Below are 71,685 nucleotides of genomic sequence, written 5' to 3'. Positions count from 1 at the left end.
GAGGAAGGTGATGGAGGGCTGGTGAAGGACCCTGTGTGAGAGGCAGGGAAGGGAAGATCTCCCAGTTAGGAAGGCTGAGAGAAGAAAGGGAAGCTCCCAGCTGAGAGCTGGAAGGGTCTACCTCTTTCTGTGTGAAACAAGGGTTAAGATCTACCTTTGAGAGAGGACCTTGCATTTTTCTTCCTTTTCCCAGCCAGGGTGGTGTAGTGGTTAAGAGTGGTAGACTCGTAATCTGGTGAACTGGGTTCGATTCCCCGCTCCTCCACATGAAGTGCTGGGTGACCTTGGGCCAGTCACACTTCTCTGAAGTCTCTCAGCCCCACTCACCTCACAGAGTGTTTGTTGTGGGGGAAGAAGGGAAAGGAGAATGTTAGCCGCTTTGAGACTCCTTTGGGTAGTGATAAAGCGGGATATCAAATCCAAACTCTTCTTCTTCTTCCTTTTTCTGTTTTCATTTAGATTAGCTTGGTTTCTAAAATTATATTACCTTATGTAAAACCTCACTAAAATCTTATTTTTTAAAAAAATTAAATGGTGTTTTCTTTGCATTGAAATTAATAGTGTACAACTACTGTAATTACATCATTAATTAGGTGACATTCATAACTTATGTACATTATATTAATTACATTGAATAACAGACAGTGAGATGAATAATGTAGTACTTGATGGAAACCGAATTGCAGCGGAATAGAAACAGTGCCGATTGTGATTAAGTCAGGATGGAATGGAAATTGCTGCCTTCTTACATCTCTACCATTGGGGAAGTTGTATAATCTCATTAGTAATTCTTGTACATAATATGCCAAGGCAATTGATGAAATCTTAGGCAGGGACAGGAAACCAAGTCAGACCATTGGTCCATCTAGGTCAGGCATCCCCAAACTCGGCCCTCCAGATGTTTTGGGACTATAGCTCCCATCATCCCTAGCTAACGGGACCAGTGGTCAGGGATGATGGGAATTGTAGCCCCAAAACATTTGGAGGGCTGAGTTTGGGGATGCCTAATCTAGGTTAACGCTGTCTACACTGACAGGCAGAAAATGTAGCATTCTCTGGTGTCAATGCTTATCCAGAGATTGCAGAAATAATGCAGAATTTGGTGGAGGTGACACCATCACCAAAAACATGCTAACTTAAATTGAAGTTAATATATGTATATAAAATCATGTGTGTTACCGGAAACCAGGCAATAAGCTAGCTAGATAAACTCATCAAAAATCTTGTGGCACCTTAAAGAATCATTATGGCATAAGCTTTGGTTGGCGTCTACTTCATCAGATACATGAAATGTTAAACAAAGTTATGGTTTGGGTACAAAACTGTGACACGCAGTCACATATTCTATTTTCCTACAGTTTTCTGGTTCTCTTTTATAATAATTTATTGGGGGTGAAAAAGGAAGAAACAAATATCTGAACTATAGCAGCCCCTAATGGCCTCTAAAACTATTTCATCCTTGCAGAAAAGTATGTGGCTGCATCTCAAGAGGCCAGCCACCTGTTCAACTGGGCCTTGTCCAAAGGCTGAGATAATCTGGATTTAGATGAATTGCATTTATCACAGGCAGACAAATCCTTGGAATGGCTGGCCAGGTAGATCCTATTCCAGGAACATTTGTAGCAAAACTGATGGACTTGGAAATAACTTCAACAGGAGAAGCCAACGAGGTGTAATGGGAATTTGTTGCTCTTCTAGTGAATTCTGGTTGTTACAGGAGTATTCATTAGTTTATACTGGTGAGGTTCAGTTAGAAGAACAGGACACTAACTCGGTATATTTTATTTTCATGGGTCTCAAAGGACCCTTTCGCAGATGATTAGGTTTGTAGAGCAAGAAATGTGCAGCTGTTACTCATTTGTTGCAAGGAATCTTTTCTTAAAGTAGTGCTTCTTCTGCTGGGCCGACGTTGCGTTTCGCCAGCAGCCTGCAAAATACTACCCTAGGCAACTGTTTCTCCGAAGACAGCACACTGGTTTCAGAAAGTGTGGTGCGGATGACAGTTGTGCATGTAGTACAGTGGTTAGAGTGCTGGACTACGATCTGGGAGAACAGGGTTCAAATCCCCACTCGGCCATGAAGCTCACTAGCTGACCTGGAGCCAGGCACTGCCTCTCAGCCAAATCTACGGTACCTCACAGGGTTGTTGTGTGAATTAAATGAAAAGTGGGAGAACCATTTATGATGTCTTGAGCTCTTTGGGGTAAAAGGTGGGGTATAAATGCAATAATAAACCAACCAACCAACCAAAGCATAAGAAGTGTATGCTTGATCAGGCTAATGGCCCAGCACCCTATTCTCACAAACAGGACACAAACAAGAACACTCTGCGCCAATGTGGCTTCCAGGAACTGGTACTCAGAAGCATTACATCCTCTGACCGTGGAAGCACAGCATAGCCATCATGGCTAATAGTCACAGAGAGGAGATACGACAGCCACCTTCAAATATCTCAAGGAACATGGAAGATGGAGCAAGCTTGTTTTCTCCTGCCCAGGAGGGTAGGACTCGAACCAATGGCTTCAAGTTACAAGAAAGGAGATTCCTACAGTGTAACCTCGGGGGGTTGTGAACTCTCTTTCCTTGGAGGTTTGTTAAGCAGCGGTTGGATGGCCACCTGTCATGGATGTTTTAGCTGAGATTCCTACATTGCAGGGGCTTGGACTACATGACCCTTGGGTCCCTTCCACAGTTCTGTGATTCTATGATTCATTGATATCCTCCATGAATTTGTTCTCCTCCTCCATGAATCTGTTCTTCTCTTAAAGCCATTCAAGTTGGCAGACATCACTGCCTGCTTTGGGAGCGAGTTCTGTGTTTGAACTATGCACTGTGTGAAGAGGTACAGTGGAACCTCTACTCACAACCATAATCCGTTCCGGAGGTCCGGTCATAACTAGAAATGTATATAAGTAGGGGCGCACTTTTCCATAGAAAGGAATGGAAAAGAGAATTGATCCGTTCTAGATGATGAAAAACACTCCCTAAAACAGCAATTTAACACAAATTTTACTGTCTAACGAGACCATAGATCCATAAAATGAAGGCAATAATCAATGCACTGTACTATAAAATAAATAAGACAGTATTGTAGATGAAAAAAATTAACATTTTTTTTTTCTTCCATACACTGATGATACAGTAGTCATTGTTTGGATGGGGGGCTTTTATCCTTTTATTCAGTCACACAAACAACCAGTAGCTGAACTGGGTGCCGCACAGTTACAAAAACAAGTGCTCTGCAGCCAGTGGGGTGAGCTCCAACAAACCGGAGGCCTCTCCCTGGCGGCAGAGGCCCCAGTGCTGCCCCACAGCCGGCCAGGCGAGCTCCAGGCTGCTGGCAAAGCTTCTCTTCGTATCTAGAGGAAAGTTCATAAGTCAAAGCACCTACTGAAGGTTGTAACTGGAATCGTACGTAAGTAGAGCCATATGTAAGTCGAGGTTCCACTGTACTTTCTTTTTTCTGTTCTGAATCTGCCAATATTCAGCTTCATTGGATGTCCGCAAATTCTAGTGTTATGAGAGTGATCCCCCACCTTCAATCTACTTTGGACCATATCCAGAGGTGCTAAGTTCTGCACGACAGTTCGGAGGCTCATTGTGTGATGTCACATGTGTGATGTTAGGAGGTTTGGAGAGCTCTCTGCCACCACAGGGAGGTCCGTCGGAGCCCTCCATTGCCTTGTCCCTGCATATATTGGGGGTGGGGAGCCCCATAGAGTTGACGCCTATGGCCATATCCAATTTTGTAAAAACTTTTATCATGATGCCTTTAAATGAAAAAGTCCAAAATGCTGCAATAGTTCCTCATAGGAGATCCACACCATCACCTTGATATTTGGGTTACCCTTTTCTGAACCTTTTTCTAACTCCACAATATCCCTTTGAGGGTGAAGCAACCAGAACTAGTGCAGATCACATGGCTTATAACGAGTCACATACTTTCCTATTTAGAGCCCATAAAAGAAGCTGGCATAATTTGGAACAATCGGCACAAGCTACAACCAGCCCACTAGACGTTGCTTTCGGCCCAGCTGTTCCTTAACAAATCTCCAGCTTTTGATGTCTGAGGCACACTGGTGGCCTATGCTCAGCTCCCTGGGTCACAAATTGTTCATAATGTGACATTTCAAAATGTTTAACTTTTAACATTATTTTGATGGTGATTCATTCTTTAACAGTAGAATGCCTTCCTGTTGTACCACTTAGATGCTGCAACATTCATGCTACTCTCGTTTAAAATGTAATAATGCGGATGAACATTAGTAAGGTTATCCTCTCCTCCTTCCACTGCAATGCTCTGCTTGTTTGTAGAACTAATTTAGTTTGTTCTGCCTCTCCTGGTTTTAAAAAATAAAAAATTGAAAGATGTATGCCCTTTCCCCCCAACAAAGGAAATGAGTCTCATATAATGGATTATGGCAATGGTTCTCAATTAGCTAAGTATGGTGGATTCCGTTTTTCAAAAGCCAAGCCATGGACGCCCTACTTTTGAAAAAAGAAAATGTATTTCTATGTTTTTGTTATGTGAATGGTGCCGCAGACCCCCCCTGGGTGGGTTACGTGGACCACCTGGGGTCCGCAAACCACCGATTGGAAACAATGGATTATGGGTATATGCGTTACCTTCAGCAAGGCAACATCTCATCCATTACTTGCAGACTGAATATTGCCTTTGCATCTAGGGCATACCGCCCAACTGCCCTAATTTAAGTGAGACATCCTGGAATGACAGAAGCCACCCTGGCTTCTGTTTGGATCCTGAAATGTCCTGCATTTTGGACTGGTGCTCTGACTCACACCAGAGCAGCTGACCAAAAGGGGCTCATTTTTTGGCTGGGTGCTCTTGTGGGAGTCAGTTGGCTTGTGCCGGAGTGGCTGACCAAAAACAAGCGTCGCAATTTGGATCTCCCGAACGTTGTAGGGTCTGCTGGGGGTTGCAGGATTATCACTTGAAGGATAATGAAATGCAGTCAGGGCAGGACACCATTTGACAGCAAGCCTGAATAGGCCAAAAGCTGGAGGAATGATTCACATATACATCATTCAATGACTCTAAACTGAGCACAGTGGTACCTCGGGTTACATACGCTTCGGGTTACATACGCTTCAGGTTACAGACTCCGCTAACCCAGAAATAGTACCTCGGGTTAAGAATTTTGCTTCAGGATGAGAACAGAAATTGTGCTCCGGCGGCACTGCAGCAGCGAGAGGCCCCATTAGCTAAAGTGGTGCTTCAGGTTGAGAATAATTTCAGGTTAAGAACGGACCTCCGGAACAAATTAAGTACTTAACCCGAGGTACCACTGTATGTGAACTTCTTTTCTTGAAAAGTGTGGTGTTTTAAAAATTATAATATGAAATATCTGTTGCCCAAGATAGCAGAACCTGCACATACTGGTGCCTACTACATGGAGGCTGGCTACAGTTCCTAGAGACATTGGAAGCTCTTTTATTACAGGTCATATTTAGACTCATAGAACAGTAGAGCTGGAAGGGACCCCGGGCTCATCTAGCTCAGCCCCTTGCAATGCAAGAATCGCAGCTAAATATGAATGCACAAAACTGGTTTTTCAGAATTTTCAGTATCAACCAAATTTTCCACGTCTTCTCATCGTCCATCTAGTTCTACTTATGACCTGATAGTGGCTCTTCAGGATCTCGGCCAACAGCATTCTCCCCCTGGACAATCCTTTTAAAGCTTAAGTATTAACTTTGGGGTCTTCTGCATGCATAGCAAGGGCTCTAGCCCTGAGCTATGGTCCCACTGAACATGCACAACCAGCAACTTCATCCGACCCTCACACACCTGGAATCAGGGCATGGAAAGCACTTCCTTTTCCATTTGTGAAACAACCCACTGCCGCCCACACCCCAGTCTGCAGGCTGCTTTGCTGACAACAGGTCCCATTGCTGTGCATGGCGGGCAGTGTGTGAACTGGCAAAAGAACGCGATAGCCCGCTTTGCTTGCTCCATCGCCCCTTATCAGCGAACCCAAGAGGGCTTTTCTTCTCAATGGTGCTCGTGGTTTTGGCAAAAGGCATTTTCACACAGGGAGTCATCATTTCCTCCCAAGCTGTTTTCATTGCCACTTCATCTCTTTCCTAGCTCAATGGCTGTTTTCTGCACAGAGGCTATTTTGTTTTCCTGGACCAAGGCCATTCAATCGAGTGGGAAGCGCCAAGAGAGGAAGAGATAGAGTGCTAGCACTGTTCCCACATATCTCCAAGGCTGATCTTGACGCAGCTGTGACTGCGAAGGACACCTCTGGAAATAAAGGGCAGCTTATTACCCATCTTCTCCAGCTCCTGCAAGGAACTAAATATCCTGAAGTCAGGAGTAGCTTCTACACAATGGCCCTTTATAGCTCTCTGTGGGCCTTCTTTGCTGCCTCCAGCTGCCTCTACATGCTGTTTTCCCTCAGTTCTTTTCTTCAATATTTTTTCCAGTTGACTTAATTATTACAGTGCATGGACCGGGTTGAGGCGAAACACACTGAGGGTTGGAGTTGGCATCGTAGTAAGTGCTAGAAGAGGGAAGCGCCTTTGCCATGTAATGATATCATCGGGAAGCTGATTGGTCGCCTTCCCCTCGAAGGGAGGTGCTGGCCTGAGGCCTTTGGGATATGCTTCGACTTCCGCGATGCAGAACAGAGACAGGGCCTGTCTCTTGCCAGCCTGCTTTGCTGCCAGTGCCCTGGCAATGCCTGAGAGACGTTTAGAAAAACAGCACAGTACTTTTTTTTTTTTTTTTTGGTCCGTGCTGGGAGGGGAGGTGAAGGGGGGAAGAGTGGGGAGGGGGCAGCGTGGAACACAAAGTCGCTACACAGCCCCAGCTTGGACCCTAAGTGGGAAAAACAAGCCAGGAAAGAAAGCACCAAACTGCACATTTTTAACTTGACAAGTTAATAAACAAGTTGGATTCTCATCCCTAGAAGTAACCGTCGGAAACCAAGAGGGCCTCCTTGCTGGTCTCTGGGGGCAGAAGTCTGAACGCAGACCAGGCCGCAAAGGAAATTTCGCTTAGTGGTGTGCAAATACTGACTGTGGTGCCGGTTGTTTGTGGAACTGCCACAGATGGCACTGCGATTAGCTCTCTCTTTGCCAGGCTCATTTGGCAGGGTGGTGGTGGGTGGGGAGGGGTGGTGGTGTGGCATGGCAGTTACACGGCAAATGTCCCAGTTTACCTTTTTATTAAAGTGGTGCCTCGCAAGACGAAAAGAATCCATTCTGTGAGTCTTTTCGTCTAGCGGTTTTTTCGTCTTGTGAAGCAAGCCCATTGACAGATTAGCGGATTAGCGCTATTAGCGGCTTTTAGCGGCTTATCGGCTTAGCAGATAAGCGGCTTAGAAAAAGGGGGGGGAAGGGGGGAAAACCCGCAGGAACTCGCAAAACATTTTCGTCTTGTGAAGCAAGCCCATAGGAGATTCGTTTTGCGAAGCACCTCCAGAACGGAAAACTCTTTCGTCTAGCGAGTTTTCCGTCTTGCGAGGCATTCGTCTTGCGGGGCACCACAGTATTATTTTATGACAATGTTTATAGAACACCCTTCATTGTAAGTTAGGGAGGCAGTTCATAGAACCACAGAACTGTAGGGTTGGAAGGGATCATGAGGGTCATCTAGTTCAACCCCCTGCAATGCAGAACTTTGTTGTTGTTGTTGTTTAGTCGTTTAGTCGTGTCCGACTCTTTGTGACCCCATGGACCAGAGCACGCCAGGCACTCCTGTCTTCCACTGCCTCCCGCAGTATGGTCAGGCTCATGTTTGTAGCTTCGAGAACACTGTCCAACCATCTCGTCCTCTGTCGTCCCCTTCTCCTTGTGCCCTCCATCTTTCCCAGCATCAGGGTCTTTTCCAGGGAGTCTTCTCTTCTCATGAGGTGGCCAAAGTATTGGAGCCTCAGCTTCACGATCTGTCCTTCCAGTGAGCACTCTGGGCTGATTTCCTTAAGAATGGATAGGTTTGATCTTCTTGCAGGTCACGGGACTCTCAAGAGTCTCCTCCAGCATCATAATTCAAAAGCATGCAGAACTTAGTCACAACTAAAAAATCGCTGACAGATAGCAATCTGTTTATGCTGTAAACCACCCTGTGATCTTCGGATGAAGGGCAGTACACAAAACAAGCAAGCAAACAAACAAACAGTCATATATTCCACTTTCAAACAGATCTTTCCACCAGAAAGTTCCTCCTAATGTTTAGTTGGAATCTCCTGACTTGCAATTTGACTCCGTAGGTTTGGATCCTACCCCCCTGAAGTCACAGAAAACAAGCTTGCTCCATCAATCAACAACCCTTCAGATATCTGAAGATGTTTACAATACGAAACCAATGCAATAAAGAATGGGAGCAGGTGGAGCTCAGATTCAAAAGGCTTGCATGCATGAAGGCAGGTAACAAGAGTGGTGGAGCCAAGGAACCAGGAAAACTTGCACAGCCAGAAAGGAAAGCAATAGCAGGCAAAGGCAGAGTGAGGAACGGAGTCTGAGAGTCACACATAGATCTGTTGCACAAAGGAAAATACTGTATCTTAACAGAAAGAGAAAGTTTATATGGGGCAACAAAGGACAGGGATGAATCACAGGAGGGATTCAACTTGTGGCTTGCCAAGTGTAATGAAGCCCACTAGCCTTGCCTGGTGGACCTTTGTTGTTGCCTGTCTGAAACTGCAAAAGCAGTCTAGCACATGGGGAGCCACCCTAAGATACTGAAGGACTGCATGCCACAAGGTGTTGGGGGCTTGATTGTGATCAATGCAGTGCTGCCATTATGTGAGCAAAAGGTGCTTCTTTCAGACCATTTCTGTCAGACTGAGGTCCCTCGATTCTCCCCACCATATATCTGATCTCTCATTTGTGTTGGTGGTCTGGGCCAACTAACCCCTCGAGCTGTTGGCAAGATACTGGTATTTGCACACGAGTATTTTACTTACTGCAAGGAGCTCTCTTCTTTCCTCCTCGGTGTAGTAATAGGCACCAGTCTTGCATATGGCATGATGGAACTGTGTTGAGACTGCCAGGCTCTTTCAAGGGGCTTGGCACTTGAACCATGCAAAGGCTCCTTTGCTATTTCTAGAGAGCAAGGACTCACACCAGCTTTCTGCAGAACGCATTCCAAATGGGAGCAGAGGCAGCTTGAGTTAGGTGGATTTAAAATAAAATAAAATTGTTCAAAATATAAACAGATTGCACTTTTAAGTGCTCTTGAAGGAGGAAACAGAGTGCAACATATGTTCCTACCATACAAGTTATTTAGTTACCTTTTAGGGGAAAGTGGGGGGGGGGAGGGAAGGAGGGAGAGGGGGAAAGAAAAGCTTTAATGGACTCATTATTGGCTTCCCTTGGCGGAGCTGTTAATTAATTAAATAACGACATGTGAATGGCATCCACTGGAGAGGTGCATTAGAGCTTCCAGATGAGCAATGCCGGCTCATTCGAGACCTAAAATAGTTGCAGTTCAGTCACCACTTAACTCACGAGATGAATTGGCATGGTGTTTCCACCTGGGAAAAGAGTAACGCTCCTCTAGTTTGCACCAAATATGCACTAGTATCCGCACCCCCTCCAGGTCAAAAATGCAGTGGAGATTAACTCGTTCTTTTAGCAGCAGAAGTCACAGCTATAAAATATTTAAGCAAACTCCCCTCAGTGGAAGAGGAAGAGAAAAAGAGACACAAAGAGACCCTTCAATATTGGCTGTAAAATTTTTTGGGGGGCTGACACAGAGAGAGCAGCCTAAGCCACAAACCTGTTCAGCTGGCATACTATGAAGAATCCCTGCCATGGTAATGCCTCTCTCAGTCCAAGAGCTCCAGTATAACAGGCTTGCTAATTGCCATTTTAATGAATATAACCAAATTTCGGGTTTCTTCTTCTTCATTTAAAAAATAAATCATGTTTACAATTCCCAAACACACAGTGAAAATAATTTATAGGGTAGACAATAAAAAGATAACATTTTTTTTTTGCTAGGGCTCGGGAGCCATGTATGCAAATACTTTCCCAAGGCCAAAACCAATGATGGAAGGTGTTTGGTCCAAAAAAACAAACTAGTAAAACAGGATGATACGGTCTTTCAGCATGACCACTAGCAAAAGGGAAATTTAAAGGGACCAGAGATTTGTAAAAATCTGACAGACATTTTAATTTTCCAGAACTCTTTAGCAGGCAAGGGGCTCCCCATCTCTAAGAAACTGGAGACTGGCTTATAGCCCTGACCTGTCCTGGCCCTTAAATGAAACACACAGGTTTCTGGGGTAAACAGACAGCAGAAACAAGGAGAAACATGGCAGTCTTTGATTTAGCAAAGCTGGGGATTAATTTTGATGTTCTAGGGAAGAAAACTCAATCTTCTTTATCTTCCAGTATTTTTGCCCAAAGGGTCAAGCATACACATGGGTGGCTGGACTCATCTAAGCACCTTGACCACTTTCTGTTTGTGGACTTCCTGCAGGCATCTGGGAAACAGGGTGCTGGAGAGGATAGGTCTTTGGTCTGATCTAGCAGAATGCGCCATATGATGAACTTTCAACTCATGAGTCAAGTAAGATCTAATCTTAAAAGAAATGAAAGAGTGCTTTTCATTCAAGCTTCTGACAGTCTCTTACAACAGGACCAAGGTAGTAATACTTTATGATCATTAATTTAAGTAGCTAATCGAGAAAATCCAGGGTTTAATAGCTCCTTAACTTTATCCCTAAGTCTGAGTATGGAATCAAGAATCATTATTAAAAGAAAATCTAGTGGATGGCTTTTCTTTTTAGTCCATAATAGAAATTTCATAGGGAAATCTATGAATTCCTGTTCAAAATCACTCCACGGCACCTTCCTGTCCAGCCAGAGTTATCAAAAGGGGACCTCATCCACTCCATCCATAATATGTAGATTACAGAACCGACCTATCAAGGGTTGCAGTATATTAACATACACGATACACACTGAGCAGTCAAAAATATTCATTTCCACCATCAATTAATGGAAGGTCATCTGAACTACTGCCCATGTTTGTTGAGAACCTTCCTCTTTTTGGAGCAGTTTTATGTACTGGATTTGTAAATAATGCAGAAGACAGTTTATTTCGCAAAGGATTTGAAGCTTTCCAAAGCCAATACAATTAGCATTTGCTTTACTGATTCAATATGGTTTTCTTCTTGCCAGAGCTGCAGGTCATTTCTCATTAGATGAAACTGGTCTGCCAGAATTTTGATGAGTTGCATGCTGCATTCCAAACACAAATGTTCTACTTGGATCTTATGCAGGACAGTGACTTTATTTGTTCTACCATTGCATGCATAGGTTTTCAGTACTCCTTAGAACTGCAACTCAAGTTACATGCCAAAAGGAAGCAACCCAATTTAACCGCAATACTATCCCATCTGAAAGGGTAAATGTGGATAAAAGCAGTTGGTGAGTGGGGTGGGACCTTAGTGTGTATCAGTTGATAGCTGTTTTACCTCCACGGTTGGCAGCAGTATGCCTCTAAACGCCAGTTGCTGAGAATCACAGGTGGCCAGAGTGCTGTTGTGCTTCTGCTGAGCTTGCCATGGGCATCTGGTTGGCTGCTGTGAGAACAGAATGCTGGACTAGATGGAACACTGGCCTGATCCAACAAGCTTGTCTTATGTTCTTCCTATTAAGTTCAAATGTGTGCAGTGCTGAGTGTCAGCTAATGCACTTATATAACAAAGAATCAAGCTCAACCGTGCAGTGCTCAGCTTCAAAACAGCTTCCATTTCTACGGGATGAGCACCAAAAGCAGCTAATAACACACTATGGATAAATGATCTTTTTTGGAATGGCAGGTCTCTTTTTAAAGGCTTCAATACTGCATGACACAAAGTCTGACAATCCTGAACCTTTATTATTTACATTTTAGAAAATATTGGCATAAAAAATTAAACCTTTTTTAATAAAAAATTGGCACAAGTTTTTAAAAGACTAACTTGACTGTAGTGTCAAATTGTAGTCTACTTTTTAAAAAACAGTCCACTGTCAAAACTGGATCCCACATTCTGTAATGCTAAATGGGCGTTTTACAACACTGTTATTTCTTACATGGCAAGCGGTAATTGAAAATCCTTTTGTGCTGCCTGAATGGCACTGTTTGGAGAAAAAGATTCGATGAGTTATCAGCCGTTGCCACGACTGACAGAGGTAAGGCCGGTAGTCCATATCTGCTTCACTGTGGTGTTTTCCTGAACTTTCAGATGTGTTCAGTGATTTCTGCATGATTGTTTGAGTTGTTGCAAACAAAACTAAGTGGTGCTCTCTTACAAGCTTCCCCAGGAATTGTGCACATCTCTTTAGGTTTGCTTCCTGCTGGCTAAGGTTCTCCCCTCCATTGACTCTGTCAATCCAATAAAAGGCTGATATACTGTCAATAATCAAGAGGCACAGGGAAGGGTGAGAGCAAAACATGTTTTCCAAAGAGAAAAGAGTAAGAAGCAGCTGAGGGCTGCTGCTGCAATTAACAAGGAAAAACCTCCCCAGACACTGCTTTATCATCTCTTCTGTGCCTTGGGGCAATCTGTGCTCCAGAATAGTCACTAAACGCAACAGGTCAAAATGGAAGTCTGTATCAATAAAAAGCACACCAACATCCAAGCCACCACCAAATTTTGGAAGAATGCAGCGGGCAATAAGATGATAGAGCATTTCTGTTTTTCCTGTTCCTTCTGGACCATGGAATTCAACAATATCTCCTGTTTAATAATGAAGAAGCAAATGTTTAAGCTAGGAAGGCATTTGCTATTCAAGACACCTTTCAAATGGCTCAGCTTTCAGCTGTAACACACACACACACCTCTACCTGAAATCATGTGCAACTTTTCAGTACAATCAAATTCCCAATCCTATGCAGGTCTATTTAGAAGCAAGCCCCACTGGATTTGATTATTTTATTTTAATACAACAAACCAATACAGCTACACTTCTGAGAAGCAAGTGAATATATTTTCTTTTCTTGATGTGTGTAACAGACACTCATGCCAACCAATTTGTTCTCAGGCAGCAAGAGAAAAAACTTTCCCTTCCAAAGCTAAGATAAAAAGAAAATGGGGAGCATAAATTTTAATTTGTTTGTTTGTTTACCATTTATCTTCCAATATGCCAGACAATTATTACTGTGAATATTTTAAAGGATGTGTATTTATTTACCATGAATAGGATATCCTTCATCAGCAAACAGACAAGGTTCCAGCATCTTCAGAGAACTTCTGCCCTCAAGTCGTGCAAGCAGCTTTGAAACAAAGAGAAAGTCAACTTTACTGAAATTAATGAGTCAACAAGCTAAATGTATTGATTGTGCACAAAACTTAGTGTGAGTTCAATGGCTTCCCAGCAGCTGGTTTTAACTGCACTGCTGCATGTGCAATTAAAAGTATATCTCAATTACTTTTAAATTTCTAGACATGGCACCACCTATAGAATCCAAATAAAAACCTGTGGGCAGAAAAGCATGCATAAACAGAATACACTGTATCCTCAGTGAAGTCAGTTCAATAAAACTTGCTATTTTGATTGATTTCTATGTATTTTCACCAAAATTATTTAAAGCAGCTTATAAAAGAAACTCTGTTACAATCTGAAATCCAGCAATAAAGTCTTAATGCTCTAAAAGCAACATTCTATTATATTGTATTAGCATATAATGGATCAATTGTAAGTGTTAGAGTAAGAGAGATATTAAACCAGACATAAAATACAGAATCGCAAATTCCTCCTAAATATGACCACCGTGATTTTTAAAAGTTTGCAGGCTAGTGCTGAGGTAAGTCTCTTGAGTTGCAACAGTGAGTGCCATAGTGTTGAGGTCACTACTGCATTTCCCCACTGATCTTAGCTTCCTGATTAAAGATGGCTATTGCCAGGATTCTCTTGATTACAGAAGATGGAAAGCCTCATATAGGGAGTGGAGCTGTCAAATGCAGATTGGGCTCAGTCAGGCTAAATAGTTCAAAGCCATCACCTTGAATTGAATCTGAAAGTCAACAGAGCACAGACCAGCATGTACACACAGGGCCTGCTATCTGCCTGCTCATTATGCAAAAAATCAGTTATCCAAATGAAAAGAAGGATGTCCAAACCTTGCTATACATGCTGCAGGTTTGGATATCCAAGTTTGCCCACTTCCTTGTTTGTGGTTTGCTGGTTAGCAGTAGTCATTTTTGGGCAGAAACCATGCATGTACGGAGCAGGGAGAGATCGTAAAAATTACATATTAGAAATATTCCCATAGGAATCCATGGAAATGTGGACTCATTATACGAATGCTTGTTTAACAAATGATTTTCAGGGAATGCATTTTGTTCAGTATGCAACATGTATGTATATGGCTTGCCCCCCCCCTCCTATCAAGAAAGTGGCTGCCACATTCTGCACCAGCTGTTAGCTTCCAGGCATTTTGACAGCAAATGTCCTGCATAAAAGGCATTATTACACATTGGACCTTCAGTGTAACAAAGGCATGCATGGTGGTTGCTAGATTCCCCCAGTCCAGCAAATGTTAGTCTACATATTAAACAAAGCTGGCAAAACAATGGTTCAATCCACTGCCACCAACACATTTTCTAAAAAGAGTATCAGGCAATACTCCTAAGCACTGAACAGGATTCATCAAGGATGAAGATGCAGATAAATACTGGACAACTTTCTTTCCTAAGCACCCAGGATCTCTAAACAATCCCATTCCATCCTGCCTAGAGTGAGTTGCTGCTTGTTTGTCCTCTTCCATCTGGACCACCTGGGGAAAAAATATATTTGAGGGTCCTCAGTGTGCCAATACCTCCAGATGATCTCTCTGTAACTTCAGACAGATAAACTTAACAGCAAGGCAGAGGAACTGTTAACCTGACGACTTCCATAAAACATCTTCCTCCATTACTACTCCCTGACAAAAAAGATTGTGGTCTCACCTTATCTGGTTGTTGGCTGTGCCTAAATTTGAGTGATATAGAAAGACTAAGAGAATTGTACTGTCCAGTCCTTTTCGGTCAAGGGAAATGATAATCCAACTGGGGCAACTAAAGCAGCTTTGGTTCCAAATGCAGGCTAGATCGAAACACATGCATGTAGGCAGTCAAGAAAAGGTCAAACTATCTTTCTTCTTTATTTGCCCATTTGTCTTCTGCTGAAGCTTTCTAGATACAAACATGCCATTTATTTTGGTCTGCAAGCTTCATGACATTTACCAAGAAATTCATGGACAGCACAGCCAGGGAGCCTAATGCAATATGGATTTTTGTGTTAGATGGACAAGTCTCTCAATTTAATGGTGTGTTTTGTATCAATACCACAAATGTCCTGGGGTACAAGGAGAAAGACACACACAAAACATAGTCACCATGATTAGGCACTATATACAGGGGAATATTCTGCCCTAATAGTCTTGCATCCAAGGTGATTTCACTCTTTAATTTGCATTAATTTTGATAGTCAATCTGCAATTTTATCATATAAGTTCTGCTCCTCATGCCATCTTCTGCACAAGAAGGTGGGTATTGAAGACCTTTAAAGCAGTAATATTGCAAATAATTCTGACATATTCCAGTGTATCTCCCACACGCAGAGAGAATCTAGGATTAACAAAACGAATATAGAATACTTAACCAAAGTTAAAATGCACAAGCAAATATACTTGATATGAGACACAAAGACAAGTGTGGAAGTGGAAACATCACATACCGGAACGTTATACAAGAACTGCAAAAACGACACTTTGATTTTGGAGGAGGATGTGTAGGGGCCAGTGTCTGAATATGACAAACCTCCTGATAAATGCATTCAACCTAAGCTGTATCTGTTTGTGTCTTAGCCAGCACAAAGGTAGAGAATGACATTTTATTTAGTGTATTAGTTGTTTTTTTTAATTCAAGACTTCATTTTTGTAATATATCAAAACGCCTTTGAGGTGGGGCTGGATTAATTTCCCCTAAATTGTGACCGATACTTTGCTGGTTTTATGATGTGTTAGTACTTTTAATTACAATTATGATTTTAACAGGAATTAATTAATTTTTTAAAAAAACAGCACACTTGTATGGTCTGTGTAAGAGACTAGAGCAACTCATTCTTCTTTTTATCTGTATTCTATATATTTGGAGATGTACAGTATGTGTGAGGGGATCCTCACAGTGTCTAAGAGATTTAAGGGACAAAGGTTACAGTCACTTCATTATTATTAATTATTTATTTTATTTATCCAAAGATCCCAGGACAGTGTATTGCACAACATGAAAAACATAATACAGAGCATAATAATAAAATAATGATAACAGTCCCCTCCAAAATATTTAAGAAGCTATAGATTATTTAATGGTCAAAGGCCTGGGTAAAGAGGAATGTTTTTGCCTGGCGCCTAAAGGAATCTAATGATGGCACCATGCAAGCCTCTCTGGGGAGAGCAGTCCACAGATGGGAAGTCACCATAGAAAAGGCCCATTCTCATGTTGTCACTCTTTGAAGCTTTCAGGGGGAGGGCACAGAGAAAGGCTCTGGATGACAAGCACCGGGTCTGACTTGGTTCGTATGGGGACAGGCAGTCCTTAAGGTCCTCAGGTCCTAAGCACTTTGAATTGAGCCTGAAAACTAATTGGCAGCCAGTGCAGTTGGCCCAGGACTGGGGTTATATGCTCAAACCATCTTGTTCTGGTGAGCAACCTGGCCATCAAATTTTGCACCAGCTGAAGTTTCTGAAAGGTCTTCAGAGGCAGCCCCAAGTATAATGCATTGCAGTAATGCAACCTAGAGGTTACCAGAGCATGGGCCACAAAGGTTAGGCTATCCCTGACCAGATAGGGGTGTAGCTAGGCCACCAGCTGAAGCTGATAGAAGGCCATCTGTGCCACCAAGGTCACAAGTGACAGTAATGGATCCAGGAGCACCTGTAAACTACATACCTATATGGAAACCATTACATCTGAGTTCACAGCCAATACATTCTGCACAGACTATCTGAAGGAGGGGCTTTCGTTAGTGACAGCACAGACACTTGGCATGTAGAAGGTCCCTGGTTCAGTCCCTGGAATCTCCAATGAATGGGATCTGGAAGCAGGTAATGTGAAGAGGCCCTGGGGAGCCACCACCAGTCAGAGTAGATAATACTTAGCTTGTCTGATCTAGTGCAAGGCAGCTTCCTATGCAACTCCATGGCTGCTGTTCTACCTCCTTCCCCTTTGCTAGCCACTCTCAAGAAGTATCCTACTCACTGTTTGTTACAGGCTAAATACGATTATATTATAATAAAGGTTCACATATTTTTCTCATATAACAGCAGGTGCTTATCTGGAGAACAGCGCATGCAAATTATTATGATAATTTAAGTACTAATGCACCTGTGCTTCTGATGTATGTTTACTTTCTAGGTTTTAAAGCAAAACAACTGCAGCCATTTAGCATCATGCTGTGTACGATGGGCAACATCCCAGGGGAGTCAGCTAACGGTTTTACAGAAAGAAAAACCCAACAAAAGCCAGCTTCTGTGCTAACCGTCTTAAGCCAAACTGTTAGGATATTAAATATTAATCCCTACAATGGACTATTAAATACTGTATTTTTTATCCATTCCAAAGAGAGTTTGAAATTTTTACGAACCTAACAAATTCCACTGCAAGAACACCCCCAGTTTTTATTTAATCCCATTGTTGCTGAAAGGACTTCACAGCATTCTCTCCCCCCTCCATCATTATATTTTCACAACAGCTCTGTGAGGTAGCCTAGGCTAAGATAGCAACTGGACCAAAGTAAGGCTTATGTAGTCCAACACGCCTAACCTCTACAGCACACTAGAGACATGGACAAATGGTCAAAATGGAACTCGGATGTAACGGAAATGAAGTACTCTTCTTAATAATCATTTGATGGTTATATAAACTTTTGGAAAACGGAGACTGCCAATTTCTGTACCCCCAGGAGCCACTCTGTACTGAAGACAACAGTTCCCAAGGCTCAGAGTGGGGTTGGTTTTACTGTATTCTGAAGCTGGCATCTATCAGTAAGACTTGGCTCCATCTTGGACTGAGCGAGGTCAGAGGTCCTTGCTGGGAACTGTTGTCTGGGAACTGCCAATGGCCAAAGGAGTACTTGGATTCATTGTGGACAGTGAAGTCTAGCGGCTCAACCCACTCGCCTTAGAGTTCCTTAGTGGGAAGTCCAAGAATGAGGGCAAAAAAGTCTGAATAAACCTGGCACCATGTTATTTCTTATTATATGTGCTAATCTTTTTGGATGCAGTTGTACTGTACAAACTTTTTCTCCGCCACTCTGAGAACCTCTTTCAAGTAGTATATAGAATACCCTAAATAAATTAGTAACAGCTTCACATTTATGGAGCAAATGCACTTCAGACATATATTGAATCTACAAACAATAGAATTGTAGAGTTCTATATGTAAAAAAGAAGAGGAGCCAAATCTCTTTATCATTTGTAAACACAGGGAACTGCCTCACACTAGATCAGACTACTGGTCAGTCTAGCTCTGTACTGCCTACGATGACTGGCAGCAGCTATCCAGGACTGCAGAAAGTCCTGCCTGGAGATGCCAAGGATTGAATCTGCATACAAAGCAAATGTTCTACCACTAAGTCATGGCTCCTCCCCAAGTTTTGGTACAGCCACCAGGGACCAGAGCTCACAACTGCCATCCTGAAACCAGGGTGTGTGTCAAGTTAGGTTTGCATAGTGCTGTCACTGACTCAATAGCATCTTGTAAACCTGGCCCTGCCATCTTCCTCCCCACCCCTTGGAAGCGATTGTAGAAGATAAATGACTGGCAGAAATTTGCCCATTATGGCATTGACAGGGCAAATGCTTCACATTTTTCATATTCACCTGTCATTATGATGTTTTCCCCTGACTACTTAATTAGGCGGGTGGAGCTTTTCCTGGCCTCAAAATCTGTTTGTCATGTTGCTATGACATAAGACACAAAGAGAGGAAAACATGTGGCAATACTATATCCAGGACCTTCTTTTATGGAGCCACTTCCCAGAGAAGTCCACCGGGCCAGCTTGCTGCTGATTGTGAGGTTGGTTGGAGACAGTCTGTAGCAGATTCTGGCTGTGTTTGGATGGCTGTCAATCACCTCAATACGTCAAGATATGAACTCTAGGGCCCGCAAGGCAGCTGCTCTGCTCCTCCCTGCTGCAAGCCACAGAGAGGGAAACAGGTCTTCAGTTAACTATGGTTTCCTATTACTCCTAGTTAACGACGTCCAAGCAAGAACACTAAATTAGGGCTTTATATCCAGGGTTGTTTGGAAGCCGTTCACCAGAGCTTTCCTTTTCAGACATACAGTGGTACCTCGGGTTAAGTACTTAATTCATTCCGGAGGTCCGTTCTTAACCTGAAACTGTTCTTAACCTGAAGCACCACTTTAGCTAATGGGGCCGCCTGCTGCTGCCACCGGAGCACAATGGCTGTTCTCATCCTGAAGCAAAGTTCTTAACCCGAGGTATTATTTCTGGGTTAGCGGAGTCTGTAACCTGAATCATATGTAACCTGAAGCGTATGTAACCCGAGGTACCACTGTAATGGTAAACAACACTTAACTGAAGTCTTGCTTCCTGGCTCATGCAGGCGAGGATATAAGTGTGGCCACGAGAAACAGGCCCACATCTCAGTTTATGAAGCATAGACATGGCAGTCCAAAGGCAGCTGCTGGGTGAACATGTACGAACTTTTGTTTGTTGCTTTATCCTCAGTTTATTTAAAGTCTTTTTATACCACCTTTTGGTTTTGGAAAGGAAGGCGTTACTGAAATGCAGGTGGAAAAACAAGTAAGAAACAAAAACCGTGTGAGGGGCCAGAGTCTCATATAAGCCGCCTTGTGAGAGCTGAAAGATGGGTTAGAAAATTTCCAAGTGTCAAGGCCTATTCCAGCTGCACACCTCCACAAGGTAACCTACCATCAACCATCCTGTGGAGAAGGTTCCTGAAGGTTTAAAAAATATATCGTTGGCTGCCTTTTTCTGTTTTCTTTTCTATATTTCACCTTCAGAGACTGTGTACCACTGTCTCTATGAGTGTGTGGCTGGGAAGAGGCAGAAGCCCAGCTTGAGGACTTCCCGACAGCGTCTGTAGCTGACCCCTGCTGGAAACAGGATGCTGGGGTGTGTCAGTCTTCCCCACCCGCTAGAGGCAATGGGAGAGACCCTCCCCCCGCTCCCCTTACGGCGAGAGAGTGGCCGGGGGAGGGGGCGTGCGCGTGCGTCATTCTCTGCCTCACCTGGGCGCCCGACTCCGCCTTCCCGAGCCCGTCAGCCATCGCTCGCGGAGGGAAACCCGCAGCAACGGCAGCTCATAACCGTAAAAGGAGGGAGGCGCCAACGGCCTCACATTCCGGCGCGCAGGCGTCGCCGGAACTGCCGCGCACGCGCTCTTCTCGGATCTGGGGGGGGGGGGGCGAAAAGGAAGGAAACTTCATTGCGGGGCGTCCGGGCCTCCTTCGCGGATGCTCTGCCTCGCGCATGCGCAATTCCGGCGCGTCTCTGACTGACAGCTTGTTATTCCGACGCTTTCCAGTTTGGAGCATCTCCCGCTGCGCGTATGGAAGCGCTCCTGAGTGGAGGCTGGTTGCTCGTGCCCAGCAGTTCCGGGCGTGCTTACTCACGAGCAACCTGAATTCAGTAGCCTGACAGTGAACTCCGCGTGTTTGCTCGGAAATCACTCTATGTTAAGTGGGGCTTGCTCATACGAACAAGTCTTAGCCTCCACTTATTTACCCGAGAGTAAGATCCACCACAGAGCCTAGGACTTGCCGATCAGAAGGTCGGAGGTTCGAGTCCCCGCGACGGGGTGAGCTCCCGTTGCTCAGTCCCTGCTCCTGCCAACGTAGCAGTTCAAAAGCACCTCAAAGTGCAAGTAGATAAATAGGTACCGCTCCAGCGGGAAGGTAAATGGCGTTTCCGTGTGCTGCTCTGGTTTGCCAGAAGCGGCTTAGTCATGCTGGCCACATGACCCGGAAGCTGTATGCCGGCTCCCTCAGCCAATAAAGCGAGATGAGCGCCGCAACCCCAAAGTCGTCCGCGACTGGACCTAATGTTCAGGGGTCCCTTTATCTTTAAGATCCACTGGATTCAGTAGGATTTACTATATTTTGGATTAGACGTTAGGATTTCGGCCAAAAACCATTTTAAGCAAACTTATGTGAAGTGTAAAATCCGTTAAACATAATGGGATAAGTGAGTAAATACGTGTAAGATTTCAATTTTAGGTATATACAGTAAGCCCACAACTTACACACATTTAATTTTTGTGCATTCCGTTTTAGGTGTGTGGCAAAAAAGAAAAAAAAGTGGGGAAAGCTGCTGCCACCGGAAAAATGACTTATGGCAATCTCACTCACCATCGAACCCAATGGGTTGAACCTTGGCTTTAGGCATGATCCGCAGAATGTAATCCCCATGTAAGTTGTGGGCATACTGTATTCAAATGTTTAGAATTACAGTAAAACTTGTTACAAGGTGAGCCTTAGTGTGAACAAGTAAAACCCCTGAAATGTTGAATAGAATCATAGAATCATAGAGTTGGAATAGACCACAAGGGCCATCGAGTCCAACCCCCTGCCAAGCAGGAAAATAGCAGCAAGGCAAGAGCCTGACCAGAACTTGCGGGGGGGGGGGGGAGGATCAATCATATTTTGTATTTCTCTTGCCGCTTATAAAGACACACTTTCCTTTTAATTGCATTCATGGTGCATTCCATGGCAGGATCCTTAAGCACTTTGCAAATAAGAGCAAATTAATCCTCTTAATATCCCAAGAGAGAGCATACATTAAATTACTAAGGTAATTGAACAAAGATACAATTACCTTTGTCTAGCAGAGGAACTGCAAGAACCAAAGCAATCATTCCATGGACTATTGTACATGGAAGGAGATATTTCCAATTTCTCTCTGTGTGTGACTGTGCAATTTCCCCTGAAATAAACAGCACCTGTTCAATCAGATTTCCAGCTGCAACTTTTAACATGGGGCGTTAGGCATATATAAGATTTTATTTTTCAGAGGGAGTCCTGGGTATGATTAATAGGATTTCCTGTTTTACTGAGCCTGCTCCTATGCCTTTGATAGAAGAAAAATTGAGCAGGAGTAGCCATTCCTGGGACAGTGATGGGAATAGCTTTACCTCAGGTTCTGCATCTTCAGCCCAACCCCTCAATTAGCAAAGTATCTTAAATAAAGCAGACAGAATCCAGAGAGGAAAGAAAATCCTGAAACACTCTGCTGAAACTGAATGAAAACTGTAATTTGAGGAGAAAGGTTTTTTTGTCATTCTTACTTAAGGCCTTGTACGTATTAGGGAGACATTCAACCAAACATACAGAGGAGAAGATTCCTTCAGAACTACACAGCCAGTCACAGTGCATGTTACCTTCAGGAACATCATGCCACTCTGCCTAGTTGCTAAGCAACATCTCCATTCCCCACCATGGTTAGATGACCCTTAACACTAACAGAGGTAACCCATATGGAATGATGATCCTTGCTGTTACTCAGATGGGAGGCACTCAAAGCAGACAGATTTGACTAGCAGTTAGAATTATCTGTATCATCCATATTCTCTGCTAGGTGGCTGGTACCTGGAGATGCAGGGGATATAAACTTGGGACTTTCTGCATGCAAGGCAAGTGCACTACCACTGTGCTACAGCTCTTCTCTAAAGAAGGAGAGAGCAAGCTGCATGGGGATGGTGGGGTAGAAATTTAGAAACATAGGAAACTATTGTACTGGGTCTGCCTAGCTCAGTATTTTTCAAACTGCCTGGCAGGGGCTGTCCATGGTGTCCAAGACGAGTGCTAGCCCTACCAGAGAAGCCAGAGATTGAATATGACAGCCTCCATGTGTGACAACATGTTCTCTAGCATTGAGCTAGAGCAGGGGTAGGCAAACTAAGGCCCGGGGCCCGGATCCAGCCCAAGTGCCTTCTCAATCTGGGCCACGGACGGTCTGGGAATCAGCATGTTTTTACATGAGTAGAATGTGTCCTTTTATTTAAAATGTATCTCTGGATTATTTGTGGGGCATAGGAATTTGTTCGTTTATTTCCCCTCCCCCAAATATAGTCCGGCCCACCTCATGGTCTGAGGGACGGAGGACTGGCCCCTTGCTAAAAAAAGGTTGCTGACCCCTCAGCTAGAGCTCTTTCCCAGCTGTGAATAATACAGAACCTGGCATGCAGCTGAATCTGTAAAACCACAAGTATCCATTCTTTAAAGAAGAAGTTTCTAGTCATCATTACTAAATGGAAAATTTGGAAAGGAAAGGGCAGAAGTGTATATTTAATCTAATTTAGGCAAGTTCTCTCCATGTAATGTGAAGTGTTTGTATAATTTGGGATTTCCCCTCCATTCTGTGCAGTACTGCAGCTCCTCTGGAACCAACTTTGTTTTAAGATGCGATAGAAAGGAGATGTTATAAAGCAGTAGGTAGAGTACATGCATTTCATGCAGAAATGTTCCAGGCTCAAACTTTCCCCACGCCCCAGAGAGTGCACCTCCAGTGAAAGGATTTCAAGCATCAGGAACAGGAAAGTCTAGATGGACAAAAGTCTGGATCAATGTAAGGCCTTGTTATGCTGTCCATCTGCACTATGATGCGACTGAGTCGAGATTGGATTGCCAGAAAGATAAAACTACAAGCCGCAGTCAAAACATGATGCATGAAGAATGGCACAGTGGAAACCAGCCAAAACGGCTCAGACTAATCAACCATAAAGCGTAAAAGAAAGATGGCAAATTGAAGCAGCTTGTTTGCATAAGATCTCTTAGTGCAGATACAGGAAAAGGCAAGAAGAGTAGCAATATCCTATTTCTATGGCTGCTCACCCAGATGCCAGTTATAATTAACTGGCATTTTAAATGTCTTTTGCTCTTTAAACCATGTAAGAAAAAGATCACTTCGTTAACTATCGACAGCAGCCTTTTTCATGGGGCGTATGCAAGAGGATGAAAATCATCCAACATTAGAACAGTCATGAGTTCTAAGCCATTCGTTACTTAAACCTGGGTTGGTTCTTGCGTGTGGAGAACCTCTATATCCCCCCAAACACAGGTATATTATATTCATGTTATCCCAACGAAAATATGCAGAGCCTGTTTGCAGCTATCTGTATCGATGCAGAGATTTTGACTTCACCAGTGGGAAAGTACGTCTCTCCATTAGGCCTGCTCTTCCCTGAACTGACATCTGGGGCCAGCCATTCCATCAGGCTGCCTATCTTCTCAGTAGGAGACATAGGAAGCAGAAGGTACATTTCATTAGCTTTGCTGGAGGCCCAGCTCCATCAGGCACTTCCTGCTCCTGAACTGTGCCAGCTGGTCATTACGGGAATAACTGTTTAGAAACTGGTGCCTGAGTTCTGATTTTTATTATCCTTTTCCCCTTGTGTGTCATGTTGTGTTTTTTTATTTTAGATTGTGAGCCTGCGGGTAGGGACTGTCTTGTTTTGATTGTATGTAAGCTGCTCTGGGAACCTTTTTGGCTGAAGAATGGGAGCAAATGCTTTGAATAAATAAATAAAGCACTATCAGCTTGCCCTGGCCTTCACCACCCTAGGAAATGAATGCTTGTTGAAGATGCTAGACAATCCCCGATAGCAGATCTAAGGCCTGGTTTTACAGCAGATACCAGGGTTCAAGGAAGTTCATAATGTAAGGTCTCTCCTGTCATATTAAAGGTAAAGGTGAAGGACCCCTGACAGTTAAGTCCAGTCACGAACAACTCTGGGGTTGCGGTGCTCATGTCGCTTTACTGGCCGAGGGAGCTGACGTTTGTCCGCATACAGTTTTTCCGGGTCATGTGGCCAGCATGACTAAGCCGCTTCTGGCGAACCAGAGCAGTGCACGGAAACACCATTTACCTTCCCGCCGGAGCGGTACCTATTTATCTACTTGCACTTTGACGTGCTTTTGAACTGCTAGGTTGGAAGGAGCTGGGACCGAACAACGGGAGCTCATCCCGTCGTGGGGATTCGAACCGCTGACCTTCCGATCGGCAAGCCCAAGGCTCAGTGGTTTACACCACAGCACCACCCGTGTCCCTTTAGCGCCACCTGTCATATTAAGTTATGCCAATCTTTTTACTCATGCCATGATCTACAGTAATTTCCAGCAAAGTTCAGATTGGCACACTCCTATGTGCAAAGTCTAGGGTGGTCCCCACAGCTCTCGGCATGTTGACATCCATCTGGCTTGGGAAACAGCACCTGCTGTGGCTGTAGAGACTGATACAGGAGAGACATGTTTTGTTGCAGCTGGGGCAGATGAATGGCTGTGCTGCTGCAGATGCACCGTGGAGTTTCTTCTATCTGTGCTCCTCCCAGCAGTCATTCCTCTTCTGGTCACTGCTGTGGATACACAACCTGACTTTCAGCGCTGCCTGTGTTGTAACAGCACCTGCAGGTTGCATTCTGTACAACTTAAAGCGTAATAATGCTCCCCGCATCCTTGATAGGTGTTCACATCTCTCCCCTCTTCCACTTGCCATGTTGTCCTTCATACTAGGAAATGAGTAGTATGTTTAGTAAGCTCAAGTCAGCACCCCTGCAGGCCAGTTTATGCTGCATAAGGAAGGCATATGTGGGCTGTGCTTTAAGAAGGGAATGTTTAAAGTTGAATAGCAGCCTGAGGGCAGAAGAAGCTGCCTGTGAATTTTCCCCCTGCTCATTTTCTAACTAAGATTACATGTCATTCCCCACAAGCTCGGGCCAAGAGGGACACTTGTTTCCATGAGTCACACACAGCGAATGTGGGTCGTTTGTGATGAGAAGCCTGATGAAAGTGAAGCTTTGCACTACAGGCAGCAACAAGGGAGCTCCTTTAACACTTCTGGGTAAGTATGCCTTTCATAGCATGAAATACCGTAAATGCATGACTCACAATTCTTTAATGGCAGAAACGACTTTTCAGGCTACTGAAATCATTTCAGTGAAATGAGGTATTTGAGAGCGCATGAATGCCCCACAAAGAAGCCTGGGAATGTAGTTTACCCTGGGAATGTAGTTTACCCTTCACAGAACTACAGTTCCCAGCACTTTTAATAAGCTAAACAGTGCCCAGGGTTTTTTGAGGAAAGTCATGTGTTTGCTGCCCAGGAATGGACTTTTGTGTGAAAGCACTTCAGTTCTGCTACTGCAAACAAATGCCTAGGCTTCTAGTGTGCTCAGAGACACCCTATTCTTTAATTCTCAACAATATGTCTTTTGCACCTGGCTCTGCGGTTCTAGTAAAAAACTAAACAAAGCACATCTGACACGTCTGAAGTCTGCTGTTCCAAACCGTAGACCCAAAAGGAGGGCATGTGGGAGTGGTTGGGTGCAGGGATACCAAAGAAGGATGCCAAAAACAGCAGAATGGCCAGTTTTATTATAGTGTTTTATTAAAGACATATTAAAGAGGCCTGCCAGGTTGCCTAGTCTTTGCTGACAAGGGGTGGGCACTGCAGCAAGGAGATGGCTTGTCCGTGCCCAAGCAAACGTGAATCCATTCTTTATACACAAAGCAGCACCTGTCATTACACCTGACTAGATGAGGGCACAGGTGGCAAATACCCAAACCTTACAGATAGCTCCCCTTTCTGGGCTCAGATCCCAGCACCCCAAGCCCACACGGATAACATCAAAGCACGCCAATTAGCTTATCTGTAAGCAAGTGAATATAAGCACATATGAGCTCATTGCTACAACAACTACCAATTAATTGTGGGGTTATCTTGACTGCCAAGATGGCGTTCGCAAAGCTTCTGGAACATTTATCTTTGGTTTGACACATCTGCCCACCCCGATTTATATGGCAGAGAGAACGCAAAGTGGGGAGTTTAAGATTGCAGTTGGGGATGATGTGGGCTGGAATTCAATGGGGATAGTCTGTAAAACACGGAAAGCTGGAGAGAGGCAGAACCGTGGCTGGTGTCTTTTTTTAATCCAAGGCTGCTGCGGCTATGGGAGAAGTATGACCTTCTTGCGGTGTCAATGCTATGATCCCCTCCATCGTAGGCTCAGGTTGTATATATATGTAAATAAACCATATACTGTATCATAAAACACTACAGTCTCCACTGCTCCTCATTTTCCAGAAGGCAACATGAACCTTGGGTAAGCTGGAATCTTTAGAAGACACCTGAAGGCAGACCTGTGTAGGGAAGCTTTTCGATGTTTAATGTTTTTTATGTTTTTATATATGCTGGAAGCTGTCCAGAAGGCTAATAATAATAATAATAATAATAATAATAATAATAGGCTGGGGTGGTGTGCAACAATATCTTAAATAAGGCTGCCTAGCCCCACCTACCCGAGAGTAAGCCTCACTGAATTTAATAGGGCTTACTTTTGAGTGCACACAATTAGGATTGCGCTGTAGATACATATTTTAAATTCTGAACACTATACAGTATTATAGATTGAAGCTGAGATGCGTAAATGTCCCCCCCCCCCTGCCTTATGGTGCGTCCTGAAATGTTTTTTTCCTCAAATGGCTGGTAAATTTTTCTCCCCTTCATCTTTTTGCTCCCAAAGTTCATCTTAGCTTTGTCTACTGTGAGAAGGATAACAGGGCCTGTTAAGAGACTAAACAAGATAGCATTTGTAAAAGCTCTAAATAGAATCAAACTGCAAGAACAAGAGGAAGAACGACTTGCATGTTGGTGTTGTGGGCTCTCCTTTGATTTCATAATTTCAAAAGTTTACCTGTGAGTTTCTGTATAACTTATGGAAGAAGGCTTCACTTTGTAATGGCTAATGTGTTAAAATGCATTCGGTGTTCAAAGCCCATTAATATATTGATGGATCAAAACAAACAAAAGATAAAACGCCACATTAAACTCAGCAGTTCTCCGTTCAAAAAAGCAACCCTTCATTTTATAATGGACGATAGTAGCTCAAAAATGACAGTTAGATCCGACAACACTTTCCTCCCTAGATTTACATAAGGCAGAAAATCAATTGCACTGGACTTTATGGTTGTTTCTGCTTCATCATCTCCATGTGAGCTCTGTTTGATCTCTTTTCTTATAACAGGTGCCACCAATTAATGAGAAATCAACTGCTATGGGAAACTCTTTTGTATGTGAAGCAAAATGTGAAGGTGAAAATTCTACTTCCCTTGTTTGCAAAAACTAAGGGCGTTTGGCTTATGGCAATCGTCAAAAATATTTATGAACTTCTTGGGCTGAGCTAATATTTCTTGCACAGTGTCATATTTTAGGATTGTTCTGCTCCCTTCGCATGGAATACAACCATAACCATATCCTACATAATGTCAGACATTACGTTGAGAAGTTTCATGGGTTCCAGCATGCACTCTGGGTTGGTTTTCCTGGAAAGAGGTCACTGGAGACTTGAGGCATTTATGGGATGCCAAGTTTCATTTACACATAAGTATATACAGGCTGAACATAAGCATGGGGTTCACAGCGTGAATACTGCAGCAGATCCTGCTCCCCATTTAGCTTTCCAGGGGGGGCTAACAACAACAACAACAATTTATTACTTATACCCCGCCCATCTGGCTGGGTTTCCCCAGCCACTCTGGGCGGCTTCCAACAAAATATTGAAATACAGTAGTCTATTACACATTAAAAGCTTCGCTAAATAGGGCTGCCTTCAGATGTCTTCTAAAAGTTTGGTAGTTGTTGTTCTCTTTGACATCTGCTGGGAGGGTGTTCCACAGGGTGGGCACCACTACCGAGAAGGCCCTCTGCCTGGTTCCCTGTAACTTGGCTTCTCGCAGCGAGGGAACCACCGGAAGGCCCTCGGCTCTGGATCTCAGTGTCCGGGCAGAACAATGGGGGTGGAGACATAGGTAGCTGCTCTCTATGAGCCAGACCATTGGTTCATCTAGCTCAGTATTGTGTACAGTACACTGACAGGAAGCAGCTGTCCAGGATTGCAGGCGGGACTCTCTCCCAGTCCTACCTGGGCATAAGGCATCTGGTCTGCCACTGAGCTATGGCCCTTCCCGAACCACAACAGTGGACTCTCGCCTCTGTGTCTCTTTCAGACTAATTTCCAGCACTACCAGTCTTTTGTTCTCTTTCACACACGCAGATCCTTGATGATGCCACCTCCAGCCTGGGGAAGTGGAAAGAAAGACCAGTCCCCTTTCAGAAGGTTCTCTGACCATTAATAATAACAATAACAATAATAATAATAATTTTTTATTTATATCCCACCTCCCCAGCCAAAGCCGGGCTCAGAGTGGCTAACAACAGTAAAATAATACAACATTCTAAAATCAATTCATTATAAAACCAGTTCAAATCAAATTGATGGCAACCATTGGGCTAGAGTTCTGTAAACTCAAAGGAGGGGGTCAGGCTGTGCCTTGGCCAAAGGCCTGGTGGAACAGCTCTGTCTTGCAGGCCCTGCGGAAAGATGTCAAGTCGCGCAGGGCCCTAGTCTCTTGTGACAGAGCATTCCACCAGATCGGAGCCACAGCCGAAAAATCCCTGGCTCTGGTTGAGGCCAGCCTAACCTCTCTGTGGCCAGGGACCTCCAAGGTGTTTTTGTTTGAAGACCATAAGATCCTCCGTGGGACATACCAGGAGAGGCGGTCCCGTAGGTACGAGGGTCCTAGGCCGTATAGGGCTTTAAAGGTTAAAACCAGCACCTTAAACCTGATTCGCTTCTGTTGCAGGAATAGCCAACATGGTGAACTCCAGATAGTAAACATTAGAACAACACTGGAACAGGCCAAAGGCGGGAAGAACAGGGCCATCGCGGCTGATAACTTTATCCTATTAATTTGTCTAATCCTCTCTTAAAGCCATCCAAGTCATTGGCCATCATTACCTCCTGTGGGAGAATGGTCAGTGGTCAGGAGCGATGGGAGCTGAAGTCAAATAACACCAACATCTGGAAGGCGCCATCTGGCCACCATTGCCCTATGGCAACAAACCACCTGTACGTGACCATATATTTAATTATACAAAATACAGTTCTCCCAGGAAAAGGGAATGTAGCAGGCTAAGCTTAACCTATTTAGCAGCCTCTTTTCACAACCAGAGTTACAGGGTTGCCAGAATCCTTGAGACGCTATTCTATACCCACCCTCTCAGCTGGGATTTCCAGGTCAAGAGTCTGATGTGGCTACTCTGATGAGCTCTTGAAATAATGCAGTTTACTCATTACCTTTCAAAAGCTTGGGTGTCTGTTTTCTACAAACACACTGCTGGCTTGTTGCTTTATCTGTCACATTCATCACACAATCCCCATTCATATTTCATGATTTATTACCCTACACAGAAGTGCTTTCTGTGTATGAAACACAGCATGTGAAGCCATCCTCAGTTGAAAGTCTGGTCTTGTTTGTACAGAGGTTTTCCTAAGCCCCTAATAACATCTTTCCTTACTTTTACTCTTAGTAGATCTGACAGATATTACTTATAATTTATATTTCCTAATCTAACATATGGTGACACTTTGCTTCCCAATAGCCGATTGACATTTTTTAATGTTTCTCTTGGACTGTTGCCTAAGTACATTTGCAAATAGTTTAGTGCTCAGCTTAAAATGAATTCACTCCCAGAATTCCATTTGCAATCTATTATTTATGGCTTACAAATGTTAAGATCAAAAAGAAAATAATCAAATGTATATTATATTGTGGCATATGATCCACTGGGATTACAAAAGTCTAGAAACTTTAATGCTAAATTTGTGTAAAAGGGAGAATTCCTCCCTCTTCCCCAAGATTCCAAAGCTTGATGCATTTCCTTAAAGGGGCAGGGGACATGAACTTGCTTATTTTTGTCCACTAGTAAGAAAAAGTATACTTGACTGCCCTACATTTATTTTATAAATTCAGAGAAAATTAGAGCAAATGCTGTCACCAGCGCTGGACATACCTATGGATCAAATGTAGCCATCCACTAGCTCTCTTACTAACTGCATTATGAAAGATTCAAAGGGATCCCTGACCATTAGGTCCTGTCGTGGCTGACTCTGGGGTTGCAGTGCTCATCTCGCTTTATTGGCTGAGGGAGCCGGCGTACAGCTTCCAGGTCATGTGGCCAGCATGACTAAGCCGCTTCTGGCGAACCAGAGCAACACACGAAAACGCCTTTTACCTTCCCGCCGGAGTGGTACCTATTTATCTACTTGCACTTTGATGTGCTTTTGAACTGCTAGGTTGGCAGGAGCAGGGACCGAGCAACGGGAGCTCACCCCGTTGTGGGGATTCGAACTACCGACCTTCCGATCGGCAAGTCCTAGGCTCTGGACTAGCCACCTGCGTCCAAAGAGGAGTATGTAAATAGCTCTGCATTATATTTAAGGAAAATTATGAATGCAGACATTGTGCAGAGATTGTGGCATTACTTGGATTGGGTTACGTGCCTTTGTCTCCATCTAGTAAGGTAGTTCCAGATGTGCAGTTGATGCACATCTGGATGTGCATGCATATTTGTGAAGTTATAAATTATTATTAATATTAATCTGTTCCCCACTGAATTTTCTGGATGTGTGGTGCAGATGTGAGTGAGCACCCCAGACCGCTAGCTTCCTGGCACAAACTGAGTACCAGAGATAGGTGAGCTATCTAAAGCTCTTCTTAGAAGATTCACTTGGGAAAATAGTGGGGAAACTACAGTTTTCCTGCCAACCTCTGTATCTCCAAACATTAAATTGGAGACAGGCAACAAAGGATCAGCAGCAAAGACAAACACTAAGAGAAGAAAACATTCCCCCCTCTTCAACCTCTATCACCCAATTATGTGGTCTAAGAGTAAGCTGGAGTGTGGGAAAGGACAGATAAGTTTCCCCAAGGTTAGTTTGGAGTCTGTGTGGGTGTTTGCAGGAATCTCTTATGGCAGAGCTTTTCAAACTGTGTGTCGGGACACGTTAGTGTGTCCGCTGCAATGTGTAGCTGTATTGCGCAAACGCTCCCCGCACTCCTCCCGGGGCTGGAAAGGGGTTAGTTTAACCTCCGGTTTGCTAGTAAAACTGAATTACTGTGTCTTGAAATGATGTATGTCTAAATAGTGTGTCCCTAGCATGAAAACTTTGGAAAGCTTTGTTTTAGGCATTGGGTGGGTGTGGAAAAGATTGGGGAAGCAGGTAAGCTTTATGAGCTCCCATAGTTCAGTTTGCAGCTTGGCTCTGGAGAACAGAAATTTGCTGGTCTCTTTAAAGTTATTGTGGCCATTTTATCCACACACCCCTTAAAAAGGTAAAGGGACCTCTGACCATTAGGTCCAGTGCTCATCTCGCTTTATTGGCTGAGGGAGCTGGCGTACAGCTTCTGGGTCATGTGGCCAGCATAACCAAGCCGCTTCTGGTGAACCAGAGCAGCGCACGGAAACACCGTTTACCTTCCCGCCAGAGCGGTACCTATTTATCTACTTGCACTTTGATGTGCTCTTGAACTGCTAGGTTGGCAGGAGCAGGGAGCAAGCAACGGGAGCTCACCCCGTTGCAGGGATTCGAACCGCCGACCTTCCGATCGGCAAGTCCTAGGCTCCGTGGTTTAATCCACAGCGCCACCTGCGGCCCCTTACTGTTGCCTTAATGTCCCTTCTCCATCTTTTCCAAACATTCCTCCTCCTGCACAGCTTTCACAAATGAAATGATTTAAGAAAGATAATTCCAGAGCATTATTTAATTTATTCTGATGGTAGGATTTGACGTTGCTGCTTGCAGGATGTATTCATGCACAAATCTACACCTTCAACACTTTTTCAGACTTTTCAGGTCTTAACAAGAACATCATGGAAAGTGATGTTAAAAAGCTGCATCATGGAGATGCTTCTGATAAATCTTAACAATAGCTGCCAGACTTTTAATCTGGCAGCATTACGTACCTTTGTTACCTGCCTAAGGACTTCATTTCTCTGAATCCTCATTGTGTTTTCTTCATAATTTCCCTTATATAAACACTTCCACCTTGTTTCACAACACTGAAAGATGGATAGATTAGGTAAAATTAAATTGCATTTATACCACCTTTCATGGGAATTTGCCCCAGGTAATTCCTTATCAGACATAATTTGAATTTGAAGTGATAGTGTGTTTGGAATTAAAAGTGTTTTCGAATTGGAGGTTCATTAGAAAATGAACCACCTTACTTAGGAAAGAACCCCCATTTGTGCACGTTAAATATGTGCGCATCCACGCACATGCGCATTGCGCCAAACATGGAAATGACTCAAAAACATCATAAAGAGGGGTGGAATGGGGTGGGGGTGGAACAGAGTGTTTGCTGTCTTTTCCAATTGTGCTTCAAGTATATATGGTATCACTGGCACGTGTGGTGCCTCAGAAGGTAACTCTTGTATAATAGGGTCAAGTATGGTCAAGAAGAACGAGCAGTCACACTCCCTTGATCTTTCTCCCAACAAACCTCATCAACCAGGGTGACTAAGGGAGTTTAACTGAAATGGATTCAGTTACTGTCATAAATGTACCAAGCAAACACATACATAAATATATAAACCACATGTGTGAAGCAGCACAGGAAGACAGTCCTGAAACCATTTTAACTCCCAAACTGACCAAATGTTTCTCTGCAAGAAGGGAGGAAATGAAAAAACTTCCCATTGCCTCAGGAATTAAGTACTTACCATCTCAAAGGAATGGCCAGACTACCAGAAAAGGCAATCTGGCAGACAGGGAAAAACAACAACATTCAAATTTCTGTTGTAGACCGCCTTTTCTGTGATGTAGGTATGATGTTTGTGGGGGGTGGTCTTGGGCTACACCCCTCCTGTGATGTATGTATGATGTATGGAGGGGTGGTCTTGAGCTCCAGGGCAGGAAATTTCAAAATGGCTAAATAAGGGCAAGCACACGTGATTCATGGTCCTCCTCCTCTCCTGCGTGTGGGGGAGCACCCTGTTGCAATAGTCAATAAAGTTCAGGCTTACTAGCTGCTTTGCTTTTCAATATTCTCCAGTTGGTCTCTGTTATTTTCTCCTACCGATAGAGAAGCTACAAAGGGACTCTATATGGGCTCTTGGGTACCCCATAAGTGAAAAGGAGCAGTTTTTTTTTACTTATATCAAAATCAACCTATGAAACAAAATAAAATCCTGATCCTGTACCTTCCCTAGGTAAGCAGCAGAAGACAAATCAGTATCATCTATATTGTATCTATATATCTGTATCTGTATCCCTACCAAACCCCATGGCAACTCACTGCTGCAAAAATGTTCTCAAGAGAACTCCTTTCATATTAGAAAGGTTTCCTAGATACGTACAACATTCCTCTGGACATAATGTCTATAAAAAGTGGCAATCTATTGTTATAGTATACTCATGTGCTGCAATATTTGAGTGCTACTATATGTATCAGTGTTTTCAAAGTGTGTTGTTCAACATTAAGGACCCTGAAAAACACCACAACAGCAGCCACTCAAATAACAGCCTTGCTGCATCTTAAAGCTGGTTTATGTCCTTGAGTCTTTCGTTGGCATTTAGACGGTTGCTGGAAGGCATTGCTGCATGCATGCCTGTGAAGAAGATGCATGTTGCAGCCTATAGCATTTTCTTACCACATGTGTTAGGACTGTGCAAGAACGAACCCTGAGGAAAAAGCCCCAAAACCTCCAGATCCCAACTCCCCTTCCCTGCTCCTGTTTGTTTATTAAAATAAGCATATCCAGCTCCCACCCCCACACTGCCAAAAAAAGGCTCTCAGGGCAGCTTACAAAAAAGAAGAAAGAAAGAAGATTGATATAAAAATTGGGGTTTGGCAAATGGATGGAGGCAGCATCGCAAAGCAGAGTTCCCTCCCCTCCTTCCAAGGAAGGAGAGACCCTGAACAAAAGTGTGCAGGAATCCAGTGCTTTTTTCCTTAAAAAAAATAGGGGTCCTCTCATTTTTCTACTTATATTGAAATACTGCCCCTCAATGAGGCCAAACTTAGATTCACAAATTGTTTAGGGGTATGCGTCCCCCTGCGTCCCCCTTGAAAAAAAGCACTACGGAAACCTTTAAAGACTTTTGACATTGCCCAACCCCCTTAGCCAAAGACCACCCCAAAATCATCATACATACATCATAGGAGGCGGTCTACCGCAGAAATCCTGTCTGCCAGGATACCTGATAATGGTTGCTGATTGCATTACCTGGGCAGCCTGGCCATTTTCTTGTGATGGTTAATTCTTTAGTTCCTGAATCCAAGTCACAGGCTCACCCTATTCATACACAAATACGCCCTTAAGACAGGAGGAATATTTGAGGTCATTGGGAGAGTCAAAATGGCCTCAGGATTGCTCTTCTGTACTGTTTCAGACACATGGTTTATATATTTACGTATGTGCATTTATGAATATTTATTATATATTTGAGACCTTAGAATTTCTTTTTACAAGGCAGGCCCTGCTTTCGGGCTTGCAATCTAAAAGCCATGACACAAGACGAGAAAGGCTTTGGTGGAGGGAGAAAAGCAGGAAGATGGCAGGTGGTTTGGCTGCCCAGATAGATGGGAACAGCCAGCATTACGGGTCATACTATATATATTCTCGTTTTTAAATGCCACTTTATTTATAAACCAGAAAACAACACGAGGCACATTTCCCGCTGTTCGCCCCTGGGCTTTTCCCCGGGCACGCCGGCCCTCTCCTCTCCCTCCAGCCTCAGCCGCGCCTGTTGCTAGGCGACCGCTGACACCAAGGGCAAAGGCCTAGCCTGGGCCACATCCCAAAATGGCCGCCAGGGGAGGCGGCGGCGGCGGTGGGTGGCTTTTGCGTCGCCTCGCTTAAAACCGCCGCGGCGGGTGCGGAGGAGCGGGGTGGGGGGTGGCGGCGGGAGAAGCGTGGGCCTTGGCGCAAGCGTGCTGCTGCTGCGGCCGCCGCTGTCAGGCTCGTCGGCTGCGGAGCGTTGCTGTGGCGGCGGCGGCGGCTGCTGGTGCTGGTGGTGGTGGGCGGCTTTCCCAGGCCCCTCCGCCTCCCCGAAAATGGCGAGCCACCTGCCGCCGTGCGTCGTGGACGGCGGCACCGGGTGAGTGAAGGCGGGCGCCGGCCTCAGGCGTTGCGCGGCGGCCCCAAACCCTCTCCTTCAGCCCAAAATGGGCACCTTTTCTCTGAGAACTGGGTCGCCTTCTCCCCCAGAGGAGCCAGCCCCCCACCAAGGCCCTTCCATTTATAGCCCCCTTTCCTTATCACGTTCTCTTTCACCCATAAAAAGACTCGCTGCCTCTCCTCTCGATCTCCTCTTTCCGTCTCGGGGTTGACCACCCTGCCAGCATCTTCCCACCCCACCCTACCCCAAATACTGATACGGCTTAGTATTTGACCCCCTTCTCCCTAAGGTGAGGGTACGTGTTCTCATTGTCAACCCCCCACCCCAAATTCCATACTTGCCACCACCAGTTTTGCCTTTTCGTCTTTCTCTTCCACCCACCCAGGGATGCTTGCTTTTAGGCTAACCTCCTCCGGCATGTTCCCTTCCCCAAAGGATGTGAGATTTCTCTTGGTACCTCTTCTCCCCTTCCTGCTGCTATAGTGTCAGGTTTTAATGGCCTCTTTATTCCTTGAAAGCAGTTAGCCGAAAGAGACTAGTGAAGGGTTGCACCCCGGGGTCCTTTCGCTCTCCCTTCTATCTTTGATGCCTTCGGTGGCCTCTATTAATAAGAAGTCATTTTGGCACATAAGCAGTATATAAATTTAAAAATAATAATAGCTGCTTTGCTTTATCTCCTCTAGAAATGCTCCTTCATCTCTGAAGCTTTAAGAAGGAAGCCTCTATCTAGGTCAGTGTTTCCCAACCACTGTTCCGCGGCACACTAGTGTGCCGCGAGATGTTGCCTGGTGTGCCGCGAGATGTTGCCTGGAGGGAGGCGGGCGAGTCGGGCGGCGAGAGGCGGGGCAGCGAGGAGAGGCCGCCCAGCGCGGGGCTCTCGTCGTCTGCCTGCCTGGCTGCCTGCGAGCTCGGCGGGCAGCGCCTCCGTCCGCAGCGCCCGCCTCGCGGCTCTCATTCCCTGCCAAAGCTCACCCAGCCAAGCCGCGCTCTCCTTCCTGCCTCGCTTTGCTGCCTCCTCCCCCCCCACCCCCAAAGCTTGGAGGTTCCCCGGCAAGGGGGAGGGAAAAAAATTGAAACTTACACTTTCGTGCGTCCCTCCCGGCGTGACGCTGCGCGCTGACGTCACGGGGCTGTAATGGTAGTGTGCCTCGAGATTTTTTTCATCAAACAAGTGTGCCTTTGCCCAAAAAAGGTTGGGAAACACTGATCTAGGTTTCCCTCTTATGATCAGAGGTGCCAGGAGTCTGAAATCCTAAGGATTCTCTGTTCTCTGTTCTGCCCTTCCTGCTCTCTTGTCCTCGATTGCCAGTGCTTTCAAAGTGTCCAAAATGAACTCATAATACTTCTCCCCACCCTGCCTCGCTAATTTGTGCCATCCTTGTTTTACACAAACAGCACACCCTCCCCTGAACCAGGGCTATCTCCAAAGCAAGACCTTTCATTTTATGCTCTCTTTTAGTGGTGTATTTTTACCTGGATTGACCTTCATCATGCTTTTGAGGCACCCTTAGCTCAGCATGCAGTCCATGGAATCTTTGCCTGCCATACCCACAATTTAGCATATTTAAAATGATTGCCTCTGTTGGGTTTCTGCCCTACTGTCATCCCTTTTGTTCTTCTTGTGGATTTTCTCCCAATTATATTATTTTGCCAGCTTTGCTATCTCTTAAACTCTTCCTCCAACCTCATATTTCTTATATTTTGATATGATTGATTGTATATTCAGAAGATGTTGAGAATATGCTGGCATGTTGAGGCTCCCCACCACTTGGTCAGTTTCTGGAATTTGTTGAATGAGTTTCTTGTAGGAAGCAGAAAGTGTTTTATATGTACAGTGTGATGATGTTATCCTTCCCCCTCTCCTCACCTGTTCCCTTATGCAAATGACAGGGTTAAATCACAAATTGATTTCAAAATCCATCTCTTAAGCCAGAATGTAAAGCCCTTGTACCCCATATAGTCCCCCACGCTCTGTTTTCTTGCTTAACCTCCTGTAGAAGAATTGGTGACCACAGAAACTTTTGGTCATATGTGCTAAAGTATTTGATTCTCACATTGTGGAAATTTATCAGTGTTATAAGCCAGCAATTATCTATTCATTGAATACTTTTTGAAATGTATGTGCATACCTGCAGTTGTGTGCTACAGGTTGTATAAATCTTTGATTTATAATAACTCTTGCAGCTTTCTTGTAAAAGGGGAAAAAATCAAGTGTTTACACCCATATTGGTTTAAAAGAAAAGTAGTGGTGGGGGAAGGTTAAAACCATAGGACTGGATCTTTGTTAGTCATACTTAGTTCTAATTAAAATAAATGGTACTTAAATTGATCATGAATCAGTTGTTACATTGATATTAAGGTGAAGGTGAACTCACTGCCGCTACATTAGTCTGGAACTGACCCATAGATGCAACAGGTGGAGGGGTGATAATTCCAGTAGTCACTGGGTAGGGGAATTTTTGACTTAGTATGGTTCTTATTTGTAGCACTTGGACATGTGCAGCTTGTCACTATCTAGCGCTGCAGATGAGGAACTTCTTAAATTACCACCTCTCTGTACAACTGTTACAAGTTTTTTTTTGTATATGGTCACCAGATGGGCAACAATGTAGTTCTTCCTGTGTTTGGAATAATATTTACCCAAGTTACAACCCTTCTTTTTGAAGTCCTCTTGCACATGCATCCCCAAATCCCACAACTACAAATTCTGCCAACACCTTCCTGAAAGCCCTGCCCAATTTACTCCACACACACTTCACATTCTGCAAGTGTATGATTGGCCAAGTTTGCCAAGAAGGCAAACCCCTCTTAAGTCTGGCTGGCTTGCTGGAGACCTGCCACTTTCCAGGCTTTCTGGCAAGTGCTGGCTGATCACCTAGAGTTCCTGGATTGCAGGATTCCTGGGTTGTAGCCAACAAATTTCTACTTGGAGTAGATCCTTGATAATTAATGGATGTAAGTTAAACATATCTATTCATTTTAGTTGGTCTGTTCTGAATTTGAGTAACACTGGATAGAACTCTCTTAGGAAGTGCACATGTGCCATATGGTAGGAATTGTATAGCAATTGACCAGTGCTTTCTTGCCAAGACATATGATTGATGTCACAGTCACAGATAAGCAAGTCCTAGTTGAGCAAGTAAGGCTGGAGTCTGTGTCAGTCTCCATCTGTTGCCAGGAGAGTATGAAACCCACAAAACATTGTGAAGATGATTACCGTATTTTTCGCTCTATAACACGCACCCGACCATAACACGCACGTAGTTTTTAGAGGAGGAAAATCTGTAGGCATGCCACCCGTAGGCATTCCCTCCATAACACGCACAGACATTTCCCCTTCCTTTTAAGGAGGAAAAAAGTGAGTGTTATGGTGCAAAAAATACGGTAATTTTGACTGTATCTTCAGTATCCATATGGAATTGAGAAGTGATGCCAATAAAGGTTTGATGATGATGATGGAATCGAGAAAAAGTGTAATAAAAATAATTTAGGTGTACAGTAAATTGGATTTCCAATGCCAGGATGCCTGTGTTATCAACAACAACTGTTTTTATGATGACCACTGTTAACATAATTGTTGTTTTTCTGCATTTAATTTCCTTCTGACCTTATTGTTTACAACCTACCACAACCACTATACCTGCAACTCTAGGGAGCACTTCATGCATTGAAATCCATTGAAACTTATGCCATAATAAATTTGTTAGACTTAAAGGTGCTGCAGGACTCTCTGCTGTTTCGTGTTATAGCAGGCTAGCACAACTGCCTCTCTGGAAATTCAGCACCATGCTTCTAAACAGCAATGCCTCTTCCAATGCCCCTCTCTCACAGCCCATTGCATTTATTTTTAGACTTTCCTTTTTAAGTACATAACATGACCAATAAACGACCCTAACCAGACTGTAAATGTCTAGGAGAAAAAGGCTTGGATCTGTACTATTTTTAGTGCCCCCTCAGGGCTTGGGTGTGCCCATAGAGCACTTGGCTTTTAGAGGACACAACACAAGCTACTTTTAAAACATTGCTCCTTTTAAAAGATTTGCCATGCAAAGTGGGGGACCAGGGTTTGAGAAACATGAGTCCAAAGCCCTGCTGGACACACATAGCTAGTTGTCCGGTTCTTGTGATCTGGGCCATTTGGTTTAAAATGCGCAAATTAAGTGTAGCTGCACAATTTGTGATAGTATTCTGATGTCAGATGTTGGTTTTTGTGCTTACAGGTGGAATTGACTTTTTCCTTTAGTGTAGATTTCCAGAGACTAGTTTTGCTCTCTAGATGCTATCTGTAGTATGTACACACACTCTTGTTAATTTAGGAAATGAAAATGAGTTCTTCTCTGAAATCTTTCCCCTCCCCTCTTTCCTTCTTCAAATGATTTGGAAGATCCATTTGTTTCGGTTTTATGGTCTGCTCTATGCTGGAAGTTCAGAATATGTAGAAAAGTAAAAATTCTAATCTATCTGCTTATTTAAACCTGCTCACCGGAAAGCAGCCCCAATAGAGAGAATATTGATAAAAAATAAAATAAAAACAAATGCTGGTTTGGATGTGGCAAGTGGGAAAGTTCCATAAGTGGGGGAGTAACTAAAAATGCCTTTCTGTCTGCCCTTCTGTCTCTGCTTGGTACAAAGCAGGCCTCCTTGATGGACCATGGAGATTGCACAGTGGAGAAGGTGCTCTCCTTGGTATTTGGCTAATGTTAAAATCACACAGAGAGCAGAGGAGACACAGGCTACAGCAAGGCCGTGGATTAGCTAACATTTTGCTTGGAGGGGGCAGTCAGGGATCTCATACAATTGTAGAGTTGGAAGGAGCCATGAGGGTCATTTAGTCCAACCCCTCCAATGCAAGAATCTTTTGCCCAACATGGGGCTCAAACCCACAACCCTGAGATTAAGAGCCTCATGCTCTACCGACTGAGCTATAAAAAGCAATTAGTGGATAAACCTAACAGGTGTTTTCAAGATGCCATTAAAATGCACTCACTTCTCACACTCACCCAAACTCCCAAAAGCCTCCCCATAATTTGAGCATTTGTGTAAAATTTTTATAGGACAAAATGAGTTTAGTTTGAAAAATGTCAAATTGCGCACAAAACTATGTGCCTGAAATTTTTCTAGTTCTGGAAATAAGCATATCATTATTGTAAGCATTTGTATGTTGACACTGAGTGCTGCCACACTAAATTATTGATTTTGTATATATGTAGAACAAGTACTGTATTATGTGGGACCTATAACAGTGCCATTTCCACAGATTAGTAGTTGAATAGGCACATATGGGGTAAGGTGATCTCACAAGTAAACTGGCCCCAAGCTGTTAAGGGCTTGATTTTACTGTTTTATCTCTTGTAAACCACTAGGAAGTGTTGTTGTTATTTTGTTTGCAAAAATTGAGTGGAGTATAAATTATATTAAATAAATAAAACAAGCAAATAAATATAGTAACACCTTGTACTTGGCCTGGTAGCAAATCAGCAACCAGTTCCTGGTCTCTGAGCAAAGATAATTACTTGCTGAAAGGGTTTCACTCTTGCCAGCAATTGTGTTGCAGCACTAATTGAAGCTTCCAGATCAAGCGCAAGGGATGCCCCACATAGAGAACATTGCAGTAATCCAGACTTGCAGTAACCAGTGCATGAACTACTGTAGCCAAGCTTTCCTGGTCCAGGAGCAGCTATAGTTGTGCCAGGTACAACTGGTAAAAGGTGTTTCTAGCCACTGAGGCTTCTTGGGCCTCCAGTGACAAAGATTGATCCAGAAGCACACCCAGAGTGTAAACCTAGCCCTTCAGGGGGAGTGTAATCCCACCCAGGGTAGAGAGTTGACCAGTGTCTCAGACATGGAAACCACTCACCCATAGTGGCTCCATTTTGCCAGCATTCAAGCTCAGCTTGTTTTCCCAAATCTATCCTGCCAATGCTTCCAGGCACCTGTCCAGGGACTTCATGGCCTCTCCCGACTCAAGATGTTATGGAGAAATAAAGCTGAGTGTTATCAGCATATGGATGGCTCCTGGCCCAAAGATTCCTAATGGCCACTCCCAGTGGCTTCATATACATATTAGCTAGCACTGGATATAATAAGATAGTGCCCTCTAGACACCCCAACTAAGCAGTCTTCAGATGTGAGCCCTTTAGATTGCAGGCATGTGTTTCATGAGTAGAACCCAAAATGGTTTCAGCAATTGCTTGATCCTTTGATTAATAATCACTCATCCTGTATTTCATTCCCAGGCCATGATTTGAATTTTTTATTTTACTTCATTTCTTCTACCTAAACACACTGTCTGCCAGGTTCTGCTCCTCTTTCAGTTGTATAAATCATCTCTCTCTGACAAGTTTCCCTAGCGATCAGTTTACATGCCCCTGATTTCACATGGTCAGAATGATCTATATTAAGACTGTTTGGAATGACATGTGCCTTGATGTTGAAGTCAAACTGCATTTCATATTAACTGTTAGTTTCAGCAGTGTAAAGTCTCCTTGGGAGCCTTATAAATTTGTAGTGTTGAGGCCTTGCTGCATTTGGATTAAGGGTGTGCCCCTAAACATACATGCCTGGGGAACAAGTCCCACTGAAATTGGTGGGACTTATTTCTAGGAAAGCATGCTCAGGACTCTGCTGTAAATTAATACAACTTCTCAAAAGTGGTGGTATACTATCATTGTTATTTATTCATTTTCTATGCTGCCTTTCATCTGAAGAGCACAAGGTGGTTTGCAATATAAAAAGAAAAAAATAATGCCCACTTAATTGTTTAATTAACCAAAGGCCTGGGAGAAGAGGAATGATTGCCTGGTGCCCTTGGGAGAGCATTCCACAAGCAGGGGGCCACTGCAGAAAAGACCCATTCTCATGTTGTCACCCTCCAGACCTCTCATGGAGGGGGCATGTGAAGGAGGGCCTCAGATGATGATGGCAAGGTCTGGGTCGGTTCATATGAGGAGAGGCAGTCCTTGAGGTGTTGTGTTCCTGAGCCATTTAAGGCTTTATAAGTCAAAACCAACACTTTCAATTGGGCTTGGAAATGAATTGGCAGCCAGTGCAATTGGGCCAGGATTGGCATGATTCCCCCACTTTCAGATCACCCTCTTCCTGCCATGTTGAGAAAACAAGGTCACTCTAGAGTGTGCCTTGCATTGAGCAAGAGACATGTCAGGACAGCCCCATGGTTATCACGGAAGCCATGAAGTCCTAAGCCACCCCAGGACCAGTCGCTTCAGCATGGATGTTGAAGTCCCCCCAAACCAGCAGTCTGTGAGTCCTCAGTACTGCCTCCAAGACCAGCTGTCAGCTCAGGTTGGGAGACTGCTGGGCAGCGAGCTGGGCGGTAAACCAGCAGAATCTCTAATCTGTCCTGATTGCCCAGTGTCAGGAACACACAGCCTAGATCCCCCCACAACTTGACAGAGACCCTGGAGAGAGAGAGAGAGTTTCTATAGACAACAGCAGCTCCCCTTCCCTGGCCCTCAAGTTGGCCCGAGTACACCATAGACCAGAGCTTTCCAAACTTTTCATGTTGGTGACACACTTTTTAGACATGCATTATTTCATGACATGGCAATTCAGTTTTACTAGCATTTTATGAGAGGCATAGCGGTCCTTGATGAGGTCCTCAGATTGTCTCTTGAAGAACAGGGTTAAAACTGTAGCCTGGTGAAATGGTTACTGGTTCTTACCTGGTTGAAGGGACCTATCCTTGCTTTGCCAGCCAACTTACAGACTTTCAGGGAATATACCTCATCACTTTTGGCTACCAAGCGAGTTGTTAAAACACAAGGCTAGTCCAAACACTAAGTGTTGTGTGAGTCACTAATTATACAGTATTTTGTGTAGCACATTTGTATAACAGCAGCTTTGTTGTTCCACAATACACATTTGAAGACTGGTTCACTTTCTTGTTTTAGGTATACAAAACTGGGTTATGCAGGGAATACAGAACCACAATTCATTATCCCATCATGTAAGTAATTTTTACTCTTTGTTATAAAATATGTGCTGATTGATGAAGAGAAGCGGCTGCTTTTCAGCTCTCTAGCTCAGCTTTCTTTGGGTGGAGTACGTTTTGCTCTTTTTTGAGAAATGGTATTTACTACACTACTGTGCTTGGCTAGTGGATAACTGAAGAGAAAAGCTTGCTTTCCTTCTTTGCCAGGTCCGGCCCCCATTAGACCAGTTTCTGGTTGCTATGACAAGTCCTGTTTCCTGCCTATCTCCATTGTGTTGCTGCCAGGGATCTGCCTTAGCAGACAAGGGGCTTCCTCTTTACCTGACACCATGGATACAACTTGAATAATCTTCCAGTCCATTTATATACTGAATTGCAGATGTCACCTGGCTGTGAAATGGTACATATTTGGCTAGGATTTTAGAGTTTAGAAAAGGGTGGTGTTAATGGGATGGCTTCTTGTAATTCTTTTAATGTAGGTATTGCAATAAGAGAATCGGCAAAAGTTGGTGACCAAGCACAGAGGAGGCTTACCCAAGGAATTGATGATCTAGACTTTTTCATTGGAGATGAAGCCGTAGATAAACCTACCTATGCTACAAAGGTAAGGCTGGAGTAAAAAATGAAGCACCCTTCAAACAAAAGAAAGAAAGAAAAGAAAGAAAGGAAGAAAGAAGCTGTGGGGTAGGCTGATCTTTGCTCTTGCAAGATGTAGCTCTGCAGGCTGTTGCAAGATGTAGCGCAGTTCAGTTTAGTGAGGACACATGTTTTTAACCAATCTGATTCCACAATACTTCTTTTATGGATGTGTTGTTAAGATGTAGCAACCTCAGAGTGGGTATGACCAATGCACAGAGAAGAATTGGGTATTTGAGAGTTCTGACTTGGTTATCCTTCACCACGCAAAAGTATCTTGCTCCTTTAATCACCTCCACTCTTCCTCTTTTGCTGCCCCATATGCTTGAAGCCCTTCCCAGTACTTGGTGCCTCTTTCCTTCAAATCTCACTTTAAAACCTGTGAAGTCTTTAGCTCAACCCTTAGTCCTTCCTTTTCATTTCAATCAAGGTTATGTTTGCATATGTATTTGTCCCCTGTTACCCTTGCCTTTCTCTTCTCTCTTCCGCTGTTGCAACCTAGACTGCAAGCTCCTTGCATATGTGACTCTATAAACCATGGCACTGTGTCTACATGTTTTGTTCAGGTTTATGTTGGCTTTCTCCTGATCAGGCAGAGGCCAAGCATTGCAAGGGTTCTTCCCTTCCCATGCTGCATCTCCTGTGTCCTGTCCTGGTACTGTTGCCTTTATGACTGCTGTCTGAGTTAAGGTGTTGCAAAGGACTTTGAGAGCACTCTCACTTGGTGTATGTAGGGCCTGGCAAGGTCAGAGCACACACTGCCTTGACAGTTTCATATTATTTGCCAACTGAAAGCCATTGAATGATGATGTGTACACAGAACATGGCATGCAAAGGGACTCTTCCCTTCAGCATTTCTGTGTCAGGCATGACTTGTTTTTCTTATTTGGAAGCCAATTGGGCCCTGCTCATGATGAGTTCCTTGTGTACAGCGTGTCTGCTGGATTGAGACAACAGAATATAAACCTACTCATGTTATGCAAAAGGGACATGCTTTTCAGTAGTGTGATATTTTTCCATTTACCTTTGCTTCAGTGGCCTATACGACATGGTATTGTGGAAGACTGGGATCTTATGGAAAGATTCATGGAGCAGGTTATTTTTAAATATCTTCGAGCTGAACCAGAAGATCACTACTTCTTGATGGTAAGCGGAACAGGCCAAAGGTTTGCCATTCTTAAATGTACGTTTTTTAAAAACTGGGGAATAGTTAGTCCCATGTTCTCTTAGATCAGTATTCCTCATCTTCTCCCTGTGGATGTTTTGGACTGCATTGTCCCTGATGGGGCTGAATAGCATTGCAGTACAAAACATCTAGAAGGCACCAGGTTGGGGAAGGCTGTCTTAGGTTCACATATCTTTATAAAAACAGGGCTGCTAAACACACACACACACACACACACACACACACACACACACACACAGAGTGTCAATGCCAAGTTTAATAAACTGTGTTTTATGCTTTTATAATTTAATAATATCTTTTAAAAACAGACTGAGCCACCACTGAATACTCCTGAGAACAGAGAATACCTCGCAGAAATAATGTTTGAATCTTTTAACGTGCCAGGACTTTACATTGCGGTTCAGGTAAACAGTGAATCTCTCTAACAGTGAACAATATCTTCGCAGAATAAAGTATGGACATCTCTTCGCGTATTACCTAAATTAAGGGTTTTTAGAGTGTGAAGGTTGCTTTAATTTGGAGGCGAAAACTTTTGTTAGATGTGATGAAATCCATATTTATTTATTTAGTGTTTTTTTATCTATTGTTCAGCCAAAAAGGCTTCTTACAAAAAGCACCTTACAAACAATAAGTGAGAAGCGATATAGTTGCAGCCCGTAGGTTTGCAATTTAAAGGATGGAAAATCAAAGGAATGAGGAGGGAAGATGAAAGCAAGCAAACTCAAGCACCAGTTCTTAAAATTATGATGTTTTTTATAATGATCAGCTTAAATGGAAACACTTGAGGGGAGAGGAGGAGCCAAATGTGGTTTGATGGGTCTCCCAGCTGAACCAGTGGAGTGGGTCCTGTGGCCTCACCTCTCCATCTAATGTGGCTAGGAAGAGTGCCAGCTAAAGGATAGCTAATGAGGGAGAGAAGGAAGCAAATAGATCATTTGTTAAACTGAAGGTGAACAGGACCAATAGAGCATTCCTGTATCTGTTTTGTACATGAACTAACTTTTTATGTGGATTTTACTGCATGCTATGTTCCTGCTATTTACCTCTGATTTTGCTACAACTCAATCTAGATGTTCTTGTTTTACTTATGTTTGTGGAAAGTGATTGATAAAAACACTTTAAGCTCTAAACTTTGCATTTCAAGAAGCTACATCTAATGGTACTGGGACAGACTTTTCTTAGAAGTGGCATAATATGAAGTCTCTCTCTGTCTCTCTCCCCTCCTCTCCCAGGTGGCCCAGCAGGCAACCTTTCTGCTTGCTTTATATAGCAGATGGAGATTTTATTTCTTTTAGATAAGACTTAACTCCTTCCCAATGTTTAAAGTTCTTAACATATTGCTGTCTTGGCAATCCCTTTAACAGGCTGTTTAACGCTGGCATTATTATCCCCATATGTTTTCCCACATCAGTAGCAGCCTGCGTTGTGACTCCACCACCACAACACCAGTGCCCTTGTGGCTTCTGAACACAGCGTGGCACTAGTGCTTACCAGAAAGGGAAATGCAAGGTGCAGGGAGCTTGGTGCTGGGCAGATATATAAGTGCTGGATTAGCTCTGCTGCACCACACAATGCTGAGCTCCCTGTGCCTTGTCCCTTCTCCTCATGCTGTGTTCGGAAGCCAGGAGGTCTGGGGTACCTCACCTTCACTGCTGCAGGGGCCACTGCTGCCCCACATGCTTGTTTTTTTGTTAGTTTGTTATGTTAATAGCACCTATGGGGAATCCTGGGCAGATGTTGGACTGTGGCAGAGGGGCTAAGGAGGGAAAGTTGCTGGTTAGCTCAGTTGGTTAGAGTGTGGTGCTGATAATACCAAGATCACGGGTTTGATCACTGTATGGGTGCATATCCTGCACTGCTGGGAGTTGGACTAGATCAGGCTTCCTCAGCCTTGGCCCTCCAGATGTTTTTGGCCTACAACTCCCATGATCCCTAGCTAGCAGGACCAGTGGTCAGGCATGATGGGAATTGTAGTCTCGAAACATCTGGAGGGCCAAGGTTGAGGAAGCCTGGACTAGATAATCCATGGGGTCCTTTCTAACTCTATGGTTCTAACATTTTATCATCTCTTTATGACGTCACTTCTCTTCCCACCCCATCACAGTGGAAAAAACTGACCTCTTGAAAGTTGCTACTTGCATCTTGAATGAAGCCAATGTTTCCGCCAATACAAGCTTTCCTTGAACTACAAATAGTAGTTTTAGCTGTTCAGGCTTTCACTCTATTTACATAACAAAAAAGCACATGTGAATTGCATTCATGCAATTATCATGGCGGCTGGTTTCACCCTCAGGCTAACTCTTGGCTTAAGCTGGATTTGAACGGAAGGCTTCCTGTGTCATAGTTCAAGTTCCTAGCAGTTCCTAGGTTTCTAGTTTTTAATCTGTTAGTTCTCAATTTGGCTGGAATTTGGGTGGTGGTTTTATGGCTGCTGAATGGTTGCGGTTGTAATTTTTTACCCTGTGTAGGCCGTGTTGGCTTTAGCTGCATCTTGGACTTCACGGCAAGTTGGGGAACGTACTTTAACTGGAACTGTTGTTGACAGTGGTGATGGTGTGACCCATGTCATTCCAGTGGTAAGTGGTATATGTGTTCTGCATCATGTATATTCAACATTATGTGCTTTGCTTACCACAGCTGAAAAGCACAGGCATATTATTATGTGAATTTTTGAAATAATAAGGAAGGGAATTTATTAAATCAACACGTTTAACATTTAGTATCAGAATTTGGTAGACACACACTGATTTGATCTCAAATAAGACCATGCGTTTAAGTGAAGCACGTGAAGATCTTGCTTTCCTTTTGAAAATAAGGACATATAAAAATTGTATTGTGTAGGAAAAACTAAGTTGTCCAGGATCTCAGAATCTATACATTAAGTCAAAGAACCCAAATGAAATTTTGATTCCTGTTTCTTGAACAAAAGACTCTTTTGTTTTATTGTAAACCACTTTGAAAGTCCATTCAGATTTACAAGAAGTATGTGTTTAAAATGCAATACAAGTGGTATTGCATTTAAAAGATTTATATCCTGCTTTGGAAGAGTCCTCAGTGTAGCTTCCACTTAAAATTAAATAGCACGTACCATAAAATCTAAGATACAATAAAGATGACAAATAAAGCAGCAGACAGCACATTAAACCAAAACCAACACAGAAAGGTGGAAAAAAAAAATTCAACACATGCCAAATGCTTGGAGAAATAAAACCCTCCCTTAGGGTGGGGGTTTCATTGTCTGGATATTGCAACCAAAAAAGCCTTGTCCTGTGTCCCCCACATGCCTTTGAAGGTGTCAAGCATTGAGAAGGGCCTTGAATGTTGAACGCAGTGGTGGGGCAGATTCATGTGGTAGGATGTGATCCTTCAACTATCCTAGTCCCAAACTGTTCAGGGCTTCGTAGGTAATAACTGGCATTTTGAATTGCAGCTGGAAATGAGCAGGAGATTATGCAAAGCTTGACTAATGTGCTCTTCAAAGAGGGCTCCATCTGTGGAAGCCCAAAAAGGGCATCTCGTTTTGCCCCAGCTGTAGTTTCTGAACGCTTTTCAAAGGCAGGCTCATGAAGAAGAGTGCTTTGCAGTAATTTCTAGTGCAGTATGGCAAGGTGGTGACGTGGATGAAAGAAAAGGGCAAAATCCCCACTGGGACCATGCAAACCTTTGGGTGCATGAAAAGTAGCTTTTTGGATCCCTGCCCAGGTTGATTAAAATAGCTGCTTCTCCCTTAGGGTATGCTTTCAACTGTGCTTCTGTCACTGCAGCTTAATTCTTTTGGGACCCTGAAGAAGCTAAACTTCCATTTAGAGCATGAAAGTAAGAACTGGTTCGCACAACTGTTTTGCTTGAACCAGGGCCCTTCTTATTTCCATCCCATTTTATACTATGCACTTGGCAAATGGGTTGTCTTAAGCATTTCTCATGAGTACATATTTTGCATGCCTGACTATTATGCTTTAGGCGACAGCAGTGCCAAATGGTGGCGTATTGTAGCAGGTGGCATCTCAGGGACTGGTTTGCTGTCGGCCCAGTGCAATCCAAGTTGAGGGAGAAAAAAGTTAGTCAGCTGCAAGAGAGGTTGTAGGAACTGCAAGAGAGGTTGTAGTTGCTTGATACCAACTTACTTGGGAGTCAGTCCCAATGAACTAAATTGGGCTTACGTCTAATCGACTTATGTATAGGATTGTGCTATAGGTATGGCTTCTCTTGAGCTATAAACGCTAGATAGCAGCAACTGTTTGAACATGTTGCTATGGATCTACTACTCATAACCCCTTTTTCTCCTTCTCCTATAGGCGGAAGGTTATGTAATTGGCAGTTGCATCAAACACATCCCCATTGCAGGTAGAGATATTACATATTTCATTCAACAGCTCCTAAGGGAGAGGGAGGTGGGAATTCCACCCGAACAATCATTGGAGACAGCTAAAGCCATAAAGGTAAACACTTTTGTGAAACTAACCAGCCTGTCCAGAAATAGATTGCCAGTGAATCATTGAAATATAACAACTTTGTTATTCCCCCTGCCCCATCTTTTCTCAGTTGTTTATTACTAGTGGCTGTGTTCTGTGATTGTTGCAGCACAGCGGTGCCATGCATAGACAGCTAGTTAGAGTTTTGGGGACCTGGGGAAAGGAAGTAAGAAGGATAATCTCCTGTAATCTTGCACATACTCTTGTCCCTTTGTGTCCTATAAAGGAGGGGGTTGATGGGGAAAATAAGTTGTGAAAGGGAAACTAGGGCAGCGGTGACTGAGAAAGCAAGAAGAGGTGAAACTCAAAACTGGTGCAGAGTCGAGACTTTTATTAAACTAATTTCAAAAGCCCCAAACTTTTTATTTGGCAATCATTTCTTCCTCTGAGGCAATGGTTCTATATGTTCTGTTTCAACAAGGTGTCCTCAGAGTTCTGGTCCTCTTCCTCCTTATAACAGAAAGGGATAGATGGTGCTTATTGACAACCAGAGCAAAGCCAGCCAGCTAGATCTGTCCCGCTTGCCAGGCATAGGGAAGGGCATCAACTTCAGTGGCATAAGCCCCTTGGCTATCCAATCACATGAGATGATTGCAGGCATGCCTGCAAGCAATTCGTGTGAGCTATGTTTTTCTCTGCATTGGCTACGCATGGGAATTGCTTCTGGCCATAATTGCCTGCAGGAGCTAATGTTCCTGGCGACATAGAAAGATCATATTTTGAGTAAACAGGCAGTCTGATATGCTGCAGTTCCACTTTTTTTACTTGTGCTTATTATGGGTGTCAAGGGGTTGAGACCCTGAATTTTGGTTCAGATGGCAAACCCTCCCACTGGTGTTTCCCATAAAGCTGTGTTGCAAGGGATATTCTCTCTCTTCGACTGCAGATCAGCCAGAGAGGAGAGTGCTTCTTTACAAGCACAGAGTGCCATTTGCTCACAAGCAGTTGATTGTAGCATTTTTAAGACAGATTCCTACTGATTTGGATGCTGCTGTGTCTCTTCTCAATTGCATGCCTAAGGCCACAGATGTACACTTAATTGGGAATGAGACCTTATTGCATTCAGATGGCCTATCCCTTTAATTCAATAAAATAATTGTGTTTCTTCATCTTTGTATTTCTTCATAGGAAAAGTACTGTTATATTTGTCCAGACATAGTGAAAGAATTTGCCAAGTATGATACAGATCCACGCAAGTGGATAAAGCAATATACAGGCATCAATTCAATCAACAAAAATAAATTTATCATAGATGTTGGTTATGAAAGGTTTCTTGGGCCAGAAATCTTCTTTCATCCAGAGGTAAGAGTCTGCTGTAGTAGTGCATGTTGTTGGCATCCATCTTTCTCGAGAGACAATGGAGTGTGCCTCAGGGGGTGAAGACAGGCCACTGTGGCACTGGAGTGAGCTCTCTGGGACACAAGCCAGGGCAGAGTGTATGGAGGTCCTGGGCTGCCCAGATGACAAGACCCTCCTCTCAGAGAAAGCAATGCGTTTGGCACCATCTTGACTGCAGGAGTTGCTGGAAGGAGGCGTACAAGGCACCATCCAAGCACCTTAGGGACTCCACTCCGGATTTGTGTAGGGTTAACTCCTTATCCTTTTCTTCTCCTGAAGATACCCTGCAAGGCATAAGAGGTTATGATCAGAGCTTTTCTTCTTCTAGAGCGGCTACCTTCCCAGGTTGACGAGCCCCATCTGCCCCTCACTTCCCTCTATAGTATGTGCAGAAACCTGCCTTCATGACTGTTAGACCCACTATTGGTCTTGTCTGCTCAATCCACCGGTGTGTCTCTTTGCATGCAGGGGAGGCCCCTGACTCACTGAGGGTTTGAGACCCATCAGCTACCCTTACCTGGTTTAACCGGCCAGTTAAAAGGTGTTTCCAGTGTGTGTCCACTGTCACATGCTGACAGCGTCTAAGAGCCACAGGTGGACAGACTACCCCAGAAGGAGCATGCTGTATCCCCCGCCAGAGGTACTGCCCCTCCTCTAACACTCTATACAACAACAACAATAATATTAAAAGTAATAATTGTCCTAGTCATATTAGGAAGGAATGTAATGGCACTTCTTGTGAGAGAGCACCACCTTGTGGCTGAATCATAGTAAGACGCATTAGAATTAAATGTACACACACAACTGTTATTAACAGTTCTCTTTGCTTTCTAGTTTAGGGGAACTTACCATGTAACACTGGTAACACGAGGGAGTTAGCCCTTAATCTCCTGCAGTCTCTATACTGAGAACAACTAGGAATGGGTATTAAGCGTTGTATAAGCCATGGAAGAAGCACTTCTTCCATTATGTGATATTAACATATTATGTTAACTTATAACTGTTGTCGATAAGTTTGTGGTGGCTGCACTGATGCCAATGTATTACAGAAGTTACTTGTTGCTCCCCTGTGTTATTACAAAATTGTTTTTGTACTGAGTTGGGTTTTTTTTAAAGTGTTCCTGCTTTCTTTGTTGAAAGCTGCTTTGAGCATGATTTTTTCATGTGTGGAAAACGACATACAAACAAAGTGAATGAAAATGAAAAAAAGAAAGAAAGTTAACAGCCACTGATTATCTGTGGGACAAACTGGTGGTAGACAAATGGTATTAATTACTACTGTGGCTGCACGTGTGAGGTTTAAGCAGTAAGGAGGTGCTATTACCAATGTCAACTTGAGCTGTCTTTTGGGTGGATCTGATGAAGTAGGCTGTTGTCTGCAAAAGGACCTTGTCAGTCTTCATTGTGGCACAGCACTCTGAGACGTTTCTTGTTGCGATGGGCTAACATAGTCCTCTAAACTCTGTCTCTTTAGCCTTTTCACCGCAACCTTGCTTGTGTGTGCATATAATGAACCCATCACCTGTGTTTCTACTTACATTTCTTTTAGTTTGCCAATCCAGACTTTATGGAATCCATTTCAAATGTCGTTGATGGCGTTGTACAGAACTGCCCCATTGATGTTCGGCGCCCTTTATATAAGGTACAGTTTGGGGTGTGTGTGTCTTTTTTGGGGGAGGGGGTAACTTAATGCATGTTCATTTGGTCTCCCAGATATTGTTGGACGGCATCAGCCCCATCCAGTATGGCCAGTGGTCATCAATGATGGGAGGGAACTCTAATCCAGCACCATCTGGAGGACCACGCTTGAGCCACCTCTGACATAGATTCAGAGGAGCCTCTGTAAAGCGTATTATGTGTACAAATCCCAAAACGAATGAACAAAGAGTGAAAGCAGTTAGTTTTAAAAGTGACAGAAGCCCTTAATCCTTTAATATCTAAGAGCAGTGGTCGTGTCTTGCTGGTGTGATAGATTGGCAGTACAAGTAATATTAACCAACGGCAATCCCTAGAAGTTGATTGTGTTATTTTTGTTTATTACGTTCGTATACCCCTCATCATCTAAAGATCACATGGCGGGAGAAATCATCTCGCAGATCCTGACTTATTCCAAAGTTGATAACCATAGTTTTCTGTTTGGATAAAACAGAAAATTATGGTTCCTTGGAGAACTCACTCTGTTGATGTGCCCTGCAGGAAGAGGAGAGCAGGGAATGCATATTTGGGCTTATTAAGCTGCAATACAACCATCCAAATGCAGCCAGGGGTGGGAATTGGGGAAAACTTGAACTTTGAGAGGCACTTCCTGCATTTATTTCCCTTAAAATAGGTAAGAACGTTGGTGAAAAGTTCCTGAAGGTTTGTGTAGACATAAAGTGAGAATGAGTGCTTTTGATAGGTTTGACTTCCACAGGCTGGTTCTCAAGCTATTCATTAGCATGATAATACTAGATGAGACTTTTTAAAATATATATAGTCATCTCAGAATGTCCATAGTGTGGCAAGATCTGGCATTTGCCATGTAAACATACCTTTCGAGAAACTTAGTAAATAGCAGACTCTTCAGATGTACACTGTCTGTGGAGATTCTGCTTCAGTAATGACTGTAGATGGATCCCTCTCTCCTCCATGAATTTTTCTGTAATAGTTTTGAAAGCCACCTAATCTGGTAGCTAGCTTTTGTTTGTGAATTCTCTCCTGTACCTAACCCCATTGATGTTTGTGAATTGTATAAGCTAATTATGTGTAGGTTGAAGATGCAGCCCTTAGCTTGTCTGGCTATTCATGCATTAATGATGCCAGTTTCTGGGTATTATTTGGCTACTTCCCTAGATGTGTCTAAAGAATTGAAAGAAAATAAGCTGGGAGGCAACCCTGAGAGAAAAGAACTGAAGGAAAATGGGAGCCTTATTGTCATGTGGATTCTCTGAGAAGAAATTGATTGTTAGCACTCTGGTAATAACAAAGAGTGCTGCTCCTTCCCTGCTGGCTCCTTCCTTTTTGTATTTCTAGGGTATGTTAGTAATTTAAATGCTAAACACTGTATTTGGGAGTCCCACTGCACTCTCCATAGCAGGGAGCCTAGCTGAAGTCTGCTTTTATTAATTTCTGTCTTTCCATTGGTTTCTCTTTCTTAAATCTTTTCCAACTGGGATTAAATTACTTAGATCTTCCCCGGAGTGCTCCATATTTTTCCCTGTTATGCTGCTTTCTGAGCATCAGTCAATGTTCTCTTACACTCAGCTGACAAAATTGTGCTCTTTTCAACATGGCTGGCCATGTGAGGCAGTAATCAAAGATGATCACCTGCATTCTGCATCTCAAGAGTGTCCCAGCTCTCCCCAATCGTACAGGGTTCTAATCACCCTCGTTTTGGGTACGTTCTTATCTTTTAAAAATAAAATTAAAAATCGCACAATTTAAATAGTATTTTATTTTGGAATTGTAGCTGATTGTAATAGAACAAGGGAGGTTGAACATTAAAGGAAACATATGGATGAAAATCAATTGTTTCTAAAAATGAAATTTAAGTGATCAAATACTATTATAGTTGGTGACTGATGCAATTTTGAAACACACCATGGGTGTATCTATGCTCTGTAACTTTGCACTGCTTGATATACAGCAGATGGGACATGTGCGATGGGCCTGCTCAGCGCTGGTGTCTGGTTTTTTTTGTTAAAAGATCAGCAATTTTCACCTTTGAGTTCCTTAAAAGCTCTCAAGTGGATGCCATTTGGATGCAGTGATTTTTTAAATTTCAATTTGTCAGTAAGGCCTAGAATTTTGTCTCTTGTCATAACCGTTTGCCTCAGTTCCTCAGATTTCCTTCCTGAGAAAGTTAGTTCAGGCACAGGGATCTGTTTTACGTCTTCCAATGTGAAGACAGATTGGAAGAATTCAGCTTCTCTGCAATCTCCTTTTCCTCCTTTTGCACACTTTTGATTCCCTTTTTGTCCAAAAGTCCAGCCACCTCCCTAGCAGACTGCAAGCTTCTCATAATGTATTAAAACATTTTGTTAGTGCTGGCCCTTATTTTTTTCGTGGTGTGCTCTTCTAATTTAAACACCTTATTGTTTGCTTCCTTTTCTTTTGCCAGAGTTTTATGTTCCTTTTTGTTCGGAAGATAGAAGCCTTTTTTCCTCAACTAGCTTTCTTCACTCTGCCCATTAGCCATGCTGGCATCCTCTTGCTCTCAGTGGTATCTTCTTTGAGCTGCAGTATGCATTCTAGCTGAGCTTCTGTTGTTGTTGTTTTGACACTCACTCACCCAACACCATTCTGGAGAGATTTGATCTTATTCCCATTCTTTTTGCCAACTTCCCCTTTTTACCAAGCTCCTCTGTTTTGGGGAGTTTTCCTTTGCCGAAGTCCAAATGTGATGGAAATCAATATATTTGACTTAAATAGCTCTATTGGCTTGCTGGACAAAAGGCAGTCTGCTAGGGCTGGGCGATACCTGGTTTTCAACATTACGATATATATAACCAGCTAAATATCACAATGGGGGCGCGGGTGGCGCTGTGGGTTAAACCATAGAGCCTAGGACTTGCTGATCAGAAGGTCGCGGTTCGCATCCCCACGACGGGGTGAGCTCCCGTTGCTTGGTCCCTGCTCCTGCCAACCTAGCTGTTCGAAAGCGCATCAAAGTGCAAGTAGATAAATAGGTACCACTCCAGTGGGAAGGTAAACGGCGTTTCCGTGCACTGCTCTGGTTCGCCAGAAGCAGCTTAGTCATGCTGGCCACATGACCCGGAAGCTGTCTGCAGACAAACGCCGGCTCCCTCGGCCAGTAAAGCGAGATGAGCGCCGTAACCCCAGAGTTGGTCATGACTGGACCTAATGGTCAGGGGTCCCTTTACCTTTAAATATCACAATATCAATATTGTGATACATATCTGTGGCAGCGGAGGGCCTTCCTGAGTCTCCCAGTGGCAACATAGGGTCCCGCCATACCTCCCCGCAGCAGTGGAGGGTGTGCCGCGCTTCCCCACAGCAGCTGAGGACCTTGATGAGGCTCCCTGCGGCAATGGAAGGCCTTAAAATAGAAGGAAGTAGTAGATTTAATAAAAACTTTAAATAAACTTCCATATAATATATTTAATATATTTTCAACTAATTTTAAGAGTAGTTTAAGTGATTTACTAGTCACTGGTATATTGCCTTATTGAAACACTTACCATGATGTTATTTCAGTACATACCGGTATTCAATGATACGGCAATTTATCACACAGCCCTACTGTCTGCAGGATAAAAACAAAGGTCCTAAACTGTGAAGGCTGATTAAAGAAATGCCTTCAAACCATTAAGGCTGTTTAAAGATGTTAGCTTAAAAACTGACTGTGATAGATAGGTGGCACTGTCTGATCAACATGACTCACCTGGCTGTACTGCCTAATAATGAAATATGGTATTCCTTTTGACTACAACTGGTGCTCTTTTTCAAAAGCTGCCCTTAGTTCATGGTAGGACTATACTTACTTGAATGTTATTGTGCAGCACAGTGAAAACTGCAGAATATAGATTGCAGCATGCAAGGTGCTGAAATGATTGCAGGGTAGCTCAACTTCTTTTGCTGATAAGAGAATGGGTCAGCACAAGGGGAAGAGTGAGGAATAATGATGATTCGGGTGCAGACAGACTCTCATCATTAGGTCACAATACATATACATTCTGTACTTTTTAGAGCACTTAAAAAAAATGCCACTAAGACTCATGGCACTCAAAAGTCAGGGTTTGTCCAAGAAGATACAGGCTGTTGCTATGGGAGACCCAAGTGCCTTCCTTTCTCCCCCAGTCATATGTATTTTAAGAATAAGGAAAACATGCAGAAGATACAATATTTGAAGATACACAAACAATAAAGTGTTGGAAGAACTGGGCATGGAGGAAGAGGTTAATTTCCTTAATAATAATAATAATAATAATAATAATAATAATAATAATAATAATTTATTATTTATGCCCTGCCCATCTGGCTAGGTTTCCCCAGCCACTCTGCGTGGCTTCCAACCGAATATTAAAAACAATACAGCATCAAACATTAAAAACTTCCCTAAACTTCAGCTGTCTTTTAAAAGTAAAATAGATGTTTATTGCCTTGACATCTGCTGGGAGGGCGTTCCACGGGGCAGGTGCCACTACCGAGAAGGCCCTCTGCCTGGTTCCCTGTAACCTACTTCTCGCAGCGAGGAAACTGCCAGAAGGCCCTCGGAGCTGGACCTCAGTGTCTGAGCTGGACGATGGGGGTGGAGATGTTCCTTCAGGTATACAGGACGGAGGCTGTTCATGAGCGCAAATCACCCCATGTATGAGATAAGCCAACAGGAGGCAGTAATGGCCACCAACTTGGATGGCTTTTTAAAAAAGGATTAGAACAATTACTTGAGGGTAATTCTGTCAATGACTACAAGCCATGATAGAGGCTGTGCTCTGCCTCCAGGGAACTTGGAGGTGGGATGCTTTTGTATGCCAGTTGCTGGAAACTTCAGGAGGGGCGATTGCTCTTCTGCTTCTGTCCTGCTGGTGGGTTGGTCAGCGTGAGCCAGTTTGACCCAACCCCTGAGACCTGCTATATACCGTATTTTTCGCACCATAGGATGCACTTTTTCCCTCCTAAAAAGCAAGGGAAAATCTGTGTGCATCCTATGGAACGAATGCAGGGGGGAGGCAGGCGGGAAAAGCCCCCAAGAGCCGCACACAAGCTCCGTGCGCTCTTGCGGGCTTTTCCACAGGAGGGAGAAGTCCCTTCTCCCACCTCCCAGAAAAGCCAGGAGAAGCCGCGATCTCTTTAAAGGGATTGCGCGGCTTCTGCGGGCTTTTGGGAGAGGTGAGGGAATCCCCCCACCTCCCAGGAAAGCCAGGAGAAGCCGTGCAGCCCTTTTAAAGTGTGCGCGGCTTCTGCCGGTTTTGCGGGAGGTGGGGGAATCCGGGAGGGAGGGAGAGGCTGCACGGGGCTAAAGGGGAACCCAAACAGCGAGCAGAATCCATCCCGCTCGCTGCCTTGGCTTGATCCATAGCTGCGCGCAACCCCTCCGCCAAGGAGAGGCTGCACGGGGCTAAAGGGGAAGCCAAAACAGTGAGTGGGATCCATCCCGCTCGCTGCCTTGGCTTGTTCCATAGCTGCACGCAACCCCTCCGGCAGGGAGAGGTTGTGTGCAGCCTGTACGCTGCTCTTTGGGGCTGTGGGGGGGGGGAGATTTTTTTCTTCTTGAATTTCCCCCCCCCCTAAAAACTGGGTGCGCCCTATGGTCCGGTGCGCCCTATGGTGCAAAAAATACGGTACCTTTAAAAGCCACCTATGCTGTTGCATTAATGTTGCTTTTAGTTGATCCTGCATGTGTTTCTGTGTCTATTGAGGCAGGGCAGGTCTGTCTTAGGTCTTTAAGGATTGCAATCCCTTTCCTCGTGTTTATTTTCAAAGTCTCTCTGTGTTGTTAAGGCTAAGGGTAGATTTACATAACCCCAAAACAGCCTTGAGCGTGTTGTAAACTTGCAGCATTTTATAGTTGCTAGCTTGGTAAGCTGGTTGTCTGCTTATGGCTACACAGTGGCTTATGGCCACTGGCATGACCAGTTTTCTAAATGACCAAATGTAACCTGGCTTTAGCATATTTGTGCCCTGTTCTTCCTCCAGTGGCCTTGGACATGGCGCTTTATCTCAGAATTGCCATGTGCTTAGTGCTGCTCCTGGGTCATATAGCCTAAAGGGCAAAAACTGTTCCATTTCTTTGCCCTATAGAATGTGGTTCTTTCAGGAGGATCCACGATGTTCAGGGATTTTGGGCGCCGGCTGCAGAGAGACTTGAAGAGGGTCGTAGATGCTCGACTGAAAACCAGCGAAGAGCTCAGTGGTGGTCGGATAAAGGTAAACGGGTTTTACTGTCTATTAAATGCCTGAACGAGCAAAGCAAGTGCACATGTAGCTCTGTTAATGAGGCCTTTAAATCAGATGACATTTTTACTAGTGTACTAAAAGCATCTAGTGAAGCCAAAGCCCAGACCTGAGATGCTGCAGCAAAGGGGAGATGGCTTTAACTGGCTCTAGCACTTGAGGAGGTGATGTGATGAGCACTGCTTCTGACTGTTTCTGGATTTTTCCCAATCCAAAGGAATCACAGCATTCAGAAGGCCTCTAGAATTTTCTTTCTTTTCTTTTCTTTTCTTTTCTTTTCTTTTCTTTTCTTTTCTTTTCTTTTCTTTTCTTTTCTGGAAACATTTTTATTGTTTGAACAACAAAAACAGAATAACATGATAAATACAATAATACAAAGAAATACAGAAATAGTCCCCATATCCAATAACTAATAGTCCACTTATCCTCACGGGTCTCTCCACAGTGTGCCATGGGTGACCAAAACAAGTGCTATATTCGAAGAATTTCAAGCCTGCTGCAAAAAGCCATACCAATTACCTGTAAAGTCATCCTCCTTAGTGTTTGCACTTTGTTAATTTCCCTAAGAAATCAACATGCCTCATATAACTACGCCATTCCCAGTGGCGTAGCGTGGGGGTGCAGGGGGGCCGGCCGCACCGGGCGCAACATCTGGGGGTTAGGGGGCGCAAATCCACGGGCTAGGGGACACAAATCCACGGGCTAGGGGGCGCAAATTACTTGCCTTGCCCCGGGTGCTGACAACCCACGCTACGCCACTGGCCATTCCATTATACTTCCTCCCTTATACCACCAGTTATTTGCCATCACCAGGATAAACATAATTTTTTTTTTATATGGAGGATCTTGTTTCTGACCATCATATATATTCAGCAGTGCCAGATATAGCTTTGCTTCTCCCCCCCCCCAAGCATTTTAGCTCATTCCTCCAATATCTGTTCTCTAGAGTTTCCATTCTGCCACAACTGCAAGGTGTTGCTGGTTCATAACTGAACTAGGTCTCTTCAGCAGTTGGAGGTGCTGATATGAAAATTTAGACCTGCAAAATGGAACCACAGTGTAGAAATGATAGAAGCAGGGATATACTTCTGCATTTCCTTGTCCATTTCCCTCTGGACTGTAGATGACAATGCTGTGATTCTAGCATCCTTTTGCAAGAAGGTGGGATGCGTGGGTGGGGAGCTGAGAATGTGTTTTGAGGTGCTTGGATCTGGCATGTGCCAACTATGCAGGAGAGGAGGTAGAAACTGTTTGAAGCAGTGGGGACTTGCAACAGGTGTGGGACCCAGACAGGGCAAGCTGCACGAATGCTGGATAAGTAATCTGTACCAGCCTCAGTACATCTGTTTGTGTCTGCATAGCTGGACATTCAGAATTCTCCTTCCCTTCTCTCATAGCAACTATCTGGGATCAAGGTACAGTTGCTGCTCAGACAAGGTCATGCTGTGTTTTGATGATACTGAACTGCTGGTTGTGTTTGCTTTTTCAGCCCAAACCTGTTGAAGTTCAAGTGATAAGTCACCCTATGCAGCGCTATGCAGTCTGGTTTGGAGGATCAATGCTTGCATCAACAGTATGTCTCTTATGAAAACACTTTGTTATAGAATAACATTACTGGAAAATAATTGGAGGCCATCTCCTCCAATCCCATGCACGGTGGCATAATTCTCCTTAGATAAAGGAGAATTATTAGAAGATTAACTTTCGTTTGGTGTTCTTTCCATTGCTGGGTATTCTTTTATTTTGCATTATCATATGGAGCTCTACTGTCTCCTGTTTCAGGGGTAGCCAACATGGTTTCCTTCAGATATTGTTTGACTTCCAAGTCCCATCAGCTCTAGCCAGCATGACCAATAGACAAGGGTTGTGGGAGTTTTACTCCAAAAATGTCGGGAGGGCACCACTTTTTATTTTCTGTTTTGTTCAATTTTGCAGGACAGATCTGAAATTTTACATTCATATTTACTCATTATGGCATAATTTGTGGTGAATTGTAGGAAGGTATGCCTTGATCTCTCTTGAATTGTATTGTATTGTTAAGTAATGTGGGCTGTTGAGGGTAGCAGTGCATTTTGGAGTGTATGTGTATGTGTATGCCTGAAACCGAGACAATTGGCCACTGTTGTTTCCGAAGTCCAATCTCTCTGCTACTATCACTGCTTCCAATCCAACATCCAAGAGGGGAATTAGATTGATTGACCTTATTTTGCACTTATTTTACTTATTTTGCACAGACTTTTAGAAGACATCTGAAGGTAGCCCTGTTTAGGGAAGCTTTTAATGTTTGATGTATTACAGTATTGTAATATTTTTTTTGGAAGCTGCCCAGAGTGGCTGGGGAAGCCCAGCCAGATGGGCGGGGTATGAATAATAAATTATTATTATTATTATTATTATTATTATTATTATTATTATTATTATTATTATTATTATTATTTTATTATTATTATTATTATTATTATTATTATTATTATTATTATTATTATTACCACACTTGTTTCATACTTGCTTTGTCGTATGCTTTGTTATTAATCTTGGTTTGTTTGCTTCTCCATATGCAGCTCATTTTCTCTGTTTTCTCAGTCAGAGTTCTTTGAAGTATGTCACACCAAGAAAGATTATGAGGAATACGGTCCTGGTATTTGCCGCCACAATCCTGTCTTTGGAGTTATGTCTTAATTCTCGTCATGTGGTGGTGCTTGCTCTTGTGTCTAATGGAGATCCTTTTGCTGGCGAGGAGAAGAAAGCACTTTGTGTAAATATCAGAACACAAGTGTGGATGTTCGCTTGCCTTGGGGAGGAAGACTTCAGTCCTACCGTGTGCAGTGGAATCATGCATTGCAATGAAATGGACAACCCAGAACCTTTTGAACAAAAGTCACACGTATGCTGATGATTTGAGACTCTCCTCAGCATTAGCTTCTAGACGTAAGGGGCAGCTCCTGTTTGAAGATAGTGGAAACAGGAATTGCAGGGATAAACAGAGGCCAAGAACAAAAAAGCCAAAATTGCTTTAAAACTTCTGGAACAGGGAAGATTGCTCAAAAGTTTTCTCCATTGATCTCAGCCCTGCAGCCCAATATGTAAGGAGGAGATTTTATGCTTGAAAATTACCCCTTCAATTTCAGTGGGTCCTCTTGAGACTTCATGGTCTTCCCTGAACAGATGAGATTGTAAAATGGGGCCTTAGTTTGCAGAAAAATTAAAAGTACTGTAACCTTGCAATACAAATGTTTTATTTTGGAGAATTTTGTATTTTACGACAATTATCGGGTGGGTTTTCTGAGTGAGCACAAAGAACTAGCGATGCATGAGGATTGTGGGAATGATGCCAACTTTCTGGTTGAGGCATAGAGTGGAATGCCTTGGTGAAGCAAGAAGGCAACCCAGTGGGGCTCTCTCTGAGTATGTGTGTTTTTGAAAATGGTACTGCTTTTTATGTGAGTGAGATGAATTTTTAAGCCTCCGAAAGTAATGTATGACATTTATTACTGCTATTTATTGAATTCGTGTTTTCTTTTTTTTAATTTGGGGACTAGTGAGTAGTAGTTGGCTACTGAACAAATAAAAGCTGTGAACATGTTCACACAGATGACTGTTCTCGTGGTTAAATTGCTTCCTGTTGACGGTTCCGTTTCTGGGAAATTCCACATTTGCTCAAGAATGGGCTAGTTTGTCCCTATACGTTTGGGAAAGAGCATGCCCGGGGGTCACAGATATAAGCTTTATGAGTATAAATAGATCAGTCCTACTGATAATCTCTCGTGTACCAACAGTAGCAGTAGAAGAATGTAGACGATTTGGTTTGTTGGTGCTTCTATATTAAAGTAAATACATAACCTCAGGTTGGCACTTTGACAGTGGGTTGTAAGCAGTAGCGGAAAGCATATTCCACTCATGCAAGGAGCCCCCCCCCCACAATTTTTGCTGGTCCCTCCTACCCACTTAATTGCCACACCCACTGGATATGGCAAAAAGGTCTGCAGTAGGTACAGGGATCAGGGAAAATTGGGTTGCGTGGGCAGAAGGAACCATTGAGTGCAAATGGCTGTAAATAAGCCTGCCCTCCCCACTGCCTTTTATTGTATATTTATGCACAAATGTGGGAATTATGCGAAAGGTGGTAAACCTCCAGAGCTCCTCCTTGGGTCTTTCTCTGGTCATATGCAAGAAACAGTGAAATAATACTTGTATAATTCCCATAACAAATGTTTTCTTCATAAAACATGGGCTGAAGACATTCAGCGACAACCATAAGAATTCAGGAAAAGTTATGAAGTCCAAGTTGTTGGAGCTTTGAAATCCTGTCCTATGTTAGAAGAGATTACCTGCATTTGCCGGTCAAATCTCAGGTGAATTGGTGTCCTTGGTTAACACATCCAACGCATATATTCTTGATGAGATCCTGACTTCATTGCACTTAGTTCCCATGGAAATCAATGTAGAAAGTTGCATTGATTTCAGTAGGCACTAAGTGCAACCAACTCGGGTCAGGATCTAACCCATTGTGTCTAACGTACAATCCTAAAGAATGCAAACTCCTGAACACCAAATAGTTTATTGCCAACAAATTTGAGCTGGATTTTTTTTTTAAAAAATTGTTAATTAGAGGTGGTTGGCTTTCCATCCCACCAGCCTATCCATTGGGTTGTCTCACTAGTAAATGTCTTGGGTTTCCTTGTTATAAATCTGAAGAACATTGTGCATATGTCTCACCATGGAACTTTCAATTAAATACAATTAGCAAAGCCTTGACGTGACTTGAAGTGCTGATCTTCCTGTAAATAATTCATTCTTTATGATCATGCTGTTCTCTCTCATCTGGAAAAAAAACACAGTTCTGCCAAACGAGTGTCTGAAGATGCAAGAGCGAAAAGCTTACTCAAAACCACTAGGGAAAGGGATGGAAGCAGGAATGTATAATCTTCTGCTTAATTGAAAAGCATTACATAATGTCGGAGTTGCTGAAGTAATACAGTCTGGTACGCCTGTGACCAGTGATGTCGATTTTTCTTTTTGAACAGAATTTGTTTTAATGCATTTTTGTTACGGGCTTTGTGGAAGGGCAAGGGAAGGTTAGAGGAGTTTTGTGGGAGCAAAGCGAAGCAGTCAGAAACTTCAAAAAACACTTTGATACTCTTGTAGCACGGTCTGGGAAAGGTAGACTGCATAAAAATCAACAATCTACATGTACATTTGATTGAAAATATATTTTCAATAGGTAGTAAAAGCTTGACACCAAACTGGAAAGAAGTAATCAGCAATAGTCTGGTCAAGGTGGAGTTCTGTACTGTTTTTAACACTTGATTGGGAGCCGCCCAGAGTGGCTGGGGAAACTCAGCCAGATGGGCAGGGTATAAATACATTAATAAATAATAAATTATTTATTTAATAAATTATTATTAAATAATTTATTATTAAATAATTTATTATTATTAAATAATTTATTATTATTATTTATTGTAATAAATTATTATTATTATTAAGTATTGGTATCTTCATTAGTGAGCCTGCTGAGGGGAAGGGATATTAGCAAATTAGCTGGTGACACAAAACTGAGGAAGACTGCAAACATTTTAGATAGCTTAAAATAATCTTCAGTAGAATACCTAAAAAAGCACAACTCTGAAAAATGAACCAAATGAAAAATACAGGATGTGGAGATAACAGGTAAAGAAGAGTCATTCTAAAAGGATACTAGGTGTATGACACAAAGACCAGCAGTGCTTTTCAGTTGTATTAACAGTATAGCATTATTGCCAAGCTAGAAAGTAGGATCATTTAGCAGAGCTTCAAAATCCAAAAATCAGTACTGTACTTTGATTTTTTTCCTAGATTTCAAGTTTGTGCAAACTTGCAGTTCTGCTCTTCGGTACTTAAAGCAAGGTGGAATCCACACACACATAAAAACCATTCTGAAAATGCTTTTTCATTTTTTTTAAAAAAACAACATTGAATTTTCCATAAGGCTCCCCATCGGAATTTAGTGTCACATTGTATATTGCACTTAAAACACACTTAAAACATTTTATTTGTAGCTGTATAGCTGAGTCCCATGAGTGTAACCGAATTGCAGTAATATATATATATCACGGTTTATTTTCCCCTCCATAAAAGGTGTATTTCCGTGGAAATTGCTTGCAGAGTCTATTGTGACCGGATGGGGAATTGGCAGGAATCTGAAGAGAGCATAGAAGTTGTCCTGCAGTCTCTATTTCAGCCAGCATTTATGGGAAATCACCTAAAGATACCTGGACAATCATAAGGCAAAATGTATGAAGGTGTGCTGGGCTTTAAGGATCCATTGGGAATATTATCCTTCTGAGCCAGAAAAGGGAGGATAAAGATAGACACTGAAATAGTGTACACATACTGTTCGTGCGCCAGTTGTTGTCTTCCACTTTTGAATATATATGTGCTCCCCTGTAGTCCCAGACAAAACCCAGTAGCCCAGTCCAGTGGTACCTCAGGTTACATACGCTTCAGGTTACATACGCTTCAGGTTACAGACTCCACTAAGCCAGAAATAGTACCTTGGGTTAAGAACTTTGCCTCAGGATGAGAACAGAAATCGTGCTCCGGTGGCGCAGTGGCAGCGGGAGGCCCCATTAGCTAAAGTGGTGCTTCAGGTTAAGAACAGTTTCAGGTTAAGAACGGACCTCCGGAACGAATTAAGTACTTAACCTGAGGTACCACTGTATACTGTTTCCAGTTGCGGTCAGCCAAAATACCTCTTCATGCCCCTACAAATAGGGTATGAAGGCAAAAGCCCTTCTCCATGGTATGCCCCCAGCTTCTCTTATACAGAGTTATGGTGCCTCTGGCTATGGAAGCCCCATTCCAATGCATCTTACAAGCAGTACCACGCTAGCCATGCCTGCAGAAATAACAATATTACAAGAGGGGGAACGCGTCCATTTCCAGCGCCAGCTTTGCGCTAGCACAAAGCATGTCCCACCCACTGCAGCTTCCCATGCCCACCACCCAAAAACACTTATTGAGTTTTGGGGACCATTTGGACTATTGCACGAAGGGCTGCAGCATGTAAGCGGGGATCGGAGAAAAATAATCTTGCCATGCAAACTCCTATTGATAGCAATGGGAGGGGGGATTCCACTCCCCCCTTTTAAAAAAGTGAATAAAACTTTATTTAGAATTCAACAATAACAGAGAGAGAGAAAAAACCACGGTGGTTGCTAAATCAGATCATGGCAGTCAACCAGTTTAAACATTTTATAGATACTACTAAAGAAATTACATAGCATCACTTTTAATTTACTAAGGTTTTCATAATACACGTTTATCTCTTTATCTTTTTCATAGCATATCGAAAACAGAAAGACCAAGAAAGGAAACACAAAAAGAAAGAAAGAAAAGGAAGAAAAGGAAGAAGAAGGGGGGGGGTGGAGGTAAGGGAAAACAGAAAAAGGGAGGGGGAAAGAGAGAAAAATAAAAATAAAAATAAAGCAAAACAAACATATTTGACTTTTGATTAGACTCATTATATTATTATTTCTACAGTTTTTTCACACACAGTTCCAAATTATTGTATTCCTTTCTTTGTTTTCATCATATGTCCAGAAAAACAAATGGCAGCTACAGAGGAGCAATTTTAATCAGGACTGTATCAGGGAGGAAAGGGTTAACCCCCGATAATTATTGACTGCCATCCTCAGTGGTTGCTGTTTGCAATTTATAAAAAGAGACCAGCAGCACCCATGCTATAGGCAAATACACATTTTGTCTAGTTTGGCTGTCATACATTCTTTTTATCAGGCAACTACTTGCCTTTGCTGCCCGCTCCGCTTGGTGCCTTGGACTATGCTGAGACCCCTCCACCCCCATTTATCCTGTGGTATCGCCCGCAACACATCAAATGCTAGTGGCAATTAAAGGATTAGGGACAGGCTATAATTGCAGCCCTGTGGAATAAGTTCTTAAATGGGTTTGGTGCTGCCTATACTGTAATTATTCTGCCCGTGCCCTGATGAGCTAGGATTAATTGTGTGGGGCTTGCAAATGGTTCACATTCAACACGCAGTTCACCGCTAAGCAGTTTGCGTTTCAGTGGCGATAAGGAGGTGCCCTGTGCTTTTCCCCAAGAAAGGCGGCTTTTAATCAGAAGGACATTAGGTTGACCCTGGCTGCCCACAGTGCCGAACTGCCTCTCAGAGTCAGATTCAAATAATAATACGTTATAAAATTATGACCTACTAAAGCTGTCTTTAAAAAATATTCCGTGCTTTGATCTTTTAAAGGCTTCTTAAGAATGCATCAACATTGATACTAGTCATTAGGCTAATTACAATATTTTGACTTTTGCCAGTCAAACTGAACATAGAGGAAGCTGCCTTCCCAGACCATTGGCCTGTCTGACAGAATACCGGCCGGTCTGCTTTGAATAGCAGCTAACTCTCCAGAGAAATGAATTTTGTTAACCCAATACACTTCTTAAAAAAGGCCTTTTACAGGCGGTTTCTCTTTTTAACTTGGGATTGTATGCCTCAAGCACATATGTTCCATGATTGAGCTGTGCCTTCTCGTTCGAGGTTTTAGAGGAGAGGTTTGGAGGGTATGTGTCTTACTATCCAGCACCATCTGTTCTGACAATGCATGGACAGGGAGCTCCAGGTGGAAGAGAGGGGCTGCCTCACCTCAGCTGAATTTCCCTGCTAAACGGTGTTATAATGGAGCCAGCAGTGCCATTACTGTCTCAATGGTGCAGGGAACTTCCATAATGAACAGCTGCATAAGGTTGTGTAGCGCTGCTGGGTTTCTGTTAGTTGACTGGTGTGGAGCAGTTAAAGAGTTCTGTTAAAAATAAAGGTAGATCCTACATCCCTGTCCAGATTTCAGAGTACATATGGTACCTATTCATTCACCGAATGAATGAATGAATGAATGTCAACTTAAGCTCCAGACACAGGTCTGCTATGAGATATTTTACAGTAGCTACAAACAGACAGTGATATGATAAAACAGGTGAAAACTTTTAATGGCACTTTTTTAAAAAAAATCCTTAGATTTTGTATGTGTGTAATAAGTGTGTGATGGATTTAATGGGTAGGAGAGGATATATTAATTGCAATTTATCCCTCCAGATGCCCACATGTGTGGGTAGAATAAAGTTTCAAAATCCCATCCTTGGCAGCAAAAGTTAAAGCATAGGAATTAGACTTGTTTTGAGCAAGTCCAGCTCGGTAGTAAACTGGCTCTCCCTTTCATATTCTGCTTGGCAACAGCTTGGGAAGTAAGCTTAAAAATATAATTTACTTATTATCTTGCACTGGTTCATAGCAATGGCAGCAGCGAAAACCATGCAGGCAAAACATATTTACCATATAACCAGCTTCAAGCTGGAGCAAGCGGAGGCAGGTCTGTATCCAACCCTGGTCACAGGAAGGGAAAGAGAGGAACACACAATATGCTTCTTCCTCTCCAGGAGAGAAGGGGAAATGACATCATACAGAGCCCACTCTACCAATGGCATTTCTATGGTCTGAGTATTTGCCTCTCAGCAATACAGCTCTGTGGTATTCGCCCCTTCTCATGATAACTAGCAAGAATATGCACTTGTTCGGTTTGGCTGCTAATCTCCCGCAATAAGATTGTACAGTTTTTGATAACTGATGCATAACAAATCCTAATTGATTAAACTTTATACTGGCATTAGATCTGAGAAGCCTGTTGCAGGGAAACTAGGGCAAATGTGTGCGAAGGAGCTGCCACCTAGGCTAGAAAGAGAGGCTGTAGCTGTCCCTTTAGTACATCTTAGTAATCCCGTTTCCCTTAGCTGTGCCCAATTCTGTTGTGCTTGGCTGTCCTTGTGTGAAATTGTTTTATGTACACCTTTGGAGACGCAACACGGTGCTCTACATTTCTTCCCCCCAAATCCCCATGTTTATTTTAATTTCAAACAAAATCGCCTCTTGGTTAGCAAAGTGTCACTTAAGATGAAGCTGACTTAGTCATGCTAATAATTGCCCAGTGAACTTTGCTGAGCAGCTTTGGAAAGGTGGGTGTCTTCTTAGCCAGCGGTCTCAGCATGACCCCCGTCAAGAAGGCCCACACTATGACCTTGTTCACCCCATACATTTAAAGTACTATGATGCCACTTTAAATACCCCTGGCTTCCTTCAAAGAATTCTGGGAACTGTAGTTTGTTCAGGGCGCTGCTAGCTGCCCGGAGACCCCTGTTCCCTTCACAGAGCTACAATTCTCAGAGTGGTTCAACAATAAATCCCTCTCCCCAGGGCACTTCGGGAATTGTAGCTTGGGGAGGCAAATACCGGTAGTTTCCTAATAGCTCTCTGCATCAGTAACAAACCACAGCAAACAGAATTCTTGGGGGAAGTGGTATTGTAGTGCTTTAAATGTGGCCTAGGTGAAGAATTGATGCTTTTGAATTATGGTGCTGGAGGAGACTCTTGAGAGTCCCGTGACCTGCAAGAGGATCAAACCTATCCATTCTGAAGGAAATCAGCCCTGAGTGCTCACTGGAAGGACAGATTGTGAAGCTGAGGCTCCAATACTTTGGCCACCTCATGAGAAGAGAAGATTCCCTGGAAAAGACCCTGATGTTGGGAAAGATGGAGGGCACAAGGAGAAGGGGACGACAGAGGACGAAATGGTGGGACAGTGTTCTCAAAGCTATCAACATGAGTTTGACCAAACTGCGGGAGGCAGTGGAAGACAGGAGTGCGTGGCATGCTCTGGTCCATGGGGTCATGAAGAGTTAGACACGACTGAATGACTAAACAACAACAAGGTGTAACATTATAGATAGAATTGCCTGTATCATGTCAAATCCACCCCCTTCCCCCTGCCGTTTCTAAATAAGAGTTGCAGTAGTGGGACTGTGGCCTGTGGGGATGGGTGGTTTAATCCTTTCCTGCACTGTGATCCCAATTAAAATCTGCCTGCTGCTGCTATTAGCCTTGAGGTGGAGAAAGCTTTCATTAGGCAGACAAGCAAAAACAAATTGCTTATATGGGAGATTATTGAGACTGATGAGGGCAGACCCAAAGCATACATTTAAAGAATGTTCAATGCATATTTAAAGTCTGTGACTTCCCTCAAAGAATCCTGGGCACTGTAGTTTATTGACGGGTCTGGGAACTGTAGCTCTGTGAGGGGAAAACTATAGTCCTTAGGATTCTTTGTGGAAGCAAGGTGCTTTTAAAGTATGTTGGGTGTGTTTTAAATGTATGGTGTGGGTCTGCTCTGGTTCACACATGCAGTCTTCGCTTGATGACTGCAGCATCTGGTAATGGCTTTGCATGTGTGAATGGGCCGTCAGTGTTCATCTTCAGTGGGCGAGGGGAACATCAAGATTGCAGGCCAAATGTGGTCCTCAACCGTAGGTCACACTTCTTGCCGGCCCTGCTTCAAACCTTCCTTCAGTGCTTTTGCTTGGCTAGGATATATCCTTGGGATCTGGGACAATGCCTCCTGCTCTCTCAAATGAAGAGGGATAAAGGTAAAGGTAAAGGGACCCCTGACCATACGGAGACGCCATTTACCTTCCCGCTGGAGCGGTACCTACTTATCTGCTTGTACTTTGACGTGCTTTCGAACTGCTAGGTGGGCAGGAGCAGGGACCGAGCAACAGGAGCTCATCCCATTGCGGGGATTCGAACCGCCGACCTTCTGATCAGCAAGTCCTAGGCTCTGTGGTTTAACCCACAGCGCCATCCATGTCCCTTAATGAAGAGGGATAGGTGTTTAGAAATGTCTGACTTCTGTATGACTGGAATGCAACTGAATCCACAATGGTAAGGCTCACATCTGTTGGCCTGATGACTTTTGCCCTCTGGCTGTGCAGCCCTCAGAAATTTCCTTGCACGTTTCTCCATCCCTTATCTATGCAGAGTCTTTTATTTTCTTGCCTTACAGTTTTGATTTTCAACGATTGGCTCAGGTCTTAAGAGCAAACAAGCCACTGACAGGAGGATAGGAGGAGGACAAAGAAACTTTCTGAACTCTCTCATGCACCAAAGACCTGGAGCCTTTGGGCCAAGGGAGGTTACCATTTGTAAAGTCCACGTGTCATGGACCTGGCAGGGCTCTGATGAGTGATTGATGGAGGCCGACCCAGGAGAGAAGGCCAGTGATTTAATGGGGTTTGGTGCCCCCCGCGAGGCACTAGCCAGGGTGAGGGAAAGGGTCTGAGCACTCAGAGATGGAGGAGGGGGCGCAGGATGCGTCAAAAGCGGAGGAAAAGGCTTTTCAGGTGAGGGGCAGGTCAGTTGAATCC

General features: G+C 43.5%; 2 protein-coding genes across 3 annotated transcripts; one reads left to right on the top strand and one right to left on the bottom strand.

Annotated features, from left to right (window-relative positions):
* Nucleotides 1-11,841: 11,841 nt before the first annotated feature.
* XRCC2 (X-ray repair cross complementing 2) lies at nt 11,842-20,530 on the bottom strand. The gene is made up of 3 exons (XM_081163915.1): nt 20,223-20,530; nt 13,156-13,237; nt 11,842-12,701 (listed from the first exon to the last, which is right to left on the bottom strand). Exons 1-3 carry the CDS (start codon nt 20,259-20,261, stop codon nt 11,992-11,994), a joined length of 831 nt encoding a protein of 276 aa, XP_081020041.1. The 5' UTR covers nt 20,262-20,530; the 3' UTR covers nt 11,842-11,991.
* A 15,177-nt stretch (nt 20,531-35,707) lies between these two features.
* ACTR3B (actin related protein 3B) lies at nt 35,708-63,022 on the top strand. 2 transcript variants are annotated; one of them, XM_081163819.1, is made up of 12 exons: nt 35,708-35,929; nt 43,861-43,916; nt 44,381-44,505; nt 45,573-45,683; nt 46,032-46,127; nt 48,192-48,299; nt 50,019-50,162; nt 51,324-51,497; nt 53,083-53,175; nt 59,277-59,402; nt 60,919-61,002; nt 62,017-63,022. In XM_081163819.1, the coding sequence occupies exons 1-12, from the start codon at nt 35,886-35,888 to the stop codon at nt 62,320-62,322; spliced, it is 1,467 nt and encodes a 488-aa protein (XP_081019945.1). In that variant the 5' UTR covers nt 35,708-35,885; the 3' UTR covers nt 62,323-63,022. The 2 variants fall into 2 exon arrangements, with proteins under 2 accessions (XP_081019945.1, XP_081019944.1); XM_081163818.1 differs by having other exon boundaries at nt 35,711-35,929; nt 62,013-62,248.
* Nucleotides 63,023-71,685: the final 8,663 nt, after the last annotated feature.

This window comes from Podarcis bocagei, assembly GCF_964188305.1.
Source record: "Podarcis bocagei genome assembly, chromosome: 12".
NCBI lineage: Eukaryota > Metazoa > Chordata > Lepidosauria > Squamata > Lacertidae > Podarcis > Podarcis bocagei.
The sequence above is the reverse complement of the archived record's forward strand: the minus strand, read 5'-3'. Positions and strand labels throughout refer to the sequence as shown.

Bases quoted from the DNA above. Each gene is read 5' to 3' on its own strand.
- XRCC2 (XM_081163915.1), bottom strand. From the start codon at position 20,261: ATGGCTGACGGGCTCGGGAAGGCGGAGTCGGGCGCCCAG. The intron at 13,238-20,222 runs GTGAGGCAGAGA...TTTGTTTCAAAG, and splicing joins AGGCGGAGTCGGGCGCCCAG to CTGCTTGCACGACTTGAGGG. The intron at 12,702-13,155 runs GTAAATAAATAC...ATTATTAAACAG, and splicing joins TGAAGGATATCCTATTCATG to GAGATATTGTTGAATTCCAT.
- ACTR3B (XM_081163819.1), top strand. From the start codon at position 35,886: ATGGCGAGCCACCTGCCGCCGTGCGTCGTGGACGGCGGCACCGG. The intron at 43,917-44,380 runs GTAAGTAATTTT...CTTTTAATGTAG, and splicing joins ACAATTCATTATCCCATCAT to GTATTGCAATAAGAGAATCG. The intron at 46,128-48,191 runs GTAAACAGTGAA...TACCCTGTGTAG, and splicing joins GACTTTACATTGCGGTTCAG to GCCGTGTTGGCTTTAGCTGC.